The sequence below is a fragment of the Uloborus diversus genome, chromosome 1, assembly GCF_026930045.1.
Source record: "Uloborus diversus isolate 005 chromosome 1, Udiv.v.3.1, whole genome shotgun sequence".
In the NCBI taxonomy this organism is placed as follows: Eukaryota; Metazoa; Arthropoda; class Arachnida; order Araneae; family Uloboridae; genus Uloborus; species Uloborus diversus.
Genome location: NC_072731.1, coordinates 111,866,251 through 111,938,339, shown reverse-complemented (window position 1 = coordinate 111,938,339; position 72,089 = coordinate 111,866,251). Strand labels below are relative to the sequence as shown.

The 72,089-nt window shown below is 33.3% G+C and overlaps 5 protein-coding genes across 5 annotated transcripts in view; 3 read left to right on the top strand and 2 right to left on the bottom strand.

Moving 5' to 3' along the window:
- The window catches only part of LOC129231467 (cuticle protein 14-like), a 9,305-nt gene extending 7,792 nt beyond the window's left edge, over window positions 1-1,513 (bottom strand). Inside the window, exon 1 of the mRNA XM_054865795.1 lies at window positions 1,385-1,513. Coding sequence (XP_054721770.1) covers window positions 1,385-1,390 — 6 coding nt within the window. The 5' untranslated portion in view covers window positions 1,391-1,513. The remainder of the gene's footprint in view (window positions 1-1,384) is intronic.
- A 2,609-nt stretch (window positions 1,514-4,122) lies between these two features.
- Window positions 4,123-10,106, top strand: LOC129231487 (cuticle protein 14-like). Its single transcript, XM_054865819.1, has 3 exons — window positions 4,123-4,139; window positions 7,451-7,555; window positions 9,099-10,106. The coding sequence occupies exons 1-3, from the start codon at window positions 4,134-4,136 to the stop codon at window positions 9,471-9,473; spliced, it is 486 nt and encodes a 161-aa protein (XP_054721794.1). The 5' UTR covers window positions 4,123-4,133; the 3' UTR covers window positions 9,474-10,106.
- A 5,888-nt stretch (window positions 10,107-15,994) lies between these two features.
- LOC129231450 (uncharacterized) lies at window positions 15,995-22,951 on the top strand. Its single transcript, XM_054865771.1, has 3 exons — window positions 15,995-16,196; window positions 18,776-18,880; window positions 21,643-22,951. Exons 1-3 carry the CDS (start codon window positions 16,191-16,193, stop codon window positions 22,375-22,377), a joined length of 846 nt encoding a protein of 281 aa, XP_054721746.1. The 5' UTR covers window positions 15,995-16,190; the 3' UTR covers window positions 22,378-22,951.
- A 3,678-nt stretch (window positions 22,952-26,629) lies between these two features.
- LOC129231497 (cuticle protein 14-like) lies at window positions 26,630-34,901 on the bottom strand. Its single transcript, XM_054865828.1, has 3 exons — window positions 34,862-34,901; window positions 30,830-30,934; window positions 26,630-28,893 (listed from the first exon to the last, which is right to left on the bottom strand). The coding sequence occupies exons 1-3, from the start codon at window positions 34,865-34,867 to the stop codon at window positions 28,522-28,524; spliced, it is 483 nt and encodes a 160-aa protein (XP_054721803.1). The 5' UTR covers window positions 34,868-34,901; the 3' UTR covers window positions 26,630-28,521.
- A 26,036-nt stretch (window positions 34,902-60,937) lies between these two features.
- Window positions 60,938-65,648, top strand: LOC129231477 (cuticle protein 14-like). Its single transcript, XM_054865808.1, has 3 exons — window positions 60,938-61,011; window positions 62,135-62,218; window positions 64,852-65,648. Exons 1-3 carry the CDS (start codon window positions 61,006-61,008, stop codon window positions 65,302-65,304), a joined length of 543 nt encoding a protein of 180 aa, XP_054721783.1. The 5' UTR covers window positions 60,938-61,005; the 3' UTR covers window positions 65,305-65,648.
- The last annotated feature ends 6,441 nt before the right edge of the window (window positions 65,649-72,089 follow it).

Sequence of the window (72,089 nt, the reverse complement as noted above, 5' to 3'; positions counted from 1 at the left end):
CCTCAGAAAGCTGTTTAGAACAGTGAAAATATTCATCAATATGAATCATTGTAAACATTTTCTTTTGCAAAAATCCTTTTTTTTTTAAAGGCAAGATGTTTTGATTTAAAAAAAAAAATATATCAGACTTTTGATAAGAGGGTTGGATTATGCTTTATAATGTGAATTTCTGTTCTATTAATGTCTCAAGAAGTATTTATATGCAATGTACCGACAGCCCAGTTATTCCATCCAGAGACTGCAGTTTCGCTCTTGTTACAGACACATCAGTCTGGAACAGAGAATAACCGAGCTGGAAGCAAATGTCACCTCATTGTCTTCAATAATAGGCAATAACCGATGATCTCTACGATTATCTTCAAATTAGAGGGTAAAATTAATTCAGCACAGCATCGAGTTCGCAAGCAATGGTGGGGCTTAATGGTGGTAATTCGATGTTTACTACGAAAGCTTTTTATCTTCATTTACGAGTGGAACCGCATCATGGCTTGAGGAGTCTGAATTAGTTTTAAAAACCAGGGGCTCGTCAGTCTGGAATAGACAACAACCGAGCTGTAGACGGATATCCTCTCACTGAAGTAGAGAAAACGTTCAAACTGGTGCCAAATATTAATTCAGACTCTGCAAGCAATGAAGCGGAGGATTCTAGATAGTGAGCTAAACCAATTTTAGTCACCAGTTAGAAGGTAATTCTCAGCTTTACTGAGAGAACATCTCACTGTTATTGCCTATACCGGACTGAGTCCAAAATAAAGACGAAACTGCATTCTCTGAGTGTCATAACCAGGCTGTCGTTATTGCATCATTTTGTTTGTTAAAAGTTCTTTGTTTTGAAAAAAAAAACTGGCAACACCCTTTTAAATTCAATTGTATTGTCTTTCTATGGTTCGATTATTTGCAGGGTTTGCAACATTAGGTTAGCTTATTTTGAAAATTCTGATCATGTTAACTCATGTTTTAGTTCATAAAATAGAAGACATTAATTGTATCTCTTCTGTAAAACGTGGACAGAGTTGCGTCCTACTAGAAAACTTTGACTCGTGACTAAAACTGAAATTTCTAAAAGGTTCTCTGTTTCTTTAACAATTGCATCCAAGATTTAAAAAAACATATATAATTAAATCAAAATGTTGCAAGTAAGATTTTGTATTTTCATACTTTGAAGAGATTTTCTTGTACGGCGACTCCAATATAATTTAACCAACCCTGTATTTTTTTACTTCTAGTCAATCGTAATAGTACTGAATGATTGAAATGCGTTTTAAAATTTCACAATCCAAAATTGGTTGAGATGGGTTAATTGTTATGCAGTAGAATAGAAGTTTCACAAATTTAATGTGAAAATTTTTAGTGTATTTAGTTGTAAGGTAATAACGAAACTTACCTCCATATTTCTTACAAAGTCGGGCCGCAGACGATTGATGAGGACCTCAGCACCTTCTCCCCTTTTATTGCTCAGAACCACCCCTCTTTTCTGATGAATCCCGAGAGCGAAGACCCGAGGAATGCTTCGTATCAGGTGGGCCGCCCGTTCCCGCTCTCGAGGGTGGGTGGCCGGAGACAAGAGGGGTGGGCAGACGACCGCGGTAGGATGGAAGGTCAAAAACGATGTTCAAATTCTCGACTCTGTTCTGGGATGTTCACAATGATCATCCCAATGCCAGATCCATTGTCGGAGGAAAAACTCTTCGACATTAAATAATGGGAGAAATATTATGAATGTATACAAAGGTCAAAAGAGGTTGTTGAATTTCTATTCAGGGTCGAGTCGTGTTACTATCATGACGTAGATAATTATTCCCTTTAATACAGTTTGCATAGTAAGTTGTTGTCGCTACACTGTAATTACGCCTTGAGTATCAACCTCCAAATCTGCTTGAAGAACAGCCATTAAAAGAAGCATTACAGGATCATTATGGAAACTTTCACTATTTTTCCTTTCTCTTAGTTTTCAAGAAATAAACAACTGCACGAAACGTAACTTTGAATAGTTTTCCTTTTTGTTTTTGTAAACTCTTGGTGAGCTTTGTTGACATGTACAAGATAATTTGCGTGTTTTCACCACCCATGTTATTAAAGAAGCAACGACGCTATACTTTTGATTGGCATCTACAAGAGTTATAAAGCGCGAGCTCTAAGTTTTAGTTCGTAAACAGCAAAACAGTCTGAAACTTCAGAGAATAGTGTTCTATCATGCATAAATTTTATAATACAAGTGTGAAACAGAGAGCTCAGAGAAACATTTTTACAACCTTAATGCCAAATGTTTGCTCTTTTATGATGAAATATCATATTTATATAACAGATACGAAGAATATTTTGGGAAAACTTCAAATTTATATACATTTTGCAGCTGTTTATACTTACGAGCTACAGGGGAGTAATAATTGTGAGAAACATTAGCTATATTCGCTTTCTCAATAGTAAAACTAGAAACTTATCGTGCTGACGTTTTGTAAATCGAGCTCCCTTTCTGCACGTAAGATACAAACGGTAATTAGTATAAAGAACAAAATAACAGAACAATATAATACTTATTTAGAGATGAAAACACCACACTGAACCATATACAAAATTAAAAAACTTTCAAAAACGAAATTGAAGCTCATTTATCTAAAGGAAAATATATTTATTTATATTTTGAACATCGCATCCAACCTTCCCTGCGTAGCCATCGAACCACAAACAGTGTTAAAAAATTAGTGGCATATAATAATGCTACAGTTGAGTTAGTTGTTTTGGGAATCTTCCAAAAATTGTATGTTGAGTTCTCGGCATGATTTAAAAGATCACCTAGCTTGTATTAACCGTTTTAGGAAATCTTGGATTTTGCTCCCAATTTTGAGACGTGTATATACGTATCATCCAGTTGATAATTTTTGTCTTAGAAAAATTGTCGCAAAACGGCGAACTACTTTTTGTGACCAGAAAACAGCTCAAAAAACTCCATCTGAAAGATTTTCACAACAGTTTGGAAGCAGAGCGATTTTGAAATCGTGCAAAAACACCAATTAAGAGCAGTTTTAGTTTTACTTGATGGCTCTTTATTTAGTTATCAGATTATCTTACATTTTATTTTTAGTTTTAAGCTTCTTCTGTTGCGAGTTCAAAATCGACCAAAAAAAAAAAAAAAAACTAAAGTTTTATCAAAAATTTTAAGTGTATTTTGCAAGTTTGGAGTTATATTCGAGAAATTTAGAGTTTGGCGAGGTCATCTAATTTCAGACCGAAATCGTTTTCTTTTGTGCTACAAATAAATAAAAATAAAAAAATATTGATAACGATAATATCCAAGAGGAGAAAATGTACGCGTGTACGAACTAAAACCGAGTGATTCCTAAAGCAAATCATGGCATCCATCTAAATAGAAAGGCAAGAAGTTCGAAAAATAACTTTTCCCACTAACTTCCATGCTAGAAATTTAACACCAGTCAATTCAACTACGATACTTTGTCCAATTATTATTTTTTGACACATTAATTACAAATGAAGATCTACGAAATTCATTATAGAAAGCCATAAAATAAAACATACAACTGGACACATACCATCTTTTTTTTTTAATGATCAAATGAAAAATGTTACTTACGCTTTTTTGTGACAATGTGCTCTTGCAATTAAATAAATTATAGGTTGTCGATATAACTTTTACTCAATTGACCACATAATTTCATGTTCGTCCTTGATGCTTCAAAGCAGAATTTAGAAAGTAAAAAACAAGTAAATTGGAGCACGCGATAATCCGACATTGAGACAACAGTTCGGTAACAAGCTTATTTAGCAAAACTTGTTCTTAAACCGTTTTCCCGAGCGAAATCCATTAATTCCAGAACAAAGAAATACTTTCATCGGCTGTTGCCATTGACAAAAAAAATAATTAAAAAATAAATAAATAAAGGTATCTTCGGAACGTTCCGAACGACCTTTAAAAGTGATTAAAAATGATGCCCTTTACTCCACCCTTTCGAAAAGCATCTTTCAGGCCTCTGTTTTTATTGATTTTGTTTATTTTAGGGGTTTTTCAGAGTGGACAGCCAAGCCTTGCATTTTTGTTTTGTTCATATTTGTTTGGACTATAAATAGCGGGTTATCTGCCAAGCAGGGTATCCTTTGACAAAGAATCAACGCTCATCATGCAGGTATGTTATAATATTCTTGACCATTGCTGATTGCTATTAGCAGGGGAACTGGATTTAGTTTTGTAAAGAACGGTAGAATCTCGTTTGTCAGACTCCTGTTTATCCGGATCCCCGGTTTATGCGGATCAAATACGTGATTTTTTAAAAAATATATTCATTAAAAAAAATTTTAATTGTGGTAGCAAAACTTATATAAGTACGCCAATTATTCCCTTTTTACTTAGATTGAATGCACAACTCCTGCATAGATCGTGCAATAAATTATAGTAATCTTAAAAGCAACATGGCTTACTTTGGAATGACAGTCAGACACCACTGCAGCTGAACTATAAATGGTAAAATGTTTGCGCGAAATAATTCCAAGTAATTTTGTTTCAAAGCATTGTTTATTACTGGGCTTTGAACCATTTTAATAAATTTAAATATTATCTTTAAAAATATTTAAAATTTATATAATTCTTAAAGTTCATAAAATCTTTTACCCTGCTTTGAAACTTTTTGAGAAATTTAAATATCTATGAAAATATTCAAGAATTTATTTAATTCTTAAATAAAGCTGTCTGCTTACTTAAGAATGTGTCTTCCTTATTGCCCATATTACCCCCCAGATTTTCGTTTACCGCCTTCGGTTCCAATTGCTTCGGATATACGAGGTTGGACTATACAAACAACAACAACAAAACTGCATTTCTCGGTTCAACGAAATACATATGAAATTTTCTAAGTACCTAATTTGTAGTTGTTGTTTTTTTTTAAATCTTTTGTTCATCTTGAGACAAATTCGGAGCATTAGGAAACATATTATTGTGGTATTTAGCTCATTAGATATTGTGCTTATTAGCTATAGGGGAGGGTGGGCAACAATGAGACAAAAAACACATATTTTTCATTTTTTGTATATTGGTGAGTTCTAAACCGCATTAACATACCTGATTATATTAAAAATATCAAATTATAGTCTATTGCACAAAATTTACCTAATTTAATGTCAGAAAAAAGAAGTTATGAGGTTTTATAAGTTTGACAAAAAGTGTCTCATTGTGGCCCAGTGATGGGCCACTATTAGACATTAAGTAGGGCCACAATGGGACAGCTGAATAATCACTGTATTTTCACCTAAAGTTTGCAAAATAAGTACCTTTAGCTAGTTTATTAAATAAACTTAATGCAGTACAGAGTTATTAAAAATTTACAACAAAAAAATTACAATACCACGTGATACAGACTGATTTTTTCCATAATTCCAACGATTTTTTTTTTCTTCATAAGTTTGATGGTTTAAAGGTCCTGTGTCCCCTTAAAGTATATTTTAATTGTTAAAAACTGTTTTCTTCTTACATACGAAACAATTTTAACTACAGTAAGCAAAAGAAAAAAAAAACATTAGGATTTAAAAAACAGGAAAAGAATAAAATAATAAATGCCAAATATCAATTGATAATTAACTTACACAAATATTAATTGTAATTATAAAGTGCTTTGAAATAAGTACCATATTTAGCAACCTTATCAACCATTAACTGGTTTCTAGTTTTGTTTTGCACAAAGCTGTGTAGTAAAATAAAAAGTTCACTTGTAATAATTAGCTAAAATATAAATATTTTTAAATCAGGCCTATTTTTTGTTGTTAAATTTCTTTTTTGTAAACTAAAACAAGGAGTAGATAAGTATTCTACACTTGCCAAACAGCAAAATAAAGATTTTTGCTTCATATCATTAAAATAAACCATGAGTTAAAAATAATGTAGCTGAATAATAGAAGATTAATGTATCAGCAACAACATAAACTACAACACTTATCATAACTGTTGATGTTTTTCAAGATTATGATAGATGCATGAAATTATCCAAATAACTTTCAGTGTGTCCAAACAGTAACTAATTTTTTCTACAAAACAAAAGCATAGAACAGCATAGAACTAGGAATTCTGGGAAGCATTTTGGTTATTTTTACTCCTCCTAAGTGGTGGTAGTTGTCAGAATTGTATTTACTTTTGAATTTACAATGTTTCATTGTGGTCCACTCTCCCCTATAGTGATTATTTAGAGTTCTAAATAATTGAAATTATTTCTATTTAATTTAAGTGAAACTAGTAGGAGAGTATTGCTGGTCGTCACTCTCGTACATAGTTGCATTATAGATACTATAGTGAATTGAGAAGCTTTTTCCTTTTCTTTCTTTTTTTAAATTTATTCATGTATTTATTTGTTTATTTCATTTTTTCCCTGAGATGAATGTGCTTATTCCATCTCAACTTTTTGCATCAGAAACGAATTGATCATTCGTTTCTGATGAAAAACGCAGGAATCACATAACGCAAAAGAAAATTTAAACCATTAGATGCTGCTTTCACGAATCGGGCTCGTTTGAATTCAATTGCAAATCTTAGTCCGGTATTGAAAAATGTTGAATAGTTGAGAAAATATTTTTATTGCATCTGTGGCCAAATTTGAAAGATTTTAAAAATATTGACATTCCATCCGAAAAAAAGTATGGATAATTAGTATGGAAGACTTCAAAATGTATGCTGAATACTATTTTTTTTTTTTTTTTTTTTTGTCATGATTTATGTACATTTTTGAACATTATCAAACATGATTCGCTACGATACGTTTAAATTCAATTTAGCTTAAGAATTTGTTTATTCCAAAGATTTGTTGGACAGTACGTTTTATTAATATTAAAATATTAGCACATTCATTTTTTGTGTTTGTTTCATGTGTTCTGGTACAGCTCCTAAAGTTTTTCAATTTATAAGTTTTCTTTTAGTATACTAAAAAGTACAAACAGATAAGTTGCTAAGTATTAGAACCATGGATTGATTTACTATGTGTAGTTGATTAACTGCAGATCATATAAATTTGAAGAAGGTCTAAATTCGTGGCTACTTGATTGCTAAAACTTTAATTTTCCTGAAAACAATTCCTGTTTTCTTTCACATTTTCCCATTTTAGCTTTATTTTATTTTTCTTTCCTTTATTTTCCATATTAATTTTATTTTATTTATCTTTTTTTTTTAATTCTCGATATTGGAAACGAAATTTTACCTACAAAAAACATTTTTCATTCATAACAGCAATTATTTTTTATCAATTCAGTTATTTACTGAAATTTTTATATTAATTAAAGCAAATTTTCCTACGTACGAAAATTTACACAAAAAGTTGTCTAATATGTAGTTTTATGGTGAAAATTATAACAAATATTAAAGAATAATCCACATATTTATTTCTACAGCCCATATACTTATTGCTAATGTTATTAGTATGCTGTTCTATTTTGTCTCACGGCTCATTTACATTTGCGACAGGTCCTAGTGTTGTTTGCCCTTTTCGCTGCCAGCCAAGCAGCAGTTCTCTTCAGTGCCGCACCACTTCTCAGTACTGGTGCTAGCTCGCAGTACAGATCCCAGGATGTAAGTATTTTTTTTTTTTTATCGAAACTGAAATATGTCGTTATTTAATTAATATAATTTTCTCTCAAATTATACTGGTTATATGTATACCAAATTATACTGCTTTTTTTGTATTCCAAATTTTAAATATACAAATTATTATTATTTTCTACGAATTGCCCAGGCATGATGTGAGTACTGTATCTTCTTTATCAAAACACCGAACTCTTTGATTCTTCTCTATCAAACACTCTGGGGAGCACCGATGGGAGGTGATGGGAGATCACTGAGACCTTCCAAAAATTTCCTTATTCCGCAAATTTTGTTTGACGATTCGGAAAAATTATCATCATTCGGCAAAATTTGGAGCTCCATCCGGCAAATTGAAAATTTTCGCCCTCTCAAAAATTTAAGTTCGGGCGTCCCTGCAAGTACTGTATTATGTTGTGATTTATTATCTTTTTTCCCCTTTGACAAAACTAAATTTGTGTTATGTCACGAGTATTATCCGTTTGTATCAAAATAAAGTTATCTCTTGTTGTGGATATTGACCCCTTTTAACACAACACAGAGTTTAGTCATGATCCCACCGCCCCTCTTATTAAGTACTGAATCTTTCAATCAAAATACCGAGATAAACCCCGTTATTGTATCGTTTATCAAAACACTTAATGTCATGGTGTGAATATCATTCCTCTCAACAGAAACACTTTAATGTTCGAAAAAGGAAGGGGAAATGAATTCAATACGATCTTTTGTACTAAAAATTCTAAAACTTTCTTCTGCTATACTGTTGTCTATTAGCTCACAGCACCGAGTAAAACACTAGTTTTTAAAGTCCTTCTTAATGGTCAAAATCAAAGCTTTTATTTAGCCTAGATGATATTCCTGTCCTGCCTTAAACTGTACAACAGTATTTTCAAAACCGTTGTTTAATCTTGTTTATCGCGGCTTTAATTGGTTAATTTTCTGGTTCCGTGGCTTTCATCACAAAAAGTAAATGTTTGTTGGAAACTTTTAAACTTTTGAAATATTTTTTTTTCTTCAAAGGTTTTAATTTGGGAATTTGCTGACTTTAAACGGGGGGGGGGGGGGGCGTTCCGAAATCTGTTTGGCTTGTTCTTTTAGGGTTGCCTTGCTCTTATCTACTGAAGACAAAGCACGCTTTCAATGCTTTTGGTATTTTCGTGCAATTTATGGTTTTTCGTTCAATAACATTGTTAGTTATAATTTTTTTTTTTCGCATAACCATTGTTGTACTCTTTTTAAAAATTATACTAATTTTCCCTGTTATCTACTCAATAAATTTTCCTTTCGGTAGTGTTGTTATCATTTTAAAATATTGCACAAAAAGATTCGAATGCTATTAGTGTGTATGCATAAAATATTCATTTGTTTTAGTCATCATTATGATGGCAAGTTATCTAAATAGCGATCATGCCAACGCAACTGTCAAGAAGAAATGATGCTTTACCTGCCCAGATAATTTGTCTTCCTACTTGCTCTGCTATCACCAAAGATATGGCAAATTGCTCGAGACCAATCAAAATTCTTCTTTTTTCAGAGCGTGGGGAATTACCACTTCGGTTATGACGAAGGTCATTCATCCGGAGGATCCTTCCGCAAGGAATCTGGGGACGCATTCGGCAACAAAGTTGGCTCATACGGCCTGCGGGACGCCGACGGCAGGGCCCGCATTGTCAACTACGTCGCTGACGCCGCTGGATTCCGAGCTGACGTCCAGTCAAATGAACCGGGGGTGGAGCCGAAAGATCCTGCCAACACCTCCATCAACAAGGCCATTATAGCTGCCCCTGCAGTAGCCACATACGCCGTGGCCCCCGCAGCTGCCATCAGCTACGCGCCATTCGCACATTTCGGGGGTTTTGCCTTCCCCGGACACTATGCATATCCCGCACATTATGGATACCACTGGTGAGTGGTGAGTGGTCCTCCAGTTCCAGTACAAGTGAAAACAAGAAATTTTATCTCCCTCTAAATAGTACTCATAATGCAGCCGGGTTGTGTATCCTTCAATTGGGTTTGGATACAGGAATAATATTTAAAATTTTCACTGTACACTCATCGAAATAGCTTGAACATCGAAACATATACTCAGAAAATCATAATATAAATGCGTAGTTTTCTTTTTTTTTTTTTCAATAAAACAAAATACCAGCTATGTCAGTCTATTAACTATTAATTCATGAGCAGGCACAAAGATCGCCATCACTAATTACTGGGTTAGCTTGAAACCCAGTCTCTTTTTGAAGCTTTATTTTTCGTCTAAAGTTACGTTTTTCATCATACTTATGACTTCATAAAAATATTTAAAAACACTTAATTTCAAAAAAATGAGACTTGTCTTCTTCCATAAAAAAACATTTCCCAACACTATTTTGTTTACTTCATGAACTAAAAAGCAGGAACTTCAAACTAATAGCAAGGTTTCAATATCGCGGATGAAAGTAAAAACGTTTGCAACGAACTCCACGGAAATAATCTTTTTTCACTCGTTCTTGACTCGTCGAGCATGTACTCCAGTTCTGTCCACTAATTTATTTGAAATAAAGTTTTTTACTGGACTACTATGTATTTATTGACTTGATACATATTTCATACATGACGTTTATAGCATGAAACATAAAAACATAACGGTAAAATTAAATGTCTCATTTTTTTAAATTTATATTTTTGTCATTGAACAATTTGCCATCTGTATTGCTTTTTAGCTTAATAACTTTGTCTTGATAAGTTTTATTTAATTATTTGAAAATATGCTCATTTTCTTCGTGTGAAACATTAACCTAAAGAAGAAAGAGTGATTAATTGCTTAAAAATGTTTTTGTAAAATATTTTTATTTTAGATAGGAAGTAATGAAAGCAATAAAGGTGAAATAAATTTTAAATAAAGTAATTTTTTGATAGAAGAAAAATAAACGAGTGGCAATTTTAATGAAACATTTGTATTTCATCGTAAATCTTTAAGCAGTTATAATGGCATTATGTTGGAGGAACAAGAAATGGATAGCCTAACTTTTTTCAATATTTTCAAGTGAAAGTAGTTTAAATTGAATGATTAATGTTATGATGGATTTCTAATGTTGTGCTTATTTTTTTTTAGAATAAAAAAAAAACTAACGTATAGTTGTTTGGTAATTAAATGCAAAGAGAGTTCAAAAGCATAAAATAAGCAATTTTGAAAGAAAAAGTAAAGAGAATTAGTACTATTTCTTGGCATTGACAAAAATTATTGATTGATTGACAGATTTAAAATGGTGTTAATGACTGAATCAAAATGATTTTATTGTAAAGCGCTGGTTGTTGAGATTCCTTTTTTTTTCTCCTACTTTCGTTCCAAAGTTTTATTTATTTATGTATTAATTTATTGTTTGTTAACAGAAAATTTAGAGAAAACAAATTCAGGGTGTTTTCTTCTTACCTGAAAGAAATAGCTGCAAACGATTTCATTTTTGATAAACGTTATTTATTTAGGTAAATATTTTTTCATTTCTTTCTTTTAATGAAAAATCCGAGTCTCTCTGCTTTGCTCAAAAAAAAAACCTGAAGACGATATTGGTTTTGATAAAACACATTTATTTTGGTGTTTGAATTTTTACTTCTCCGTTTTTCTTTCTCCCGTTTTTACTTTTGGAAACTTGGAAGTTTTTTTAATGATAACCTGCCATTGTACTGTTAAAAAGGTAAAAGTTGCTGCTACTTTCCTAGCTAATAATTTTTTTTAACTACTCAGATTCAAAATAGTATGTTGGCAGATTTTTTTTTAAATCATTATTTTGTGTTTAAAACTTAAAATATTTAATACTTATTATTCTTTTTGAACGATCAATGAAATGCGTTCGGTCATAACCTCAGAAAAAGTCATCAAAAATTTTTGTTTTCATGTAAAATTTAACTTGAAATGCAAAAAGACGGAAGCTTTTCCTGAACGGAAGAATATTTTAGCGTCGAATTGAGGATTTAACTACGCACAATCAGTTTTTTTATAAAGCTTCTGTTGTATATTTAAGCGCCTCTAAACTCTCGTTTTCATAAACAACTACATAATTAAAACTGAATGTTGAGTACATGAAATACACCGCTAGCTCAGTTAATTCGAGCCGAGGACTGCAGTTTCGTGCTTATTAGCACTCGTCAGCCCGGCATAGGAAGTGCCTGAGCTGGAGGCGGAAAATTTCTTAAGCAAGCTTAGAGTTCCAAACAAACTGCTAGCTAATACAAAATTAGCACTGACCAGCCGAGTGACCAAAGCAATGGTTCGATTCAACTCGAAGAATGAAGGCTTGGCATGGTATAACTCTAGGCACTGTTTGTTTGGCACTCTAGCCTTCCTTAAGAGGTTTTCCACCTCCAGCTCAGTCACTTCCTATGCCGGGCTGACGAGTGCTAATAAGCACGAAACTGCAGTCCTTGACTGGAATTGACTGAGCTGGCGGTGTATTTCATGTATTTCTGCCTTAGCCCTGGCTAAAGGGCGGTAACTAACTGAATATGAATATTAAGTATTTCACCAGCTCTAATTTTTGGCCAAAACATTTTATCAAAATACCACTTTTTTAAGATTTTATAGTAAAATACTAAGTTAAACAATATCTAAGCGTAAGTAGCTTGAGTAAAACATGTCAGAAATTACAATCTCTATGATCTATGAAAAGAAAATACATTATATATATTTTGGAGCTTTCTACATATTTGAAAAGCATTATAAAACTTTAAAAACGATAATAGTTATAATTTGTCTACAAACACAGTATAAGTATCAATAAGGGATTGCAGAAGTAAATTATTAGAATTTCGCAAAAATGCCAGTAGATCATAAAATATTTTGAATTTTACTGGAGCATTTTTTAAAAAAATAAGAATCCAAACAGAATAAAAAAAAGCCGTAAAAATAGGAAAATTACAATGGTGAATTAATATGCTTTGACTTTTTTGATTCAAATTGGTAACACTTTCAAAACGGTTCTGAAAATAATATCGAGCAATTCTATACTGTTTAACAGTGTAGAAACCACCGAGACATATTCAATGTCTCGGTGGCAAGGAAATCAAAAACAAATAGCTTCCTAAATTTTCATTTATTTCTTGCACATTTATTGTCTGTAAAAAGTTGTTTGGATTCGATCGTTATTTGTCGAAAATGAAATTATTACGAATTATTGAAATGGACATGATAAAATCTTTTAAAAAATGAGTTCAACGAAATGTTAGTCTTTCTATAGGCACTTGATTAAGTTTGTCATGGTATTCAACTGAAATTGCTACGTTAAAGAAAAAAAAAAGCTATAGCTCATTTTTTTTTATGAATAATAAAAGTATACATTCATTTCCAAATAAATTGATTCCGGATACACATTCCCATCCTTTTCTGTGGAATCGTCACTGTTTTAAAATACTTTCTTTTGCCATCCACAAACAAATAAAGTTCTTCTATTTTTACGACATCTTTTGTTATTCAATATCATTTTCAGTTGTTTTGGTTTTCGTCCTTGAAACTGTAAGATTCCATTCGTTCTCCAAGGGCATAGCTAAATGGCTTTCAGAATGTACGACAAAATTTTCCCATTTTGCAACATCTATTGATACTTGTTCAAAGCTGATATGTGACAAAACTGATATTTATTGACACAAGAACGTCATAAAATGATAAAAGAGACAGATGTAAGCACTCTTGGCTTCAGTTGGAGCCAAGCATGTGTGAAGAATTTTACTGGGAATGCGTTTGGAGTAAGAATTCCTGATTCGGATAGTAGATTTCCAAAGAGAAAAAGTAAAATAACTACACACGAAAAACTTTTTAAAGAAAGTTAGTTCCAAACTTCAAGGTAATTCCAACAGAATTTACGGAATTTTTCATTAACTTAGAAGTAATGTAGTTGAAATTACCATAGTTAAAATGATTTGAGGGGTTGTACATAAATTATGTCACTTTTTTCAACATTTTTGAATCCCACTCCCCCTTTTGTTAAAAAGTGTCACGCTTCACTTTTCCCATCTTCCCTTGCCCCAGGTCACGCTGTTTTTCACAAGCATATTCTCATTAAAAATGCGTAATGCTGCACTTGTTGCTCCTCCCTCCCATTGTCACCAGACCACAATATCCCAAATATTCCTTCCAAAGCGTAATGTCATTTGAAATTAACCTAAGATGAATAGATATGTGTCAGTGAGAAGCAAAGGGGTGTAGGTGCCAAAATTAAAATTTTGAAGATGACTAATACAAATGGTAGAAGAAATTATTTTCTGTTTTCGGGCAAGAGATAATGCTAATAGTCCTTGTAAGTGCTGCTATTCAACATGATTCAAGAAAAATATTAAATGAAAGCCTACCTAGGACCTTATCTTTAAAAGAGTTTTACTAAAAACTTGAAAATGTCCACTAACATCCCTTTGCTTCTCACTGTCTCACAATTTAAAAAAAATCGTGAACACACAAAAACTTTGATAAATATTGTTGCAGGGGTAGTATTTTGTTCTCTTTAAAGTTCGTGGATGGCACAGTACAAAAATAACTTTTTCAGCTGTCTCAATTTCTTGCTCAGATTTTCCAAATTTTCAAACCCAAAAAGAAGGGAATTTTCGTTAAATTTTTAATTTGTTCTAAAATTGTAGACCAATTTAATTTATTTTCCCTGAGGAGTTCAATTTTAAAAAATTTATTTTTGAATCGATAAACGCGTTTTTTTTTCCTGCTCTAAGGGGGTGGTGACAACAAAGGGGGACTCTACCCACAGCAAAAATATCTTCAAAATTTTTTTGACTGTAAAACCTACGTCTAGATGATCAATTACGTCTACTCATAGTGTTTTTTCCACAATATCCCAAATATTCCTCCCAAAGCGTAATGTCATTTGAAATTAACCTAAGATGAATAGATATGTGTCAGTAAGACGCAGTGTAGGTGAAAAAGTAAAATTTTGAAGATGACCAATACAAATGGAAGAAGAAATTATTTTCTGTTTTAGGACAAGAGATAATACTAATAGCCCTTGTAGGTGCTGCTATACAACATGATTCAGGAAAAATATTCAATGAAAACCTAACAAGAATATGAACTTTAAACACGTTTTACTCAAAACTTTAAGTCTTCCACTTTCATCACTTTGCCTCTTATAAGTCAAAGGTTTGCAAATTTTTTACAAGAGTCGACCACACAGACAAAAGCGAAGAAGATCCGGATAGTATGAGGTTTAACGAAAGATCAATATCATTCAAGTACATAAGCAGTATGAAAATGACACGCTCTTTAAATTATTTATTATATAGTGAAAAGACAACATCATCAAATAAAATAGCAATTGAATTAAGAAATAAAAGTGACACGTGCATGGGACACTAATGATACATATTGACATGTACCATCAAGTACGTCAACTTTGAGCCACAGCATTCTTTTAGATGTTTGGTCTACATATAGCTTGATGAAGTATCCACGAGTGATCGAGTCGAAAAAAAACTCATCGTTCATTTGGGGGTGAGCAAAATGGAAATTAAGGTCGATTTTTGAGTGAAAATTTTTTCGCGAATACAATACTTCCTTTTTGTAAAAAGAAGTAAAAATGATGAACATTTTAAAAATTCTAGTTTGACTTTTCACAAAGAAATGGTGCTCATTAACTACAACTATTAGTTGGTACTAATTTAAATTATTACAATAGTGTGACAAACCAGAAGCACCATAATAATGGTTTAACTTAGCTCTAATTGACATATGTAGCTAACAAATATCATTCCTTGATGAAAACTTGAACTTGAATTTTCAATAGTGCGACAAACAAGATTGAAGATATCAATTCAGGAACGATTAAGAATAGTACTCATCAATATTCTTGTCTTGGCAAGAGATAACGGACAAAAGTAATAAAATCTTTAAAATTTTAAACCAATGTTTACATCCCACAGCAAATTCCTAACAATATGTACTATAGGTCTTAAGAACTTTCTTAATTATTCCTAATTTTTTTAATTCTCCCACCGGTAAATAAGAAAACAGTGCACAATATTCGAGGATTAAACTTTAGCTATCAAAACGGCTATCATGTCAAAACTGCACTTGGATAAGCTTCACGACAACAAAGTCACCACGGTTGGCGGCACAAACCAAACTTCATGGAAAGTGAAACCAGAACAAGACCGAACCAAAGAAATGCAAGAAAAATGTTTCGTGGAGAAGAAAAACAAAAGCCAAGCAGAACACGAAAAAGGCAAGATATCATGTGGAATGGGCAAGGAGTGCTGTTCGGAAAGCACCCCTTTGCAATACTAACCCAGAACCGCTCATCACAATGGGTGATAAACTGCATGCCTGGCTGGACCGATTGCTGCCTCGTAAATAAAAACCCTCATTCCCGCACAATGGGGAAGAGGTTAATTCGACGAAAATGTGGAGTGCCGTTTGACATGGAAGGTCGTATTCGAACGCAGGTGACCTTCCCTTTAACGACGTGACACCAAAATGCTTGAATACTTTGGCCTGCAAAATATGCAAGTATGACTAACTTTCTGATTCGAGGGGTTTCGATCTGGGGGGGGAGGTGCATGACGTCACAAGAGTGCTGCTGTCGTATAAAAGGCACCCCCTCCTCGACTTTGTACCACATCTCAAGACAGCTGCTCTTCCTTACAGTATTCCACCATGAAGGTGAGTGGCAAACTTTGGATATCATCTTCTCTTCTTCCTAAGACCTCGTGGACGATAACGGATAACATTTCATCGCGAGTTGACAACGGAATTCGTTCGATTTTAATGTCATGTGGTTCCTGCTCTGAATAACATTCTAATTTCCGATTGAAATTAGTAGGAAGTGCTTGAAGAGTGATTAAAGATAACCGATAACGTTTTTAACATCGCTTAAGACCCAATTAGGATAAGCGAGAGTGTTCGAATCGAGATTAGAAGTCATTCCTCATACTAATAATGTCTGTTGAAACTGGAATAGGATTAAGCGGAGGTGTTTGCTTTGGAGTTTGAGATTGTCTGCTATGCTGGCAATGTTTGCTGAAAGAAAATTTGAATTGGTCCTAAGATTTGGTTCCCTGCTTAAAGATCCTTCGTACTGATAACTTTTTAATATCGATGAAAATCTGATTTGGATAGGCGGGAAAGTTCAAGTTTTCGAATTGTGGTTAGAGATCCTTTGTTTTACTTATAATGATTCATACGCCTGCTCATGCTATGGTGAGATTTGGCGGGGGAACTTGAGTCGTACTTTAAAGATCATCTGTCTTAATGGTAATGTCTGCTCAAGATCCAATTCCAACTAGGTGCGAGACTTCGAATCGTGAGTAAAGATCATCTGTTTTGCTAATCACATTCTTAATGTCTATAAGAATTGGATTAAGCAGGTGTGTTTCAATCGGGACTAAAGATTTGTTCAATTGATAATAATCCATATGTCTGTTGAAACTGGAGTATTATCAGCAAGAGAATCCGAGTCGTAATTAGTGATCATCTGCTTTACTGGTAACGTCTCCTAAAATCCATTTTGAATTAGGGACAAATGTTGTAGTCTTCGTTTAAGATCTGCTGCTTTACTGACACGGTTCTTAATGTCTGTTTAAAGCCTGATAAGGATAGGCGAGCATTGATATCAGAGATTATCTACTTTGCTGATTAAGCAATATTTATGGTGTACTGAAACTAGACTAGCATAGAGCGAGAGCATTTTCACCCTGATTAGGGATCATCCAATTTACTGATAAAGTATTTAATTTGTAATAAAATCAAATTAGGATGGTGCAGAAGAGTTCGTGTCGCGGTAAGAAATCGTTCTTGTTGATAATTTTCGATACACTAAAACTATTAGACCACCCCGTTTGAATATTAAACCACCAATAAAAATTTTTATTCTTTAAGAATTCCCGCTAAGTAATGTAACTGTCACAGTGCGTAAAATGACATTCCGATCATTTAAACCTTTAGCATTCTTTTTTTCGCATTCTTGCTTCACGCGTTTTTTTCTTTGCATTCCACATCCTCGTCACAAATTTAACAGAATATTTTACTTTTTAAAAACAAGTTAAAACTTTCTGGTAACTCCACCCTTTCTTATCTTCACACTGATGCTTTGTAAAACTCAAGTATGTTAGCAATAGTTAAGTAACCTACCTCAAGTTTGTCAACAATAGTTAAGTCTCGGATTCAAACTCCATCGAAATAGTGGATGCTACAGATTGTCATGTGACAATCAGATAAAAACTAATTCCAACTGAAATAGCTACCCTAAACTTTCTCTATCAGCTATCTGCTTTAAGTGCAGAAAAGCACAACTTCAGTAAGTTTCTATTTTTTAAGAGCGGAAACGCTTTACTTGTGTCAACCGACGTTTTGTTTCTCTTTTTTCTAGTCCAACGATTCAAGTTAGAAAAGCATTTAAACCCCTCAGAGCTCGCGTCAAAATAACCTCTGAACTTTCGAGTGAGAATTTTTCTCACACCACACTACTTCCCTTACATTCAGCTATAATATGTAATTGATTTATTCATTAATTTTAGTCCAGTTACAGAATTACCTGGTTTGATATTTGATGAAACAAGACAAAAACAAGTTTTCGGAGAACCACGCGAGCACTCGATTGATGAAAAAAACTCACGCTTCGCCTGTTTCGGCTAGAAAACTGATCCTCCGTGATACTCAAAGACTAATCTTTGCACAAAAAGAAGCTATAAAGAGCAGCAGTTGCTCTTATAGTTAGGGTGTCCAAGCTGTCTGCCTTGGCACCCTGAGGTGCCACAGTATAAGGCGAGGAGTGCCGCAAAGTATCCATGGTACAGTCGAGTTCGCTTATAACGAGCCTTGATTTAACGAGAACTTGGATTTAGCGAGAAAATCAAAAACATTTGGTTTTTATAATGTTAAGTCTATGGGAATACAACTCGTTTTTAACGAGTAAATCCCGCTTAAAGCGAGCAATGTTTTTGTAGTTCATAAAATTTCTGTTGATTTCCAGCTGAAAAAAAAAACTCTATTTTTGGGAGAATTCCCAATAACATTTTGAATTCGACTGAAAGTTAGAATTAAGACATAAATTCTAAGAACAAGTGATTGACGACCCTCAATTTCAATATTAAGCAAGAAAGTAGAATTGAACAGTAGTACACTTATCAGCGTTTTTCCAATCTGTTGTCAGAACAAAGATGAGTAACAATTCATTCTCAGTATGGCTGCAGCGTAGTTATAAACGATTTAGCAAGTAATTAACATCATGCGTTCCTTTGCAGGTTTTATTGTTGTTGACATTTCTCTACACTTGCAATGCTGCTGTCCTTCTGACCCCCAGGAATCCAGATGACTTGGGTGCGGCGGTAACTTTCCAAAATCAAGACGTAAGGCTTTCTAATAATTATTTTACGACAATTATTTCATTAAAATATTGCTTGGATTTTCTTTTACATCTGAATATTGTATATCTTTAACTCTGCCGTGGGAGGGTAAAGCGCACTATCTGCAGTAATGAATGATTTGAGATATTAGAAAAAAAACCTTTTGGACTCCATAAGAACAGCACGGAAATGTTAAAATTCAACGTTGTTTTCGTGCTTCATTTTCAGCGGAAACTAAATAAGCAAGCTTGTATAACAAAGTTAAAGTGCAATAGAGAATAAAAATACGAGAATAAAAAAAGAAAATTGGTTTTAAATTGATTAATTGATTGATTGATTATTGGTCAAAATCATTAAAGCGCGGAAAATTTGCACATACTTCTGCGATTTACCTTCCACCTGCAGAGCGCATTTCAATAGCTGTTCCGTTGGAAAAGGGTGGACTTGGTCTAACCAGGTAACCATAAAATAGTGAAATAATGAAAAAGATCTAAATAAGTAACAATCGAAAAAGCATAGTAAAAGACAAGTAAATTATTTGCCTTTGCCTCCCCGTTATCGAAATTTGAAGTCTTAAAGTATGCCGACATTTTAAGAAGAGTGGACAAATGTAGCGAGTTTCGGAGGAAATTGAAGGCATCTTTCTTATGCTTGCAGAAAGAGGTTCTGCCACATGGTAAAGTCACATGGTACTTTCTATTTCTCGCCAAATCCTTAAATTTGGCTACTTTTCTTAAAATTCAGCAAACTTTAAGGCCCTATCTCTCCATAATAGGTATACGAGGACAAATAATTTATTCACCAAGAAGAAAAAAGACAGTTTCACATTAATAACAAATAACAAATAAATACCTTTGTGCTGAAACTTCAAATAATCAGTAATCCAACGTTAAGTAGCACAAAAAATTGCAAATTATTGCCGACACTTGTTTCGGTGTTACAAGGAACACCTTTTTCAATGCAAAGAAATGTGAGCTTCTGGATGAAAAGTCATGACTTTTCATCCAGAAGGATGAAAAGTCATGACATTTTTTCCGTGGTAAGACCAAATATATAGGGCAGTACAAGTCGTGATTAGCATTGTAGGAAAATCCAATGTCTTGTTTCTATGTTAATTAATATGTGTTTCTAAATTCAAATCCGGACAGGAAAAAAAATCTTTACTTCGTAAATCTACGATAATGATCAATACAGAAATGTTTAAAAGTTTTTAAAAAGCGAAGTTTTACTGTTGAGAGAAGCGTTAAATAGTTATGCTTATCTTAAAAGTTGTCAACTCTTTTGCGCGAAATATTTGACTCCAAAGAAAACGTCGCATAAGTGCCTCAATCACTACGATAAAAACTGAAGTTTCAAATTTAAATTTACAAGAAAAGTAAAAAGAAAAAACTTGTATTAACAAAAGAGACAGAACGGTACGGCTAGTTTATTCTTTTGTCTACAGTTTAGTGAAACTATTATTGTTTGCATAGCAATTCATTTTGTATGTTTGAGTATTTGAATAACTACTTTAATTAAAAATGCTGGATAAATATACAAATTTTATTCGTCGTAATAAAGAAGCATAGAACTGAACTATGTTTCTTTATTAGACGTTGAGGGTAGGGTCTAACATGTGTTGAATTGAACGCATAACTTGCATCCAAAGACTATTATGCACACCTTACCATAGCAATGTCATACAGAATCACTTGTAAAGGTTACTAGCGCCGAAAGCGACAGTGTGTAGGTTCATAGCTCATGTAATGAATTTTTAACTTAACCATAACTAATGTCGTTAAATGGGCGATATTTGAAAACGTTCTTTAGATGTTCAACCTTGTAATTCAAAATTTGGGCTCCTAAATCATGTTTGGATTTATTTCTTTGCTACATGCATCGTATGGTAGTGTTAATAAATTATTCTATGGATGAAGATTTGCTGTAAAAAGTATAATATAAGTGATAAAGGAAGAGATTCTGTTCTGGGTTTTAGTTAGCAATTGACTTATTTTCCTCCAACATCGTTTGCAGCGTGAACTTTTTTTTTTTAAATACTCCAACCCAAGCATTATTACTGCGTCAGATTATTTCCACCTAAAGGAGTCTATATTCTCTATTTCCATTCAAACGTTTGCAAGTATTTGAAAAGTCACATTAGCTGTTTCTCTATTGGTTCCGTTTCGTAATTCAATTTTAAAGTTTTCCGGGCGAGGGAGGGAGAAAAGGGTATTTATATATTTGTTGGAAAATCAAATCAAAACATTAAGTTTTTCAAATGGTCAATTCCAACCCTGCCGCCCCACCCTCCCCAGCTGTTGAGACAACGCAAATGTTGGAGAACTTCTGGAGTGAAAACGGAAACAGATTACATGTAAACAAAGAAGAGCGCCATTTGGCGACCTCAGTCATGTGCGTGGCTTGGAATACGACTCCTATTGGTTAACTTGTTTTTTTAATTCGGTATAAAATCCCCAAACTGGCGCAGCGGCAAACCTACTGGAAACCTATTTGTTCACTTTCGGTCACTGTATTCCGTGAACAGCGTTTAAGAAACAAATAGTGCACACATTAAATTTTACTAAAGATAATTTGTGCTACAAACGATGGTGTAAGAAAAAATTCAAAATTCAGGGTAAAAGCTACAAGGATGTCTAGCTTTTAACCTGTCTAACACCTGATGTCATCGTATCATCAAGTGTAGTACATATTTTTATATTAATCCTAATCCTTCCGATGTGACTCTATAATACAACATTAAACTTTTGAAATATATTTTTCTTCAGGTTCTGGGGCAGTATAACTTTGGATATAGCGAAGGCCATCCTTCTGGTGCATCTTTCCGCCGGGAATCAGGAGATGCTTTCGGTAACAAAGTTGGTTCCTTCGGCCTGCGGGACGCCGATGGCCGCGTGAGGATCGTCCGATACGTCGCAGACGCCAACGGCTTCCGGGCTGACGTCACCTCCAACGAGCCAGGAGTTGCACCACAAGATCCCGCTTCCGCCACCATCAACAAGCCTCTACTCGTGCCACAGCCTGTGGTACCAGTTGCACCAGTAGCAGTGCCACCCCCTCCACCCCCACCTGTGGCACCGGTTGTTGCTGGACCCAAGAACTTCCCACCCCCTCCTCCTCCTGCTTACAACTACGTGCTTCCTGCACCTGCAGTGGTAGGACCTCCCCCACCACCCCCTCCAGCATACTATCCTCCTCCACCTAAAGTGTCCTCCCCAGTTGCTATCCCAGCCCCATACGCTGCGCCAGTCGGAATACCTGCACCAGTACCAGTCGCTGCACCATTTGCAGCGCCGGCACCAGCTCCCGTGGGTGTCTTACCGAAAGGTTTTGCTGCTTTCGCCCCAGCACCACCTCCTCCTGCCTACTACACAAACCTTGTCGGTGGCAAGGGCTATGCTGGAGCCGTCAGGAGCTTCGTTCCACCCTTCGCAGCTGTTCCGCCCCAGTTCGGATACTTGAAATCACCACCTGCTTATCAAGCTCTGGGCTATCCATTATAACATAAAAACATCACACTAGAATTTTTAAAATGTCATTCATATTTTGCCTTCAAGGCGGTGGTAAAATCTTTTCAGCGAGAGCAGAAAATCAAATGCACGTGAAACTGAAAACAAAATACATTCACGACTTTGATACAACAATTCTTTTATTTAATGTAAACTTCAAACGACAAAATTTTTGAGTCGATTCTCAAAGAAAACATTTTTATATCTAGCAAAACGTTAAAAAATATTTCAACCCACCTCCCTCTACAACATATCATATAATTCGAAGTTTACTTTGAAAAAACAACTTCGATAATTTTATTCCACAGCAAATCCTGCACTTATTTTTGTTTCAAGGGTTTTAATTTAATGTCCGACTATTTAGTCACATTATTGTTTGTGCTAATGGACTAGCATTGAATGCTTGAACAATTTAATTCCTCATAAAAGAAAATTGAAAACAACATCATTGATGTTATTCCAAGCATATTACCGCTTTGTAGAGCCATTGTGATAGCGCAAACATATGTTTCGTCTTGTTGTTATTGTACTTTTTTATTTATACATTTGAAAAAAATAAAGTTTTTTATTTACATAAACCTCTTTTTCATTTTCATGGATGCACACGAAGTTTCGATTTTTATCTTATTCCTCCCTCCCTTCGGGGACTTTTATTGTGTTCAAAAGTTCTATATGAACTTTTGTGCCAATTTTCAAATCTACGGGTTTTTTTTTTTCATTCCATTAGTTGACTAACTAGACTACTAAAGCATAACTTGATATTAAAAAAAAAAAATCAAACCTTGATGTGCTCCGAATTTTGTGAGCTTAGACGGTTTTTATTTTGAAAATCCGACTGTTAAAAAGCAGACGAGTTTTGTCAAACTACAAAACCATTTTTCACATTCAAATGTAGCTTTATAGAATGTCCTGTACTTTACATTGAAAGAACAGTTATTTCAACATAGTTAAAGTTTATAAGTAACACAGTAAAGATATACTTGAAGCGCTTACTATCAAATTAGCGCAATCAACTTTACAGGAAAAAATGCAGGGTGTTTCAAAAAGAATGACCCGATTTGAAATGCGTATATTATGAAAACTATTGAAAATAGTCGCTTCAGATTAATATTATAAAACATGGATACAATAATAAAGTTTTTTTAAATAAAAAATTAAAGGTCCTCAACATGTCCATCTTTGGATGCACATGTCCACACAATACTCAAATTCGTCCCAAACTTTTGCAAGCATGTCTGCATCGACTTCCACCGCTTACACAAACAACCCGTATCTTTGAATTGTTTATACCATTTTCTAATGCTCTTCGGGGCAGGAGGTTCAACATGAGGGTATTCTCGATGAAAGTCACAATGAACTGTTGTTACGGACTCGCACTTCGCGAAGCGTATGGAACACAATACGGTTTTTTCGTGCAGTCGCCATTTTCATAAACACTGCAATGGCAGACGAAAAAAGTGAGTTTAGTGCTACCTGCCGGTAACTCAGTGAAACTCGAGCTTTTCCCTATTCTAACGGTACCTTTATTTAATGAAACGGATTAAAATATGAATACTTATGATTTTTTGAAATCGGGTCATTCTTTTTGAAACACCCTGTATTATGCTGCATCACGGATTAATATAATTAGACACTATTGGATTTTTGAAACATGTCTCCCTATCCTAACTGAAGATCACTTAAATAAAAATTGAGTTTGCTTCTAAATTAAGAAAATCCTCATTTTGTTCTGCATCACGGGTTTATTCAAAAATCAATTCTAACGCAAATCATTAAAATGTCTGAAATAATATAGCGAAAAAACACTATAAGTGGGTGTTGTAGTTTGATCATCTAGGCAAAGGTTTTACAGTCAAAAAAATGTTTTAAAGATATTTTTGCAATAGGTGGAGTCCTCATTTGTTGACACCACTCCCTTAGGGCAGGAAAAAAACGCGTTTATCAATTCAAAAATAAATTTAAATCTTTTACAAAAATAAAATTGAACACTTCAGGGAAAACAAATTAAATTGGTCTACAGTTTTAGAGAAAATTAAAAATTTTACGAAAATTCCCCCACCCCTTTTTTTGGTTCAAAAATTTGGGAGATCTGAACAAGAAATTGAGACAGCTGAAAAAACTATTTATGTACTGGTGCCATCCATGAACGTTAAAGAGGACAAAATACTAATTCTGCAACAATTTTTGCCAATGTTTTTGAGTGTTCAAGATTTTTTTTTTTTTTTTTTGATTGTGAGACAGTGAGAAGCAAAGGGATGTTAGAGGACATTTTCAAGTTTTGAGTAAAACGCCTTTAAAGATACTTTCATTGATTTTTTTTTCTAAATCATGCTGTATAGCAGTGTCCACCAGGGCTACTAGTTAGTACTATCTGTTGCTCCAAGACAGAGGAGAGGTTTACCTACAATTTGTGCAGGTTATCTTGAAATTTTTAGTTTTGGCAACTTACATCTCTGCTTCTCATTGCCTCAGTAACCACTGCACCAGAGAGGGATAAGTAGACATTGTTGGGCTTTTAGAAACCTGTCTCCGTACCGTAACTGAAGATCTCACTGTCTTGTAAATTAATCTCATTTCTAAGCGAAGAAAACCAATATGTTCTACTGTTTGACCGTGGATTGTATGTAATTTGGCAATTTGCAAAGTAAAGACTATTCCATCTGAATGAATCTAGCAGGGGAGAAGGGAAAATAACAATGGGATTTTGATGCCTTCGTTTTATAATGTCACTAGTGCCTTATTCATTTATTGCATATTCTAAAATAAAATAAGAGAAAACAAAAATTGTTACCATAGAAGCAACAAAAAGAAAAGAAAATATTTTCACTTCGTTCAGGAACGTAAGAGCAAAATGGTAAGCTCAAAACTTTGTTGTGCATAAATAAATCAATGAATTTTTGCCGTAAGAATATAGATCGAATATACTTTAGATTAAAAAAATGTTACTGAGTGCAAATTTTCATTTTTACAAAACTAAGGCTAAATAATAGAGAGGCAAAAGTGCACATCTGTAACAAAGCAACTAACATCCCTATAAACTAATAGATACGCCTATAAACCGGAAATTAGACTTTCCATGTAATCGATGATCAGACAGTACGCCATCACAAAACGTGTAATTAGACACTATTCGGTTGTTGAAAACTTGTGTCCCATCGTAATTGAAGATCATTATCTTCTAAAATCGATCTCACGTCTAAACTACGACAAATGTGTTACAGTGCTCCAGGGACAGGGCTGAATTTAGCTCCATGCCGCCCCTAGGCAGATTTGAAATCTGCCGCCCCCTCCTCCTCCCCAATAAAAGAAGCAAAATTTCCTTGACTCAAAAACAAGCAAAAAAGGGTTTTCGAAATTTAAAACTGTCAAGCTTATGAAAAAATGATGACGTTTCACACTCAGGGCACCCGAATGGTAGTTTTCAATAATCCCCCAAAAATTCCTTATTCGGCAAATTTTTCTGACAATTCGGCATATTTGGAGATATTATTGCAACCTAGAGATTTTTTTTTTTTTAAACGTGTTTTGAGACTTCCAGGAATGCCTTTTCAATTCAAAGTTGTGAACTTTTGGATGTAAAGACATCCGGTAAAAGCAAAGAAAATGAACAGCAGGCAGCTTAAATAGCAAAATAGCAATCATCAAAAACAAACAAGACAAAATGGATATCGGCGCCGAAATTTATTGTATAATTCCTTTTGAGAAAAAACCGTTAAGTAATAAATTTCTCTAAAAAATCCCGTAAAATGCATTTTGACATCTAAACATAATCACTAATTCTTTCTGGTTTCAATTGAGGAACAATTTTCTTACCAAAAAACAATTTGCATTTAAATCCACTCCATCATGTTTTTTTATTCTTTCTGAAATAAATATTTCAAGTGTGAAAATTAGACTCGTTTTTGTTAATTCCTTAAATAAGTTGTGCATAGTATTTAATGCCTTTCCATTACTTGAAATATTTTTTCTTCCGATTTTTACGACATTAGTTGGCACAGAAATGCACAACACGGTAGATCATAAACATTTTTTCTACGAAGTACTACGGCAACAAAAGCTAAATTTCTTTAAAAAGTCGAAATCAGTGTCCTTTCTCTTCCTGAGAGTCCTTCGTATCTGAACAATGAGAACATACACACAACTGAATTAACTAAATTCTGATAGAATATGTATCACCAAAGTAACTTAGAATAAAATATAAGATTATTAATAAAGATAAAAACAAGTACTTCTTGAACAAATTTTATTTTGACTTAAAATTTCACAAGCAAGATTTAACAAAAAGAATAAATAGGACAGTACAATCAAGTGCTTCTGAAAAGTAAAAAACAGGCTTGAATTTTAAATTATATTGAATTGTACAAAAAGAAAAGACTATTAGAAAAAGACTAGTTTCAGAAAGAAATTAATGATACCTCAATAAGCTATTAAGTTTTCATAATTAGAGAACTACTGATTCAAATGATGTTTTCGGTTATAAAAACATTGTTTGGTTCATGGAAGAGATTAAAATTTTAAAAAGTCAAATTATACACCCTAAGGACTGTGTGTATTTGATATACAGGATGATGAGTGTGGAACTAAACTTTTAATAAAGTCTGCAATTAATGAAAAATTCTGTAAGGTATTTTAAGAAGTAAAATTGGTCATCACCTTTGTACTTTATTTAGTACATTTATATTTCTTCGAAAAATACTTTGTGGAAAGTAAACATTTCATTAATATTTGGGTGCTTTTAGAGTTTTCAGTTTTAGATACTTATCTGTTTGCTGTTCTGAAAAAACACAAACAGTTAAGGCGAATGGAAGTACAGTACAGAGTATATAATAGTTCAAATAGTGGAACATTTGTATCATCAAGACCATTGCATTTCGATTAACTAAAATTATACGATACAAACTTGATGTAGACGCTAGTGAAAATCCTTTGCTGTTTTTCAAAATAGTTTTGAAAGATTGAACATGGAGCAATTCTAAACTAGGGAACTTGAAATTAAACGATCTATTCTTTTAGACTTTAATGAGAAGCACTAATCTTTAAATCAAATGCTGCAAATTTCGAATATGATTTACTTCTGAGACTTTTGCAGGATTCAATAATAAAATGTACGTGGAAATTTTTTAATTCGGATATTTATCTGTGTACATGTGTATATTTGAAAAGACTTTTAAATGCTAAAAGTCATAATTTTACGCTGATTTTTAAAAAAATACTGAAAACAGTTCATTTTACCAATTAGATTCAGCAATACTCAAAGTTTTCTAAATACATAAGAAAAAAAAATTCCTTTTTGCTATATAGAAATTCTGTTGCTGAATTAGTTAAGCGGTTATAATTCAAACATTTCAAAGCTAATTTCGAAATGGAAAACAAAGTTATTATTCATGATTTCCATAATTGCAATTTAAGTCAAATAATTTTTATCAACATAAACGGAAATAATAAAGAGAATAATACTTTGGTGGAAGTTTTTGATAAACAGAAATTTTTCTAAATAATGAAATTTAAAAAAAAACAATCCTCCTCACAAAAATTGCTCAAAATATCATAAATCTTAAAGAAAATAAAGCACAGTAATTAAAGCTTACATGGAGCCTTTTTTGAATTGCTTAACAATTAAGTCTAAAGTCAAGACATATTTGTCATCCTTTTTAAAAACCACAAATATTCATTCATATTTATTCATTTTCTGAAGTAGCGTTTTTACAAACACTACTGCATAAAATAAGAAATAAAAAAATAACAAAACAAGTTCAGAGACAAAAACCTAAAAAACAAAGCAATACCTCTGAGGCGAAAATAAATAGATGTAGACAATGTTTAAAACAAAAAATTGCTGCCTGGTGCGTACACGTCTTTTGAGCCTACATGAGCAAAAAGGTAATCTTTTCTCGTAAGTTGTTTCATCCATAAGGACATGTCTTCTGCTTTGAAACAGTCCTCGTGACACACGTGTAAGTATAGTTTCCAATTTTTGCGATTGATAAACATTGTATACGTCTATTTAGTACAATTGTATTGCATACTCTCAAATAACAATTTTTTTTAATTGTTATTTTAAAACTTCATGACGGGCTTTAAAACGAGTAAATTCCTTTGATAAAAGTTTGATTTCTAATTTAAGGGAAAAGTTGAATTTCAATAATGATATGCATATCCGTGGTGAGGAGCAGCAAGATGATGAACGGCGTAGGGGGCTACAGGGGCGACGTAGGGTGCTACAGGGGCAGCGTAGGCTACTGCATGGTGATGTGCAGGGGCAACGAGCAGTCCAGCTTTATTGATGGCGGTGTGGGCGGGGTCCTTTGGCTCCACACCCGGTTCGTTGGTCTGGATATCGGCACGAAATCCTGCAGCATCAGCCACATAGTTGACGATTCGGATGCGGCCATCAGCGTCCCGCAGGCCATAAGATCCAGCCACATTGCCATGACCGTCTCCGGACTCCTTGCGGAAGGTGCCTCCTGTCAGGTGGCCTTCGTTGTAACCGAAGTTGTAGTTGCCGAAGTTCTTTGAAAAGAAATAGATTGTGAGCATGAACAATTAAAACGGGTATTCATAGAACAATATTAAACTGGATAGTCAATCAAGCTATATTTAAAATCTCGGCTCCATTGAAATTTTTGGGAGCAATGATTCTATTTCAGCTATAGCCATTCTTAAAATATTTCTTACTTTCCTTTGGTAAGGATTTAAACTACGTCAGTGATGAGTTAAAGAAGACTTAGAAATGTTGCTGCTGTTGATTAATACAAAAAACATATCAGAAACTACTATAATTCCTATGATGAATTTGAACTGCTCCATTACGAACCGAAGAAAATAAGGGCACCTCTTCGATATTTCAAACCTGAAATTGCGATTTTCTATTTCGAAACATTTACACTTTCGAAACTCCTGCACGGCTCATCATATTGTATTGTTTTTGGAAAATTCGAGCTATTGTTTGTAAAAATGATCCTTTTTACCAGACAATGTCTACAGGATAAAGTTCTCAAATTTCTCGTTCTCACGGCAGTTAGTTCTGACATAAAAATTGTTCTGCTCGTTTAAGTGTTGTTGGAGCACAAAAACAAAATCTATTTCTGCAGTAGATATCTTCTTGTTTTATATATGAGGCAAAAAACCATAACTTTATCTTTGATTGAATTAGGAAAGAGTAAGGAACGAACGATTTTAGAGATTATTTTATACGTTTTAAAATATAGCATCACATTAAAGTATAGGATCAAAAATATAAGAAGTACTGTTAAAACTTGTTCCTAATTCCCAATTAATCCTTCGTCAGTTTTGAAAACATTTTCATGTGAAAAAAATGTTTCGGGATTGTTTCAAGACACTTGCACACGAATTTGGAAATGCGCTTGGAATGTTGATGACCATAAACAGGGACGGACTGGATCCCGCAAGAGGGCACCAACCTTGGCCTCCAAAGGGCACAAAAAAAGGTGGAAAGAAAAAAGATGACAAAAAAAAAAGAAAGAATGAAAAGAAAAAAACAATGGTTCACAGGTTCACTAGTTTTTTTTAAAAAAAAAAGAAAAAAAAAGCTCGAAAAAAGTCGCACAGGTCACTCCGCCCCTGACCATAAATAACCCATCATTGCAAGCAAGTAAATTAAGCTCAATTATAACTAATTTTGACAATAAAACAAATCCATTAAAATATTTGTCTGTGTCATTTCATAACCAATTACGTCTAAATCAAGCAACTAAAATAGCTTCCAGAGTTGAACGGTGGAGGGGCACAAACTTCGCATGCCAGAGGTCGTGAGTTTGATTCCCACCGGTCCTCGTTCTCGTCCTATAAATCTTTTTTGTAGCGTCCTGTGTGTAAATAAAAAATTGTAGTGCGTTGTCTTTTATTAGAAGTCAGAGGCGGATAGAAGGGGTTAGCTATTGGAGTCATGACCTTCCTAAACCGTCGACAATAATATCCGTCCGCATTGTGTTCAAATATTGTATGAATAAAATTTAAGTTATTTCAGTGTCTTTTCAATTCAAGAATTATTTTTAAAAGTAAATATTTAAAATACCACTTCCTTTCGTAGCTTATGAAATTAATATGTTACGTTTATGGCTATTGGGGACCTTATTCCTGGTCAATTTGGCACTTTTTATTGACACCCAAGCAGTTTCAGAAATTATTCGTTACCAAAACTTTAGGTTCTTGAAGGGGGGGGGCATTCTTTAGCATGACCCTCCTCCTAATATGGTAATCTATATCCGCCTCTTTTAGAAGTACACCCGCCCTGTGCGGCAATGGCGCCCCTTTTTCTCAGAACTGTGGGACACTACATGAAACAAGCATTGATATCTTATCAAAAATTAAATTATTGGCGAAAATTCTTTTCCAAGCTCTGAGTAATATTGTGTCTGTAATTCAGCTGGTCAATAGAAGTTAAAAATAAACATAAAATATGCAATGTAATTAAATTAAAACTTACGTCTTGACTTCTGTACTGAGTACTTCCACCGGTACTGATGACTGCTGGATGATGCAGCAGAACGGCTGCCTGAGAAGCAGCGAACAAGGTTAAGAAGATAAAAGCCTAAAACAAAATGGAACGCTTTTTACATTCATTCGAAGACAGATGGGCGTAAATAATTAAGAACTGTGACAGTGTTACATTTATTTTCCCATTTTCCGTTTAAGAATTAAATGACACCTGATGGAAATAACTTTACAGGTAAAATTCGTTAAAACTTGACCACGTAAAGAAGGCGGATGACCTTGAAGCGAAACGTCATTTGTATCATAGTTAATAGGTAGAATCTGCCAGAAAGCACCGAATAGTAAGAGGCATGGTCTCGCTAATCCTATCTATACCAAAATAATTACAAATGACCTACTACAAATAATACAAATGATGTTTTTGCTTCAAGGTCCTCCGCCTTCTTTTCGTGGTCAAGCTATACTCCATGAACTGTGAAAGATTATACAGGACAACTACTTTGTCATTTGTAACATTGACTAGAAAAATTAATATTGGATTAGCTTGTGAGGATTTTTGCAACAAGCTTAAAACCAAAAAAGACTTTCTAAAAAAAGTCTTTGCCAGTGAAAAGTACATGTAAATATTGTTCAAATTTTATGCCTCATTCAAAGTTTTTCTTCTTACTAAAGTAACTTATAAATATTAACCTATAGAGAAAAAGAATGATTAAATTTATATTCTTGTGTCCCTTATAATTACCTCTGGTTTAGGTTTTAAAAAAAAAAAAAGAAAAAGCATTTACTCATAACATTAAGAAAGAACTACCCTCTAAAATATTCTAAAAGCCAACCTAGGTGTGTGTACTCTTCTGAATACTCGCGACCCGGGGGGGGGGGGAGGGGGCATTTAAGATATCTGGCAAGCCTACTTAATGGTTAACGTAAGGCCCAAATTGTTATTAAATACGGTAAAAAAAAAAAATATTTGCACATATGTATTTAAAACATATTAAGTGTAGTTTCGTTCTTAATTTTTTTTTCTTTTTTTTTTCAGAGTAGATTAGTGACACTGTGACTGAAATAATAACATGTATCAGTGATAACAACCTAAATGCAAAGCGTTCACATTGCACCATTCAAGTCACCCTAAACAACAAAGGGATAATGTTCCAATTGGGAAAGATAATGATGAAATTTGATGTGACCTGTGAGTCACGGCGGGCAGTGGAAGGTTAAGATTGTCTTATTGTCTTTAAAAAAAATATTTTGTATAAAATGGCTTCTAATAATAATGGTTATGCTAACTAAAATTTTGATTTTTAGATTGACTAAAGAGAGAGACTTTGAATAGATAAGAATAATCAAAAGAAGATAATTTGAGAGACCAAATCAAAAATACAGAAGAAAGGTCGTACTGTATTTGGGGCTAAGAAAAGGTAAAAATAGTTAAATTTGAAATTTTCTAAAGGCTTAGTAAGGTTTAAGCTAAACATTATTTAAATCAATGATTTTTTGAAAAATCTATTATATTTATTAATATAATCGCTGATTTATAACAATTAGTTTAAATCATTGACACTCTTACTATTACCAATAGGACTACACTAATGTGTAATGTCATGGGAAATCGAGTAAGAGTCACTTGGTAAAGTGTAAGAGTGTTTATTATAGCTCCACGTAGGACACCCAGGTGAAAAGCTAGTCTTATATTAAAAAAAAACTAGTATTAGTAAGATAAAGAGGGCATGAAAAAGTTTGTTGAAAACATTCATTTCTCTTATTGGTTCAAGAGTCATTTTTGTTGCATAAAATGTTTCAATGGACTCCGAAGCAGATATTGCTTTTCATAAATTAAAAAAAATAATAATAATAAATGCTAAATGCGCGTATTTATGAATTGAGCATCATTTTTATTAATACTTTCTAAGTTTTTTCTACGGAATAAAATTCAAAAAAAAGAAAGATATTTGGAATAAAGAGTATTCTTGTTTGTGTGGAGGGGAGGTACATGCATTTTAAACAAAAAAATGAATTTGTTTCAAAAAAATTAAAGTTTTTGCAATCAATAATTGCATTTAGACTTCGAAAAATTGCTTTTTTTTCCTTTTTGAGTTTCTATGCTCTGTAGTTGATTGTATTTCGTCTCAAAAAGTTTTCATTTTGCATTAATTTCGGTCTAGCGTTTCAGATTTACTATTCATACTAAATATCATGCAAAAATGGTAATAGTAAATCTGTTAAAAAAATTATAATACTAAATACTTGATTTATTTTCAAGCAAACTAACTGAAAATGAAAAATATATTCTGAATAAATTTATTCAAATCTTTTTGGTAAAAGGAATTTTTAGTTATTGATGATTTAAAGAATTGTTATTCATAATTATCGTATTTAAGGACTTTAGGTAAGCTACCCGCCATCGCCTTATCTTAGATCCGCTGTCCACATAAAGCAATGGTCATGTGACTCTTTATCTACCAATTATAAAACGAATACATCTACAGTCAAAACGCAGCAAAGTAAAATAAACAAGCAATCTTGATTGCTTAAGGGGTCACAGTACCTTTCAAACATTTTTCTTTAATTTAGATAAATTTCATATTTCTTTGAAACCATAACATGCATACTTATTTCGTAATCAATAATTTATTTTTAAAATTAAAAAATCTTGCCTACATTTTTTAAAAATTCAAAAAATAGAGATAAATTTCAGTTTTTTAATAACCCTAAGGCTTTTTTATTTTTGCACTAATTAAAAAAAAGTTTTTTGCTAAACGATCACTATAATCATCTCTAAAAATCTGTGCATTCATTTGCTTATGAGTTTATTAGAAAATTTTCTGTGATTAATTATGTAAAAAATCAAAGTTTAAAAAAAAAATTTTTTGGTTTTTAAAGGTTTAACAATCTCTAAACATTTGAGTAATTTTTAAAATGCTTATCCAATGAACAGTTTTGTAAAATATGTTATCCCAATTGCAAAAAGTATTACTTTAAAGCTCTATCTTTAATAGAAAAAAATCCTTAGGGATTCTAATGACATGAAAACACAAAAAAAAAAAATCATCATCGAGAAAAAGCAATCTAAAGTTTTTCTTTTGCATAAGAACACATAGCGAGCATGACCTAAACCACTCTTAACTTTTTAAATATTTGAACTAAAGCAATGAAACTTTTCCCCTGTGTTCAGAATAGTTTTTAATTTTGAAATAAGCAATAAAAAAATTTTTGATCATTTCATCATTTTTGAGGTACAACCCCTTAAAAAAAACATTGCCTAAGAATTCTAGAACATTAATTATATTTTCTTCACAGTTTCATTTCAGTTCACACAGGAATGGGAAAAATCAGAGCAAATGATACTATTAACTGTTATTTTAAACATATTATTAATTTTATCCTGTCTGTTCATATTTTCAATTTTATTCACGTTTTTTTCCATTTCAATGGATCTGCATATTAGTTTCTCGCCTTTGCAGACCAACACATTCCCTTAGAACTAGCATTCACTCTTTCATGTAACGCCAGAGTATCGTCAGACGCCATTGTTAACGAAAATTTTGATGCTCAGTTTTCCCACCAGATGGAGGTAGAAACTCCTCAGTCTCCATGCAAATGCATGCAAGTGGGAATTGCGGGGCAGAAAACTGAATCTCTACTCTCTAGGTGCCCCAGCCAGCGGGTCCCTAGGTACAGATCCTGACGACCGTCCCGGAGGGGGATTACTGAGGCTGAAACCAAACAATTTTCCCCGCCTGGCCGCCGGATGGTGGGTATAGACCTACCACCGTTGCGGACGGGGATAACCAGATAGAGGCACCTAGGCTCTCTTCGATGCAAAACTGCGCTAGGAATTTAAATTTACCGGGAGTATTGAAGTGTTTTCATGTTGCTGTATGAATAGCCAAGTCTTTATCTAGTTATTATTTTAAGCATATTTAAATGCATGTTTATCACATTTTTAAGCCGAAAATAGGAAAATGAAGAATATAATCAAGAGATACGCTCCTGATGTTTACCTAAGAAAAATTCGCATTCTTACCTTCATAATTAGATAAATTTTGAAGCTGCGAAAAGCACGATCTGAAAGAACCAAGAGTTGATAATATTGCCTCCCATGTTGCGGACACTGGTATATATACCAGTGTCCGATGGACAGGGGTGTGTCTGGCAACACGTGACATGGGAGATGCCAGTGAGGGTGTAGCCCCCTCCTTCGTCGAAGGTCGAACTCTGGGAATGCTTCCCTGCTCACGACCTCGTTACGAGGTCGGAAATGAGGGGAAAAACTGTTCTTTGATTAGAGAACTGAGAGAGGTTAAAAAGGGGAAATTCGTTGACGTTTTCAATAAGACTGAAACGGAATTACACATTGATTTCGAAAGAGATTATCTTTTTTTTTTTTTTTTTTAATCTGAACTTGTCCAGCAATCCTCATATTTATCTTTCATCATTGTTCTGCTCGGCTAAGTAAACTCTAAAATGGATTTCTTTTTTTTTTTTCATTTTCCTTAGACGGTACTGTAGTCTTAGAAAGAAGCAGAAGGTATACCGTATATTAAAGAGTATACCCCGAACCTTTTGAAGAATATTGATGGGTAACCTAGATTAAAATGCAGACAATAGACACTAAGGAATTTTATTTATTTCCTTATTTACTTATTTTTTATTTTAATTAATGCATTTATTTATTTATCTTTTGCACATACAATCCATATTACAGAGCGAGATGCATATGCGTCTATAAACTATGATAAAAATACAATCGGGGCTTAATTTGCGAAGGAGCTCACGATAACTGAGCTCCTGCACTTCTGTTCAATTTTATGCAGATTTTACCGTTTTAGGCAAAATTCAGGCTATTTGCGAGTGAAAAGATGTGAGGATTATAGAGCTCCTGCACTTCTTTAGGTAGAGATTTAGCCTGCGTACGTTCATCTTCAAAAATTCAAGAGGAGTTCTAACTAGAATACGGAATTTTTAAAAAAAATTAATTGAAACCCAAATTTTTAATGTTTCTTAACGTATAAATCTTTTTGAAGTTATAATTTTTCAAATTTTATTATATTAAAGAAAAAGAATAAATTTCAACGGGAAAAAAGTTGTCCTATTGTATAAACCACAAAAGCTAACAAAAATCTAGATGAGGATGATAAGGATGGCACTTTTCCTTCATAGGCCTGTCGCGGCTCGTTTTCAAAAATTGTCTCCAAACTAGACAAAACAACAAAGCGCTTAGTTGCTGGCCAAACTTTGCCAAAATATGTTTTGTTCAAATTTAAAATTTAATGTTTAGTTTTTAAATAAAGCAATCCATTAAATAAGACCAATACTAGTCACAATGAAGTGAAGAAAAAAATCCAACAAAAAATGAACTAATCTGTTAACTGCATAAATTTTGGACGCATTAGAAAAATCTATGTAGCCTATGGATCTGTTTTGCCTTTATTGTACTTTTAATTCTTTCTGTTGTATTTTCATTTTTAATTTTATTTCTTAAGACCACTTTTGAATAACTGTTATATCTGTTTTTTTTTTTTTTTTTTTTCAATTTGAGCAAGACATAGTTCCAATTTGTCACAAACCTTCACAGCTGAGAATGAGTAAGGAAATATGGGCAAAGTGAAAGAGCAGGGCAAAGTGAAATGGTGACACATTTACTCTGCTTTTAGCGCCACCCATCAAGTAATATTTTAACAATGTAGTAACACACAAGAAAAAAATACTTCTGAAAATTAAGCATATGATAATACAGGCAATTTTCAAAAATAGATACTCATATCATAATATTTTGTTCTAAGTCAAAAACTATTTTTGGTGTTATTAAATGATAAAGCTGTTGTAATTACATTTTAAATATTAATTGAGACTCTCTAAAATTCGGTGAAGTATTCATTTAGTTAATATTAAGCTTATTTGTATTTTAAATGTTTTGTACAATTATACAAGTACACGCAGGGCAAAGTGGATGGGGCAAAGCGAAATAGTTAATTTCGTTTAATTATTCAATCATTTATATAATATCTTACGTATTCTTTATTAATTACTTTATTAACACATCTTAACTTAGTAACTCACTTATTTATTCATTCATTCTCTTTTTTTTGCTTAATTATTCACTCACTCCCTTATTTGAACTCATACATTAATTTTTTTATTTATTTAATTACTCGTTTATTTTTTTCACTATCTTTTCATTTATTCATTCAACCTCGTATTTACTGATTCATTTGATCAAAAATATTTTTTCATAATCGAATAGAAAATATTTCATAACAAAAATATTTCTTTTTTCACTTTGCCTCATGAAAAAGAAGAGTGAAAATTTTCCACTTTTTTTTTTTTTTTAAAGCGGAAATTGACTGTCAAAAATTAAAAATGCTACTCCAATGCAAGTTTTATTATAAAATACAACGTTCTTTTTGTGTGTGTGTGTGTGTGTGTATGTACTGTAATTTTCAAAACACAGTTCCAAATTGTTCATTTTGAAAAAGCTCCGTCGTCTTAACTATATATAGTAGTTAAGAAAACATATGAAATTGCAGCTAGGTCAAAGAGATTGTCATGAGATTCTGAAATACTTACATGTTGAGCACTATTCAGTAATTGAAGTAAATGTCAAAAGGTTTAGAAGAGATGTCTCTCCCTCTCTCTCTCTTTCTCTCTCTTCCTTTCCGCTAGTCACATAATAAAAAAAAAAAAAAAAAAAAAAAAAAAAAAATTTCTACAGGTCATCTACAAGTAGTAAGTCTAAATACGGCTGAAAATGAACCAAAGCAACCCGAGACATTCTTCGGGGAGAAAAATGCCTCATTCCTTCATCAGAACATAGTGAGAAAAAAACGTATCCATCTTTCTTTAAGAATACAACCCCAGATAAAATTTTCGTTTCAAATTTTAACTCTAGTTAGATATGGGAGGTTATAGAACAAACTAAATTTTTCACATGTAACTTACAACAGGTTTAAAGTGGTCAAAGTGAATCATAAGATTTACACAAAAGAGAGAAATGCTTTACAGTGCGAAATATTTTTCAAATAATCAATAGTAGTGTCCAAGCTCTTATTTTCTAAGAGCTGTAGTTTTAGCGTAAATGTAGAGATCGATTCCGCGAACTTTATGAGAACAGAACCCGAAGGGGAAAAATTCCGAAAGTACCCAAATGGAATTATTTCTGCATTAAGCATTTTAAGAAATATTTTACCACTTAGTCGTATTAGTGTTTTATATTCAAGAAATTGTTGTATAGTATTCAAGAAATATTATACATTCAGTAAAATTTTGTACTTATTACCTATTTAACTAAGGTAAGTGCTCCTATGAGGGATACTACACCAGAAGCAAATAACATCATCGAAATATAAAGATAATAAGACTTTTTCCCTAGATGGGTGGCCTCCTAAAAATTACTCCCCTACTTTGTGTTTAGGTGATCATCAACTGTTCGGACCACTTTATGCCCCCCCCCCTCCCCTTCGGTTTTATCCGACTAGCCATTTTATTTCTCATGGAAATACATACAAACTAAAAACGAAAATTCTTCAGCTACTTCCTTACGTAACAGTAAAAAGACGAGATAAGGCATGCATCAAAAAAGGAACAAAAAAAAATGTAAAATCAACAACCCCCGTCGATTCATTCGGACGCTCCCTGGCCCGAGGCTGTACTCACGCAATCAAAACAATCCTTTATTTATCTTCATTCCTTATCGGAGTGCAATTCCTGTTACAAGTTGGTACCATGTAATCCCGTGTTGCAACCATTAAGGACGAAACCTTCAAACCAAACAGAGATCGGAGTGAAGCTTTTGTCAGGAAGTTTTTCTTTATTTGAGGTATCGGCAGTGATTATACTCTTTAGAATCGTTTGTATTTTTTTTTCTTTTTTTGTTTAATTCTGGAGTGTGGTTTTTAATGAGGCCTTGAGCGTCCTTGCAAAAATCGTTTTGAACAGAGCACTTCCTATAAGAATTGGACCTGAAGCCTTGGGTCATTGAATTAAATGATAGATTCTTTTATTTTTGCCAGAATTAAAATAAAATCTATTCAACGGAAATGTATATTTTTCGAACGCTAAACGGATCGTTAGAAAAGAATTGTTGGAAATGTTATAAAGAAAAATTGTGAACCTTGTTGTAAAAATATGCGGAATGGTCCCCCCCCCCCCCCCCTTTTCTTTTCTTTTTGACTTAGTTACAAAAAAAAATCGCTGCCATCAAAAACTTTAAAAGTTGCCATGTAACTTTTGCGCATGCTACCAGTAAAGCAAGGGATCCATTCTTCGTAAAAATAATTTGCGGAAGAATTAAAAAAAACCTCAAAAACTTTTAACTTAAATATGCACAAAAGCAGCAATATCTTTACTAATAATAAAGATCAAAGTCTCTCTGTCTGAATGTTTGTAGAATGTCTGGATCTCTGTGCTGCGCATAGCGCCTAGACCGTTCGGCCGATTTTCATGAAATTTGGCACAAAGTTAGTTTGTAGCATGAAGATGTGCACCTTGAAGCGATTTTTCGAAAATTCGATGTAGTTCTTTTTCTATTCCAATTTTAAGAACAAAATTATCACAAGATGGACGAGTAAATTACTAAATTATCATAATGTGTAATGGGAAAGTGAATAAACATAGCCAATTGGCGAGAAATTCGTCACTCATTATTTGTAAACATACAGGCGAACCGAATGACCTTTTAATTTTCATCTATGGGCAAAGCCGTACGGGTACCACTAGTATTAAATAAAAGTAAATTATTTTCAAAGCATTAAAAAATGAATGAGACTTAATTTATCATATAATATATAGTACATATATTTTAGATTTATTGCTGTCTTACTTTTATTTTTATTTTATTTTAACTATTTACTTTATTTATGTTTTTGTTTATTTACTTTATTTTTGTATTTATTTGAGATTTCTAAAACTGACGCGTCTGATCTCACTCTCAAACTTAGGCCCTTCTAAATTTGTTTTGCAACATTCTCATGCATAGAAAAATCAAAATGTATGTATACTGTCTGACTACGGATTGCATGGAAAGACAAACATCCGTTTTACAGCCGGAAATGGACAAATCTATTATTTTTAGCGATATCAGCTTTTGCAGAGGCAGAGTCTCATTGAAATGAGCGAAGTACGCGCATCAAATTTTTACTTTTCCCTCTCATTCAGATAGATTCGTCTCATCTGGACGTTTGAAAATTCCATACAGTCCGTGGTTGGACAGTTTAAACTACTGGCCAAAGTATTAAGTTTGAGAAATCTTAGGGAGAGACATTGTTGTGAAAAATAGTGTTGAGAAAAAAAAAATTTTTAAGCATAAGACTTTTTTTTTTTTTTCAATTCTATTGACATTTTTAATTTCCGTAATTTAGAGTTGTTTTAAGACAACACCCGACTAAAATTTTTAACAACCTTGTGGACTCTGCTTAATAGAGAAGGTCCTGTGATCAAAACTGGACCCGTCCTAAAAACATATAAAATGCTTTTCAGTTCAATTTTGGGATGCACCTCTATTAGCAAATTCGCCGATTACCGATTACCAATTACTCAGCAAAAAAAAATAATAATAATAACTGTCCGATGTCGATTAATCGGTTGCCGATTAATGATAATGAATTTATTGCAGCATTTTTTCCATCAACTTTCTTTTGTAATTACAATTTCGGTTCTTCAGAATTAGTTAATAGTAGTTTGTTTATTTCTATGAGCGATGATTTAGTTGTGCACATTTTCATAGTTTTCTTTAAAATAACTTTTCAGAATTTTAATTTACTTCTGTGAACGAACTTCCTTATTACTGTTAATAAAGTTATATTATGTTGTTACCTAGAGATGAAAATTCAAATATTTAATTAATTGTTCCGTTGTCGATAAGTACTTTTCGACTTTTTTACTGTTAGTGCCATTTAATGCACGCCTTTTATCATGACGAAAATTACACGGTTATCTTAAAGCACGATGCTCAAAATAAAATAATGTGTAGAAATGATTCACCCAAGAGATATGTCGCCATTATATACAATGATTGACGTATAGATCAATATAAAACAGGAAAAAGTTAAATAAATAACAAGGTTAAAACGCACAAATTGCAGATCTCTGCAGACACATGTTTCGGCGTTAAAAGGAACGCCTTTTTCAATACAAAAGAAATATGCTTATGGATGAAAATATATCCGACAAAAGCTTATGACCACTGGACGAATTTCGACCACTGGGCGAACACTAGTTACTATTAATTATGCACAAGGACAGATTACCGTTTTCTTCAAGAAATTTTTATTGTTTATGAACTCATTTGTCACAGTTTCCAGTTCTGGGCACAAGCTTAAAGTAATTATTATTTTAAAATAAAATTCGGCCGATTACTCGAAGGAAATTGTCCAATTACCGATTACTACTAATTAATCGGTGCGTCACTAGATCAATTTTATTCATTTCTTATTATTTTCTGCTGATATGAATTTAAAATTGCCTCTCTCGCTCTCTCTCTCTTTTTTTTTTCTGTTTCGGAAAAACCAAAATGGAATCCTACTTTTGGATATTATACTTTGTGTGTGTGTATCTGTGTTTCAATAAAATGAAATAATTAGTTTTGTTCAACAACTTCATCGTGTCTTGCCTTTAAAATACATTAACACATCGACTTTTAAAAATATCAGTTGAAGAGATTTTCTTTTCTGAGGGGTAGTAACTTCCTTGGTAGTAGTCTTGCAAACATGTTAGTTTTCTCCAATTTGGCCAAGGCGTCACTCGATGCGCGTCTTATCAGGCTCAGTCATTTCTCAAAAGATCAAAGGCGCCGACTTGCACACAAGAGAGCGCTGTAGTATAACCGGGAAAACTTTGTTTACATTAGTTAACAAATTATTTCTGCTGTAAAAAGTGTTGCCTTTGCAATCTTTACCGTAAAATTTCATTGATATTGTTAACCGATGTGTAGTACAGGGTAAATTAATGCCGGAACGGCGTACCAGGTCTGTTTTTCAGGGAAAATAAATTCCCTTTTCAGATAAAGCTAGTTTCAACTCAGGATTCAACTATTTCTCATAGGCGTTCATTTCTGGTAAAATTCATCCCTGAAGCACAGGGGACTCCAAAGCATTGTGGGCCATGGACCTCACTTTTAGTAAGTCGGACCTAGGGATTACGTATAAATGTTTCGAGACCTTTAATGTGAGTTGATATCGAGAAGGGTTCAAACATTACTCTTCCTTAAAAAAAATGGCTAAGAAAGAAACCTTGCTGTTTATAAATTATATAGTATTTTACTGCATATTTAAAGGAGGTATTTAATGGCGCAATCGTCAAGATTTCGACAATAATTTTTTTATTTTCACAATATCGGTAAGACTGCAATACATATTTTCTCTTTTGATATTATTTCGTTATGGTACGTCGCTTGACTTGGTGAGTTTTCTCTTTACCTTGCCGAAAACTGAAAAATTGCACTTACATCATAGTCGGCGAAAATTGAAAAATAAAGCTTACATAGTCGTATGTTTGCTTCTTTTTCTATTTTTACAAAAATTACACACTTTAAATTTTTATTTATGACTTGGTTAATTTATTCAGCTGATTATGTCACATAATAATGGAGAATTGAAATTGATTTAGCGAAACATTTTAACAAGATTTCTCACATTTTTTTTTATTTGGAGAATTATTTTACTTTGTCTTGATTTAAAATCCACGAAAAAGACAAAATAACATACTGTTTAGACAAATAAATAAATTAGATCGTCAAAAGCATTTAAAGTTTTATTACGTATAGTTTTATTACCTATATATTTATTAAAAGTTTCACAATTCCTTCCTGTATATGAAACCACCCACAAAACGATATTAAAAGTTTCAGTAAAATATTAAAAAATCCGTTGAACAAACTGTATTTGACAAAAATAAAAGCTTCATTTTATTGAAACCTAAAAACCAAATACGGGGGCATCAAATAAAATGAAAAACAATCGCAAAGATTTGAAATGCATCGCGAAGCACATATATGTAAACCGTGACGTTACAAAATTTGACTGCATTCTTTATTTCTTGTCATTTAATATTCACATTAAAATCATGGAGGAATTATCTCCTCGCGGAACATGTGAAATTGACGAAAACTTTTCTTATTAGCTAAATTGCTGCCGCCAATGTTTGTTCTTCTGATACTTTGATGGAACTTTTATTGTTTTTTAATCAATTGATATATTTATTTAGCGAATTATTTTACACTTTAATTGATCTTTGGCTGGATTACAGTAACGTGGTTGCTTCCTAATACTGTTTAGTTTTGATTTGGCGGATTATTAAATAGCTTTATTTAATTTTCTAATAAATTTTTTTTTTCCATTTAAATGTCACTTTTTATGCTACTTAATGGCTTTTTTTTAATTTGATCTTTAGCAAATAATTTATAAATTTGTGGAACTTTTCTTTTTTTTTTTTTTTTTTTTTTGAGCAATTACGATTGCTTATTGCTTTTATTTGATTGTTTTTGGCGTGCTATCATTTTATTATCCTACCGCCACCCTCTGCAGCATCACCGTCGACCGGCTCCTCACGATGCTGCCCCTATAGCGAAAGCCGTCTCCAGGCTGCATCCATGTTCTACACACACGCGCATACATACACAACTACACACACACGCACATATAAACACATGCATACATACACACACATACACACAACTACCCACACATTCATGCCTGCACACAGACACAAACACATATGCCTACACACACGTACACATCCCCCCACACGCACAAACACTCATACACACAAGTACCCACGCACTCATATCTGCACACAGACACAAACACACATGCCTACACACATACACATACACCCTACACACAAACATACATACCCCCCCCCCCACACATAAACACACACGCCTACATACACACACAATCGTGATTGCGAAAAACGTAATTTGAATTCAAGAGGTCAAAATTCAAATTATTATTTATTTTTTTACATACACAAACACATAAACACACGCATACATACAGACACCCACACATACACACAACTATCCACACATTCATACCTGCACACCGACACAAACACATATGCCTACACACACATACACATACCCCCCCACACACACATTCATACACACAACTACCCACACACTTATGCCAGCACACAGACACAAACACACCTGCCTACACACATATACACATACCCCCTACACACAAACAAACATACCCCCCCCCCACACAAACACACACGCCTACATACACACACTCGTGATTGCGAAAAACATAATTTGAATTCAAAATGTCAAAATTCAAATTATTATTTTTTTTTCGAGCAATCACGATTGCTTATTGTTCTCACTTGTCTGTTTTGGTGTCGTTTGGTTTTATTTTCCCACCGCCATCCTCTGCAGCATCACCGTCGACCGGGTCCTCACGATGCTTGCTCCTATAGTGAAAGCCGTCTCCAGGTTGCATCCATGTCCTACACACACGCGCATACATACACAACTACACACACCCGCACGCACACACACACACACACACACACAAACTCATGCACACACATACACCTACACACATACACAAACACATACACACAACTACCCACACATTCATGCCTGCACACAGACACAAACACATATGCCTACACACACATACACATACCCCACCCCCACACACATTCATATACACAACTACCCACACACTTATGCCAGCACACAGACAGAAACACACATGCCTACACACACATACACATACCCCCTACACACACATATACATACCCCCTACACACAAACACACATACCCCACACACAAACACACACGCCTACATACACACACTCGTGATTGCGAAAAAAACATAATTTGAATTCAAGATGTCAAAATTCAAATTATTTATTTATTTATTTATTTTTGTGGCAGAATTTATTAATATGGCGAAATTTCTCCCCTTTAAATTTCCTCACAATGCGTAAACTTTTGAATACCCTTTACTTTTTTAACAGGTTTGTTTTTATTTTTTAACTGTTATTATTTTTATTTATTTATTTTTTAAACAAGCAAAAATTTTTTTAATTTTTATTGGCAAGTTTTTCCTGGTGAATTCATTATTGTTTCAATGTACTTCTAAATGATTTAAATTTATTTTTCTTTAACATACAACGTACTCCTTAATGATATAAATTGTAATGTATAATGATCGATACTAACGATCAATTTCATGGCAAAGTTTTAATTTGATATGTTTTCTACGTCAGTCTTTAAAATAATTGTATCTCTATGTATTTTTTGTGCATTTTATTAGTTCTTATTGTAAAAAAAATAAAGATATCAAATTGAGCTATCCACCATTTTCAGAATATGTCTTTTAAAAAAAACTAATTTTGAATTAAACTTTAAAGTAAGAAAAAAATTACTAAAAGCTTTTTAAATGTTTCCATAAATATACTTATCAACTAACAAAAATATCCGGCGTTGCCTGGGTTAGTAATAATTATGAGGAACAATCGCTTTTTTCATTTGTTTTCTGTTTTAACTGATAAATATATTTATCAGTTGTGCTTGATGAAGCATATGTGATTAATTTTTGCATAATAAAACCAAAAAAATACTTTTTCTTGATACAAATTATTGAGCAGCATAGTTCATATGTTTAATAGACAGTAGGGTTTCGTCCATAAGATGTAATGTTTAATTTTATTATATTACGCATAATTTACGATATTTGTTTTTTATTAACTGGAAGCAGAAATTACCCCCCCCCCCCCCGAAAAAAAAACAGTATTTCCAAAACATTTTATTTACATACGTTTTCAAACAGAAAACTTCTTTTTAAGTTCGTTTGAAATTGTTATTTAATGTATAAATTGCAATAAATGCTAACTCCTATTTATATTTATTGAAGGTTTGCAGTTACATCACTCAAATAATTTTAAAAAAGCTTCATTGCGAAAAGTTGGAATAATTTATCACAAAATTTTTTCATACACGGAATTTACATTGATTTAACTAGATAAACATCTAGTCACTCAGCTTATATTTATGTGATTTTGTTTCAAAACTTAATTTTTCTTGAAAACATTCATATTTTTTCACTTTTTACCTAAAATATCTTTTCACACACACATATACACACACAAAAACACTTTTTTTCAGGAAGAAAAAATCCGCTTTTAAATTAACTCAATTTTGAATACCTATCCTCTTTAAAAATAAACTTCTCTGATGTTTATATAGATAAAAGTTGCCACAAAATCCAACAGACGTCGCTGAAGTGTGACCAGGTTTTTTGTTTGATTAATTGATTTCATACTACAACTTTTATTGAAATGACTGAGCCTGATAAGACGCGTATCAAGTGAAGCCTTGATTTGGCAAACAGTATATGCATTGGCGTCGCTACGGGGGGGGGGGGGTCGGTTTGCCCCGGTTGCCACCCGTCTGGAAGGGGTGATACCCAATGAGAAATTGTATGCGTTTGAAAAAAAACAGTACTTCAATTCATTAACTTCGCTCAATATTTAAAAAATATCTTAATTAATGGCAAAAGTATACGTATCTGAAAGACGAAAAGCTAAAAGATTTTGACAGCAAAATGTATCTTGAGGTGCCGCTCTCGCCTTGAGTTTGACCATTATTGCATTAAAACTGGAAAACGTTACAATAATTTCATCAAAAATATAAAGTTGATAAATTTGATGTTATATCACTTAAGAGTAGGCTTCTTGTGTAGATTACCTACCGCGCATAAGATTATTTTAGTAATAAATTATATTTTAAAGTTCCATACCAGCTTTGAATTTGACCAATATAGCGTAAAATTGAGTAACATCGTAATGCTCCGTACTTTGAGGAAAAATATCAGAAGTTATTATTTGTAAAAATTTGTTCTCAAATTAGCTAATCCTTACATAGATACTGAAAAAGTAAGCAATTAAAGCATTTTTTGCATAGGAAAAGAAAAAGTTAATTTTCCACTTAGCGTATAACTTTGGCGCAAAATGTAAAATTTACATGTGATACGGAACGTAAATTAAGTATAAAAGTTTTAAGATAAATATATAGCTTGCAACAGCCCACATAAGTCACACCTCGAAACAGAAGAAGTTGCTAAATAAATTTTAATGATTTTTGAGCCCTCAAGCTGCAACCACATTCATACAATAATCATAGTTTGGCTGGCGAGTCTTACTATTATATTGAATCCTGACACTTTGGCCTCAGTGATATACTGCGGGGTAAGATTTCTTGATTCTATTCTGGCTCCAAGAAATTCATCTCTCTTGGTTAGACAACAAACTGTAGTTGACCCTTCTTTGTCTAATTTTGAGCGTCGTCTGACTGCTTTAGTTTAACGTGAGGTTTTGGAAATGATATAATTCAGTAGGTATGCCATCAAGCACCATTTCTTTTTTAAAAAAACTCTGAAATTCTTTTTTAAAACAGGAGGATCCGAGTTTTCCCACTTCTGTCTATCAAAGAACTCACGGTATCAGTATATTAACTCTCGGCATCGAAATTGAAATCTGTAATTGTAAATTTTCGTTATCCAATCAAATTCTTCAAACTTTCCATTGTTCTCCGACGGATACCAAGTTCTCTGATGATGTTTGGATCATCAGCAATACTGTTGTTTTGCAAACTAGTTACTTTGAGAACCAAAAAAACATAAACCTTGGGATTTCAGATGACCGTCGTCAGAGAACTTGTTTTGCAACACATTACGACACCAGTTCGATAAATTCGACTGGACAATAAAAATTTGAAATTCCAGATTTCAGTTTCGATGCTGCGAGACTACCCTGAGTTCATCAATAAGCAGAAGTGGGAAAACTCGGATTCCTCTATCAAAAAGAGAGTTTCAGATGGAAATGGTGCTTGATGGCGAAATTACTGAATTGTATGGTGTTCAAAACCCCACATGTCATACTAAAGCAGTGAGACGATAGGCAAAATAGGAAAAAGAAGCCTCGGCTACATGTTGTTGTATAACCAAGAGAAATGGATTCAGATCAGATTAGAATCTAGAAATATTAAGCCACAATATAACACAAAGACCGGAAATTATGAGAAGTCAAATAGTTCAAATCACAAGCCAAACTATGCTTAGTTGTAATCAATGTGGTTACAATTAGAGGGCTCAAAAACTATTAAAAATTAATTAGCAACTTCTTTTCATTCGAGGTGTGACTTGTGTAAGCTATTGCAAGCTACATTTATATTTAAAAAATTTTTATACTTAACCTTTATTCTCTGTCATAGGTAAATTTTACATTTTGAGCCAAAGTTATGGGCTAAGTAGAAAATTAACATTCTTTTTTTACTAGATAAGAAATGCTTTTATTATTTATTTTTTCCGTATCAATGTAAGAATAATTTAATACGAAAGCAAACTTTTACAAATAACAACTTCTAATACTTTTCCTCAAAATACGGAGCATCACGATGTTATTCAATTTTGACGCTAAATTGGTCAAATTCAAAGCAGGTATGGAACTTTACAATATAGTTTATCAATAAAATGTACAATATAGTTTATCAATAAAATGATCTTGTGCGGTGTGTAATCACACAAAAAACCTACTCTTAAATGATATGACATCGAAATTATCAATTTTCTATTTTTGATGAAATTATTGTAACTTTTTACAGTTTTTATGCAATAATGATCAACTTCAAGGCGCGGGCGACAACTCAAGATAGTTTTTGCAGTCGAAATCCTTTTGCATGACCAAATATAGCTAAAAAAGGCAACTTTTCCTCACTATTACTTAGCGTTTGTCAGATTTTGATTTTTTTCACTCCTCCCAAGTGCCGAAACTAATAGTTATCTACTCTATGAAGTTTTAAAAAAAAAAACTTTCTTTTTCGATCGTTTTAGACTTTAATAACATTTCAAAAACAAGAATTATTTACAATGTTCCGAAAGTTTACTGGTGGATGTGAGGGGAAAAATAGAAACAGAGTAACGTTAGAAATTCAGGGATAATTCAGCGTCTGCTACAGGATAAAATGCTTGTGGTGATCGTAAAGTGATATTATTTAATTACTTAATAAGAATAAGAATTGCAAACCGACTTCAATTACACGAGTTTTGATTGAACGAGGTTTTGGTTACAAGAGTTTTAGATAAATATGGTTCAACCATTGGTTCTACTGTACATCCTGGGCAGCAAAGTGTGATAATATGCCTTCCATAATGTCGTTGGAAGTCAAATACAGTAAAAACTATGGAGCAGTGCAAGTTAAAGTGGATAAAAAATTAACCTAAATAACTGTAATATTATTTTAATTGCAAAGAGACAAGATTAGGAAATAATTCCTGTAATTTGCGCCAACACGTGCTCAAAATATTTGGTTGTAGGTTTTGTCAATATCCATCAGAGACACCGACTTACTGCCCACGTAGCCACACCCACAAGACAGCTGGAATTAAAGAGGTTTGTGAATAAGTGTCGTCTTTAGATAAATGTCCGATCATAATTCTTTTGCCTTTCCCTTTCTTCTGAATGTCAGAATTCAAAACGCTGCCTGATTATTGGCAATACTGTCTAGTCTCAATACCGGCGCACGATCTCTTGCAGTCAATTTAAATCACAACAAAGAATTCACAATCTTGGGTGTTGGTCGATTAATCAACGTTTGAAGGTTGATCTAATGAAAGACGTGATTCGATTTAGGGAGTAATATTTGCATCTTTGATCGTCCTCAGATGCCTTCGGGAGGAAAGGATTAAATGGAGAACTGTATTGGGTGAATTTCCAAACCTTTGCGTGCGCTTCAGATGTTAAATTAATGTCAACATTTCCTAAATCGTAATGGCACAGATGGAATAACAATGTTGTTTGAATTTTAATATTCATAATCTCAAAAAAAAAAAAAAGTAACTTCAAACAAATAGTGAAACTCTGTCTGTGGCGGGTCTGCGTCCAAGAGAGACCCCAGCCTTGAAACTGTGTTCAAAATTTCTTCGAGCGCCGGGGGTTTGCTCCTGAGGAGGGCGGCATTCTTGAATTCGAGGGGGGGGGGTTGTAATTATTTTTTAAGTTAAAATTTCACGTAAATTACCTGTTAAAAGGATGAAAAATTTCATATTCCCCTTAACATTCTCTGTCGTTCGAAAGAGATTTCTGCATCAAATAAAGTTTGCATCAACTTCTTCTTTATCAAAAAAAGCTTCTGCATTACATAAAAATTGTAAAACTACCATTTTGCTGTTCTCAGTAACCCTTTAGCATCTATAGCTATGCAAGTTGATACAAGTTAGTTTCGAAACGGGGAAAAAAAGACTCTTCAAAACGCGCTTTTTTTTTTTTTTTTTTTCAATATCTCGGACATGCATATTGTCTTTGGGTGGGAGCAGGATTGTGTTCTGATTATGAGCTCGTCGCTTAATTTTCTAGGAGGGTTATAAAACTCAAATAATCAAGCTTGCTACGGCTTCGACTGCCTCTTCTCAGCGGAGTGGATCCTTCTGAGAGGAGATTTTTCTAAGAAAATGAAACATAACTGAGAATTACAGATATTTACTTAACAGTTTAAAGTATTGTGTATATTATACTCGTATGTTATACTCGTTATCGCCGCCCAAATATGTTTTACAGAACTCTTTCAAAGCAATTTGATGGAACTTCTCTTTTAACTGTGTAATACAAGCACAACACAATTTACAATGCTCAAAAGGTAACTTCACTGGCAATGAGTACACATCTACAGTCATGGCTACCTGCGATCTGCCTGCCCTGTGCTAAGGATCGCAGATAGCCATGCAACAGTGAATAGTGTTCCAAACGCACGAAAAGCACATGAGGTTTTTAAAATCGTGAAATGGGGTTTCAAAGTCGAGCTTCAATTCAAACATCAATGAAGCGTGTTTTTCGATCACTGTTTAATGTCTATTTTGCTGTTACAAAGATAGAAAGTGAATGATTTTTTTTCGAAGGGATCTTATTCTAACTAAAAAACTTAAGGTTGCATTGTTAGAAACTTACCACTTTTCTTGCTGCATATTTAGGTTCACAAGAAAATAGAGGAAAACAAATAAAAGAGGATGGCGATTGAGGAGGAAATAATTTGCTTGATAATAATTATGCAAATTTTATTGAGTAAACTCTGAGAGGCGGACTCTTGGCGTGCCACAACGCAGCTCTAAAGTATCTTCCTGATTTTTTTCCTGATTTTTAAAAGAAATTATTTTTTTCTTTCGTTGAAATTTACACACTCTAAACTTTTCCGTATTTGTAGAATCATTTTGAAACTCATTTTTTTTTTTTTTTTTTTTTTTAATTTTTATATCTTCTGCTGTCTTTGGTTTCCTTTATCATCCACTAGAAGCCCGTCCCGACCAAGTTCGGGTTGAAAAAAACTGTTCATCTTAAATAAATATTTTAAAGGTGCTTTCAATTTTGAAAATTTAGAGTAAGTAATTTTTTTTTTCTTTTTCTTTTTCGCTTTCATGAAGTTTGGAACAAATTGACTTACCTCATTTCCAGATCGAGGTAGACCAACATACAATTTCCACTGAACAATACAATCATCCCGTATGTAACGTTGCACTACGTATCGTATAGTTGTACGTTTGATGATGGTGATGGCATAAGAAATTTTCATTGGATATTGTAATCACTTAAATTGGAAAAGGAAATATACAGGGACCATGGGGGTGCAAGGATTATGAGCCCACTGATATGCTGCTGATGCTGTAAGAACAATACGTAAAATCATATTCTTCCGCAGTGAATGTCATTGGAGTTGAATTCCATTAGTCAAATTAAAGTAGCGCAATAAAATTATTGGGATACTGTATTTAATTTAAGAAGCATGAAAGGAAGTCCAGAGGGGTACCTTATTGAAGAAATTCTCCCAATTGCAAGTTTTTTCTTGTCAAACATACGGAGTCTTTCTGGAGGAGATATTCAAAGTAGTTTAAATGTGGAATAGCCAGTTTTTATACCCTCAAGTAAAGTCCCTGCAGTTCCGTAAAAAAACATCGAAAAAGCCTGTTGGTTGATTTTTACTGTGTTGAATTTATTTCTTTTTTCCCATTACCGGGTACGCCGATCAACATCAATTTACGTTCTTGGTTTTTATGTACCAGTCACATTTTAATAGAATTTTTTCACTGATTCTCTCCGGTTTTGGAAACAAAAGTCCCCTCTTGAGTGTCCGATTCATTCACAAATTTTGCCTTTAGTTTTTATATTATCATTGAATGACAATCATAATATTTTTACTGAGGCTCTCCTGCCAATATATCATCAAAGAGATCTTTTTTAAATGATTTCCATAAAGCAATAGATTTTAAAAGTTAACATAAAAGTTAGAAAAATAGCTGTAAACAGTTATCTGAGTTTAAGAGCGGAGTCAGAAAGTTACATGTATAAACTAAGGCTAGGTTCCAAGGTATGTCGCCGTCTATAAGACCGAGTTCTTTATATGCTATTTGATAGGTTGGCAGGATCTTTAACTGTTAATCAATTTTTTAAATATGTAGGACCACGAAAATATTCGAAATGAATTCTTATGCCATCGAATTTAGATTAGCTAATAGAGTGAATATTGCTTATTCTAGGCAGAGGTGAGTCTTTCTCAATCCCGGGATGCCTTTTAACGTGTTGCACTCCTTTTCTTCGAAAAACTTGCGTTTTTCATAAGATTTTTTTTTTTTTTTTTTTTTTTTGCAATTTCCTTCTGATAGGATATTTGTGAGCTATATTAGTTCATTATATTTTTTTTAAATGCTTAAATACGGTCATTACAAAGAATAGTTCCGTAAATAACTTTTATTCATTTTTCCTGTACTTTCCTATCCATTGTTTTTTGTTCGTTGTAGTTTCAACTCTTAACTTTGAAAGTACGGTAACTGTGTGCAACTGCTCTTTCAGTTAAGAATTTTCTAAACTAAATGTACTTAGCTGAATGCATACAAAATTATAATTTTCAGAAACACGGATTATTATCGTCTATCTACACTACTTGAATTCAAAAACAAATTTTCCCGAAGCGCATCGCATTTATATTTCATTTAATTAAATTTTGAAGCGCACCATGCAACTCCAGATGGTTTTCAATGTCCTAACAGAACGCTACATACCCTATCTTCTGCAGCCTACCATACATGAAAAAATGTTGGCGGTTCTCAAGCTGGCATCGTAATTTTTATATCTTTAACATGTGCTCATCCCTCGGCATTCAGTTCGAAGCAGAACCTTTATCCATTTTGTCATGGCAGATGCAGAGTAATCGAGGTTTGTTTTTCGTTTATAAGAAAGGGTTTCCAATCCCGAAATCCCGATTCCGAATCCCGCGGGATCCCGTAGGATATTTAGCGGGATTGATCCCGCGGGATTTTGCTCTCAATCCCGCGGGATTCCCAATCCCACATTTTCTTTTCCATTCAAGCGTTTTCTAGCTTTTATCGCTCATAAAACGGCTATTTTCTCAAGCATCGTCTGAAGTTTGAATCTTCTTCTTTGTGTATCCGCAAGAAGAGCAATAAAACTGTGTGTCTTACATGACCAACGACGGATTCATCATTTAAGAACACAATAAGAATCGAGTATATTTTTCTGAGATAGAATTGGTATTCTCATTCGAGGTTTCAGTTTTCATACGTTCAGCAATTGAGAAAATGAGAAAAACTTAATAAGCATTTTCGAAAACCATCACTAAAATTTAAAATTCAGTAAATTACGCTTTAGAAAAAATAGAGGAAGTGTATTACGTATGCCAAAACCCACTGGAGTAGCCTGAATGCAATGTTGGAGCACTTCTGTAAGCTCTAGTAATGCACTCAAAACCTTTAAGTTACAAAAAGTGCACTTCAAAGAAGAAAGCAATGAAAAATCTGACACATTATTTATATATTCGGCACGAGTTTAAAAGGAGCGACAAATACTTGAATGAAGCACAGGATGACTCACATGACAGTGCAGTAATTAAGCTGCTCATGCTTTTAAATTCCTCTTTAAAGTGAGAGGTAAAATTAGCAAAGTTATTCCAACACTTTTACTGTGACCATGACTTGGTGAAATGGTGAAATCAAGCAGTATTCACCCCTTGTTGTAATGAATCAAGTTCACTGATACAATGACCCAAGTTGGGGAGCAATCAATGCAAGTTAAATTGGATACAGCAAAACACATATCCAATAGACATTGGTTTGTCCGAAATTTGCTGTTCTTGAGCAAAAAACCCAGCGTAAGAAAAGAAAAATCTATTTCAGAAGGTAATGAAGTTAATGCGGATCTTTAACTAAATGTCCACAAGTATTTTATTTTAGTAAAACTAATTACAGTGGAGCCACAGCACGTGTTTTTATCAAGCGCATTATTTTTAGAGCAAAAATTCTTTATCATCTCATACGAGCGGCACACTTTTGCTAACCAAACGATAATTGCTAATTAGGATCTGACTTTGTAGTGCTTTACATTTGTTGAGCGCAATTCAAGAAAACTATTAATTCAAGTAATAAAAGCAGCCCTCCCTAAAAAGCTCAACTTTTTCTATTTGACATAAAAATTTAATTTTTAGAAGAATAAAGTCAATCCCGTGGGATCTCGGGATACAGCGAGATTGGCTACTTACAATCCCGAAATCCCGCGGAACTGAATTCGGCGCGGGATTAAAAACCCTAATATTAGAACAAAACAGTACAAAACATAAACTGGTAGCGAACAGAACTTATTAGTTTTAAAAAATAGTATGTCACTCAGTAAGAAAGCACCTTTCATATAGTGAAGGAATTTTTCAAATTGGTGCAGTGGTTCCAGAAATTACCTCGAACATATAAACAGAGAAAAATCCGCCCTCTCTCTTTATAATATTAGTATAGATAATGAAAACTTCTACCACTATGAAATCAATTTAGTAGATTTTTATCTCGTCTAAAACCTTGAGATTTTATGCCTCAAACTAAGGGTTTAACCGAACAAAAAATAAGGCGTAGCCCGACATGTGATGGGAAAAGCGCGAGTTAGAACAATTCTTTTTGAACATTGAAGGTCAGATCCGCCACTTCTGCTTCCGACCGGTCGTAAAACCATCAGTTTTGACCAGGAATATAACTTATTATATATATATATATATATATATATATATATATATATATATATATATATATATATATATATATATATATATATATATATATATATATATATATATATATATATATATATATATATATATATATATATATTTTTTTTTTTTTTTTTTTTTTTTTCGCCAAATGAATTTCAATTGCACGATTTTGTCTCATTGTTATTTGTTTCTTCATTTGGCATCATCTTGCCAGCAAATTATTAATTTGTTTTTAATACGATCTGAGAAGATTGGAGTCTGAGTGAACACTGCGCTTATACTTTTCAAAACTCTAATTTTTCAAAGATGTTACTGAACTAATTATTTCGTTAGTCTGCGAAAACATATCTTCCATTAAAATAAATAAATGAAATAAAATAAAAATCTCCAAAATATTATGGCAGTTTTTGTGTGATTCAATGTGTCTGTACACTTGAAAGCGGAAAACTTAAGAAATTTTTTTTGTGTTTTGCTTTATTTTAAAACTAGTGGTACCCGCACGGCTTTGCCCGTAATAGAAAATTAAAAGGTCTTTTGGTTCTCCTGTATATATACAAATAATGTATGGTGAATTTTCTCGCCAATTGACTTGTGTCCATGTTATGATAATTTCGTAATTTACTCGTCCATCTTATGATAATTTTGCTCCGGAAAATGTTCTTAAAATTGGAATAGAAAAAGAACCGCATCAAATTTTCGAAAAATCGCTTCGAGGTGCACACCCCCATAATACAACCAACTTTGTGCCAAATTTCATTAAAGTCGGCCGAACGGTTTAGGCGCTATGCGCGTCACATCCTGACAAACAGAGATCCGGAGAGGGAGACTTTCAGCTTTATTGTTAGTAAAGATTAGTAAAAAGCAGGACTTTGACCAGGTGACTAGAGTTTGACTAGAGGGCCACGAGAAAATTCTAACTCCTTAAAGTGTGCCGTAAATCGGAAATGTTTGAGAACCCTTGGCTTAAAACAAACTTCATTGCTATACTTTTAAGGAGAACCAAAAACTTTAATATTCTGGATTTTTGTCTTGAGGTACTACTACTTATAGTTCTGTGTAAAAAAAACTTTAAATTCAATTTCTGAATAATCATGCTTTTGTTATACATCAGCTAGGTGAAATAATGGTTTCAATTTAAAAAAAAAAACTTTTGCCGTACGATAATCTGAAGCAGTGCTGTTCAACCTAAGTCCCGTGGACCACATGGACTCTGGGCCAGTCTAGGCTTATCCGTGTGGCTCGTTGTTTTGCTCAATGTTATCAATCCAAAACCTCGATTAATCACAATGACACAAATTCAGAGCCAAATATTCAGAAATTGGGTTTTGGAAAACAGTTATGCGAAAAAAAAAAAAATTCTTATTTCTCTACTAATAATAAAGCTGAAAGTCTCTCTGTCTAGATCTCTGTGACGCGTATAGCACAAAATTCACCTGCAATATAGAATCGGAAGATATTTTTTGTTTTTCCCGAAACTTTGCACATGTAACATACCTACTAGGACAATGGGGTCGTTTCCAATGTTTCAAAAGTATTTTTTTTCTGACATGCTTAAAAACATAGGATCTAACCATTTTTTAAATAATTTGTTTAAGTTTAATATTTTCAGAAAATTACTTAAATCGGTGATCTTTCATTGTTTACATTTCTTGCCGATGACATCACAAATGATGAAATGCCATTCTGTGTTGCCATTCTCAGAGCAAAATATTTAATTCGCTTCTTTACTCACGTGTATTGGCAACGATATGGTTAATAGCAAGCGTAGAGAGCAATTTTATTTCGCCTCTTGATTATCATAACGTAGAAACGCGGTACAAAGATGCGCCAAAAAGCATCATTTGTGACGTCATCTAGACCACGCCTTGTTTGAAAAATCGAACATTTTATAAAACTAATTAAAAAATAACTGTTGGGAAAATGAAAGAATTTTCTGTGTTCATGCTATTTTTTTTTTTTTTTTTTTGCTTATTCTATCAATTTCGGTGACTAAAAGTACTACTTTTGACTGAAGGAAACAACTCCATTAGCAATCACGAATTACTAATTGTGATCACTTGGTTGAAGTTGCTGTTCCGGAGTTCCGGGTAAAGAGTAATTCAGATATCGTTCGCACGTCACGTTAACCACGTTAAGGGCAATTCACACTACGGTCGTCCGTCCTGTCCATCCTGTTTTTTGACGTGACGGACGGCAGACGAAAACAGAGTAGCATTCACAAGGCATTCATATGCGATCGCCGTACATCAATCACGTGGCTGAATTCACCCGCCAGAGAGAAGAGCGCGCTGCTTGGCAGAAACCAATGAAATGCTGTCCTGCTTTTGACGGCCGGCAGATATCAAGATATCTCTGATCAAAACCGTCTCATCCAAGATGGCTTGCTGTCATGGCAACCAGCAAAGAAAATCTGTTTCGGGTGAAACAAACAGGATGGACGGGACGGACTGTCATAGGTTGAACTGCCCCTTAAGCTGACAGACGTGCGTTTTCCGAAAGAGGAGAAGCATTCATATATCGCGGACGCCCGTAAAATACTCAGACAATAGGGAGAATTTTGTGGAGACCAATGAAATGCGACTCACAACTGTACGGACGTCAAATGTCTAGCTTCTCGTCACGTTGACGGGTTCTATAGAATACGGCTTGCTGTCATGGCAGCGCCGATCGAAGACTGGTTTTAGGGAAAAAAGATCGTCGGTGACGTGATGTGCAGACGCTGTCTGAATTACGCTTAACTTTTGAGTCCTGGGTCTCCGGCGACACACTATCAACCGGCCTCAACTAGTGAGTTCTCCTAATGGGTGATGGTGTCCATGTCCCCCAGAATCGACGGAATCGACTATATTTATACCCTACCCTCTCGACTTTACACATTCCTCTTTATACAAAGACAACATCCAGCATACAGCATCTAGCATCCAGCCACTGGCATTCATTTGAATTTTGACTCCTTGAAATCAATTAGGGGAAACCCGGGCAACTTGAATACCTTAAGCTTTCCTTGCTTATTGTCGTTTAGTTATAACTGGGGAAATTGAAACAAATATTTATAATCACTCTTCATTTAATGAACTTACGTAAAGCAATAACGGTTGTCCTTAATATTAATTATACTTTTAGATATAATACCAGCTTTCAACAATGACATGAATGTCCACTTTGCCCGACACCCTGGGTTAAGTGGATTCAGTACTAGGGCAAAGCGAGTAACAACTTTATTTGTCATAAAACTAAACATTAAAAATGAAATAACTATTGAATGTTAAAGGAACAAATTCAAAAACATTTTTTTGCTACAATGCTAATTATTGTAGTTGTTACAAACAATGAAATTGAACTTAAAAATGAAATAAACTTTGAACTTTAAAGGAACATATTAAAAAACATTTTTTTTTTGCTACTACGCTAATTATTGTAGTTATTACAAATAAAGAAATCGAACTTAAAAATAAAATTAACATTGAAAATTCATGAACACATTAAAAAACATTTTTGCTACACTACTAATAATTGCAGACAAAAAAAGTTAAACTAAGAAAATTCAACATCCAAAATTATTGGAGCATATTTAAAATAAAAACATTTTTCTGCTACATTACTAGTCACTGCAGTTATCACAAACAAAATTCATCATCATTTTCGAATGCTGAACACTCTTCCTGACACCACTGAGTACAAATACGACATTGTGTACAGTTTTTCGTTAATGGATCATCTTTTTCAATGTACATTTCACCACAGAAAATGCACTTAACACATCTTCAAATTTCTTTCCTTCTATCTTTATATGTTTCTATTTTGCAGTTTTATGTATTGTGGCAGAGATATTTGATTTACAGATTTTTTGGTAGTAATCATTTTAATAGTCTTCTGAGAAGCTTTAGTCGAAACATCGTCTAGTGACTTCATGACAGTCTTTCTTGCTTTTTCAAATTTTTGTTTCTGATCTTCCTTTACTGGAATTCATGTTCGAGGTGTATATCTTTGTAGCTTATTGTTATTGGTTTAGCAGGCTGAGGAATAGCTTGTAAAACTGAAAGACTACAGTAGTTCTTAGAATATCCTGGTTTGGATGAAGCGGCGGGAACATCATTGCCTTTGACCTCAGGGGAATCCCCCCCCAGGAAAGGTTTCAGACCCCATGGGAGTATAAAGACTGTCTTCAATGGTAGCATTATCTTGAGATCACAAAATTGAAGGCCTTCCAGGTTCGGATGAAGTGACTTGTCATGACCGGGCAAAGTGAATATGGTATCCACTTTGCCCAATCCGCTTTGCCCTTCAGGTACATTTTTGAGGTTATCCCAAATTACTAAAAAATCAGAACGTCTAAACTCGTCGTCTACAGATAGTTAAAAGCTACATCATCATGCATAAAATCCTACTCATAACAAAGAAACTGTCACAAATAGTATTAAAGTTATAAACAAAACATTTACCTCTACAAATCAATATTATTTTCTCATAAACATACTCTTTCCGTTCATTGGCGCCGCACGACGCGAACTCGCCCAGACGTGTTTGCCGCACCCGGAGCGGCAACAGATGACTTTTGCTATGACAACGCGGTTGCCGGCCAACGAACAATTTGGGAGTTATAGTCAATATTCGCTTTGCCCGGGGTATCAACTTTACCATGGTTTCCCCTATGTTTTTCGCAATTATGATTGCAATAGGTTCCATTTATGGAAACACGAAACCCAACGAGTAGGTTCCTATCTCAATCCGTGGTTGTGAAAATCATAATTAGAATTCAAAATGTCAAAGTTCAAATTAATGCCAGAGGCTGGATGCTGTGAGCAGTATTTTATTTTTTTTATTTTATTCATTATTTTTTTATTTAATTTTATTTATTTATTTATTTTCTTTCTTTTTTGGTAAATTAAAGATCAGATTCATAACCTTTGCCGACCTATGCCATATATATTAAAAGCTGTGATGCAACGCAAAAGTAACCGGTATGGCTACAAGTTACACTGAATTACTCTTGCTTTGTGTAAGGAAATAAAATAATGTTTTATCTAGATCTTAATCTTTTATCTACAATATTTTATATTTCATATTACGTCGAAAATTTTAATTGTATGAATAAGCTGCAAAGATATACTATCTTATGCTTTGACTTTCGACATTTATAATTTGAAATACATGATTATCTTGATACTTAAGTCATCATTTATGAAATGATGCAAAAAGGAATAATTCACCCTTGTTGGTATCTTGAAAAAGCGTGATAAATAAATATATTAAGTATATATATAAAAAAAATAAACTCAATTATTGCTAAAAAGAACAGCTGAACTAGTATATCTCAGGACACTTACGATTTAAGAAAAAGGAAAAAAATTAAGCAAAAACATTTTATTAAAATAAGCATCTTGCAAAATATTCAATTATGAATTGAAAAAGAAAGCAAAATTACGCTTTTTACTACAGATTTCTACTGCAAAAATCAACAGATTTCAAACAAAAGAAAAAAAAAGTTCGAGCTAACATAATATCATCACTCGAGATTATATTCTAATTAAGCCGAGCAGTTCATCTGTCCATCATTAAAGTTCCGAATTTCAAAATTAAAAAAATAGATGAGTGACTTTTTTGGGTCACTAATATCTGAAACTTGGAGCGCATTAATACCGAAGACCGTCCTTGAGGCATCAACGTGTCTCCCATCGCAATTCGAATCTAAATCTTCATTCCAAATCTCCCAATCAAACAATAAAAAATGGCCCCCGCGTTCGAATCAAACAAAAAAAGAAACGATTCCCTAATGAACGGATTTCCCTCTGTTGCCAGTAGGAAGTGAGAAAATTGCTTGAAGAATCCCAATCTGGATCAAGGCTAAGCAGGAACCACGCCCGTGCGAGTACCCACCATGACCTTTAAACAATGCGCATACTTGGACACCATTTGCATCGGAAACACAAGAGATGGGCGCGGATTTTTCAAGATTTTTTAATTTCATTTGTTTCTTTTTTGCTTCTTATTTGACGGCACACGCTTTGGTAAAGTAGTGCAAGCCCGTTAACAAAACAGTTACACCTTGTATCTGATTTTAGTATAAATAGATGCCGCTTGCTCACGGAAGGCACACTGAGTTTCCACAGCTCAAGCGAACATCGACATGCAGGTAAATATCCCCTCATATTCAATTTCTTCATTATTGTATATTTCTCAAAAAAAAAACATACTTGCTTTTTGTTCTTAAGAAAGCCTACAAAAAAAGCACAAGCATCGATCAGTCTTGCAGTTAATTTCTGTTGTCTCTACTCATAATTTATCCGTTAACCACAAAGATGTGCTTCATTCGTTGAGTCAAAGATAAACCAGCAGACATAAAAGAAATACCATTCGTTAATAGCTTATGAAGCCTAACTCATGATTTATTAACTAATTGTAAGGAAATCTGCTCCATTCATCCAGTTAAATGTAAACTATCGGACAAAAAAACTAGTAGCAAGCATTTAGCACTTAAATGGTTAGTTTATAGTTTCTACCATTTTAACATGCAGTTCATGATTTTGCTGAAGAATAAACTGATCCGTTATTTCGTAAATGATTTTACCTATATATATATATGATATCACCAATTCATGCGTAAGTTTCCTTTGATGAACAGCTTAACATACCCTTAAACATTTTTCTTTAGCTAATTGCAAGAGGATTTGTTCAGTTCAAGAAGAACTAGCCGATAGTTGCAAACAAATAATATACAAGCTAATAACGTCTATCATCTTGAGACAATTCATGATTTAGCTGAAGAAACACATTTACTCCGTTATTTCGAAAATGAATTATTTAAAAATTAATATTTCCGTCGTAACTTTCAACCGAGACTTCCAATGTAAATTTTCTATTGATTGCTTATTTTTTCAATTATTCTTCGGAAGGTCTTCTAATTTCTAAAACTAACTTTTCCTTTCGAGCAATCAATTACTGCATTCTGCGCATTGTTTTCATTTGAATAAACCGGGGAAAGTTTTCAAACTTTGTTTTAAATATTAAATTATTTTACTCAATTTGTATCGCAGTTCCTTTCAAAAATGAAATAACTGCTTAAAAACCACAATCAAAAATGTATCTAAGGCCAGGTGAAAATAAAATGTGCATTACTAGAGTCTAGATTCATCCAAAACTTATTTTATAATCAATAATTTTTCTCAATCCTTCAATTGCGTATGTAGATATCGCATGTTTATTCGTTTATATGACATCTTGTTCCAGTTTCTGACTTTTTACTCTTTTCTTTGCAGGTCTTAATCCTCTTCGCTCTTTTTGCCGCTTCCCAGGCCGCCATCTTACTGGGCGGAGCTAGTGAACAGTATCGCAGCCAAGACGTAAGTACCACTCTGTATAAATAGTATGTCACTTACCCATTAACATGAAACGCGTTTTAGCTTTTGTTACAAGGAATTGAATAATTAAAAACGGGTTCGGAAGAGAACAGTGGAGAGGAAAAAAATATGCACGAACAATTTAACAAACAGTATAAAAATATAATGTTTAAATATCTTTTAGTACACATGCAGTCCCATTTCGATGTTGTTTATTTTTAAGATATCGAGAAAAGATGCATGTTCCCATCGAGGGCCAAGAAATACTGAAAATTATCATTTTTCCTTACATAAATATCAAAAAGATTGTGCTGAAGTAGGAAGTTTAAAAAAATACAAATAAATAAATGGCCTTAACCATCCAATGACAATTCTTTTCTTTCTTTTTTTTTTTCTTCTTTTACTTAGTATATTTTATATTGCTAGAAGGATTATTAGAAAGAGATTTAAGTGTTCCTATTACAAAAAGATTAAGAAACCAAACAGTTAACATGAAATGTTTCTGAATTCACTGTTTTTAAACAGAGTTCACTGTAACAAATGCAGCATATCTTACAACCTTAAGTGACCATGTAATATTTTACAAATAAATAAATGGCATTAGCCATCCAATGATACTTCTTTTCATTTTTTTTTCTTCCTTTACTTAGTATATTTTATATCGCTAGAAGGATTATTAGAAAGAGATTTAAGTGTTCCTATTATAAAAATATTAAGAAACCAATCAGTTAACATAAAATGTTTCTGAATTCATTGTTTTTAAACAGAGTTCTCTGTAACAAATGCAGCATATCTTACAACTTTATGTGACCATGTAATATTTGAAATAGTAATGAACTGTGAATAATATTTTTACTTTCTTCTATATCTAATATATAAAAGGAAATGTTGGTTTCGTGCAATTTTCGAATTTCGAATTTTGACGGATTCGAACGTTTTGAGGTGTGCCGAGTCCATTTCGATCATTTTCGACTAATGCGTGACATTGTAATTTAGTGCAAGATATTATAAAATGATGCATAATAAGAATGAAATTAATTTAATTCATGTAAGATGCTTTCGTTAAAAATTAAACTGAAGCTGCGTAAGTAGCAGATGTACACGTTCATACTTTTTTTTTTGTTATGAGAAATAAAATCAGGTCAATAACATATTTTCGAAATATATTTATATTTTTTGCTTCAGAGCTGATGACTCAAACTTTAAGCAAGACATGTGACATGCATGTGAAGCAGTTTTCAGCAGAGACGTTTTTTAGACTGTATAATCGAACTCTTTTGCAGCTTAATTCTTTTTATAAGTCAAAAAAGTAAAAGCAGATTACGAAGGAACCTAGAAGTCAATACAATATTTTAAAAGTCACTACTGCTATTAGAACGCAGGGGTAATTGATATATAAAACACACGGATTATGGAAGTAATGCCAAGCATTTTGAATAACGAAAGAATTAGGCATAGTGCTTAATACTAGACCCGTTTTGATTCCGCTGCATTTATGTAGACATCGACAAAAGTTTAGAAATTTTATTCATTAGTTAAATAACGTTTGATTTTAGCAGTTTGCCGTACTGACAAAAATAATTTTCGAACTTTATTATGTCCCTAGAGGTACCCGCACGACTATGCCCGTAGTAGAAATTAAAAAAGTCATTTGGTTCGCCTGTATATTCACAAATAATGGATGATGAATTTCTAGCCAATTTGCTATGTTCATTTGCTCGCCCACGTTATGGTAATTTCCACGTAACGTTATGATAATTTACTCGACCACATTATGATAATTTGCTCGAAAAAATGTTCTTCAAATTGGAATAGAAAAAGAACAAAATCGAATTTTCAAAAAATCGCTTCGAAGTGCTCACCCCTATGCTACAGATTAGTTCTGTGCCAAATTTCAGGAAAATCAGTCGATCGGTTTAGGCGCTATGCGCGTAACAGACATCCAGACGTCCAGAGACACAGACTTTGTTTTATTAGAGTAAAGATTCAGCAAACATTGTCTATGTAGTTGAATTTAACCGCTAAAGATGGCTGTAATCTGTTAGCAGGAATTGACCGGAAAAACGGTGCGGCAGTTTAAATTTGGATGATTGTGTGAAACGTGTGATTTGAGACAAAGAGGAATGTATCCCAAATGCCTAGAAAAGTTGCCAGAGATCAATTCTTATGCAGAGGTATGCCACATTTAGTTTATTTCTGAAAGCTGTTTTCATGAAAACATAAGCATTAGGAACCAAAATTTGGAAAAATATGATTATAAAAAGGTTTGGTCAAGTTTTAGATATAGCTCAAAAAATAAGCGTGGTAAGTAACTTTGTAAGTTTTCGTAGCGAGCGTACTGGAAAAGTATTCCTATCCGCAACTTGCAGCCCAATCTGGCAACGCTTCTCAAATAGCAATTCCAGCAATTATAGATTTTCAATCGTTTATTATAGAAAGAAGTGGGAATGATGTTCTGTTCATGGGTTTTGAACCACTTCTGTTCAAATCACAGAATTATTTACTAAACTAACGTAAATAAATTTTCCATCAAACTTGGTGGAAAAAATAGCGAAAAATTGTTTCCTTTTTTTCTTTTTGACATTAAATCTAATGTTATTTTTTTACCAATATCTAAGATTGTAATTTCTTTCCAGGGCCATGGCAACTACGCCTTCGGTTATAACGAGGGCCATGGTTCAGGAGCCACCTTCCGAAAAGAGACTGGATCCCACGGAGTAGTTGCCGGATCTTACGGACTCAGTGATGCTGATGGCCGACAACGTATTGTCAACTACGTCGCCGATGCTGCCGGATTCCGTGCTGACATTAAGACCAACGAGCCCGGTGTGGAGCCTAAAGACCCAGCCAACACAGCCATCAACAAGGCCGGTCTCGTTGTAGCCCCAGCACACCACGCATACGCAGCCCCTGTCCTCCCTTACGCTGCTCCCTTGCACCATGCTGCACCCTTGCACCACGCCGCGTCTTTGCACCACGCCGCTCCTCTCCACTACGCCGCTGGACATCCGTTGGGAGCCTACGCTTACAACACCGCCATTGCCCACCATGGTCTCGCACATCCTGGTCACTACGGTTACTACTATTAAAGGGTTAGTTTCAGCTAGAAGACTGTTTTGTGATTTTCTGCCAGACCGTCCTGGTGGATCATAGTCACCAACATGCTACTGTGATCCTCCTGATGGATCGTAGTCGCCCAGAAGCTGCAATGATATTTCTTGTAGATCCCAGTAGCTCATAAATGTTGGGATTCCCAAAATGGTCTGGATCACAGCATGGTCATTCAATCAGAACTAAGGACATTGCCAAAGGACAATAAATCTATTCGCAGGGTGCTATCCTTACTGAGGTTGTGTTAACCTGGTGTGCTCAAGGGTTTTCGGGCTTATTTTCTATGTGCCAATAAGAAAAATAAAATATTTAGTTTCACAAATTCTCCTTTCTGAGAGATCCTTTTTTTGAACTAAACAGCATGATTGTTGGTAAAACAGAATATCACAGTGTGTCTGAATTACTTCATCCATAAAACGAAACACAAAAATAGAGACAACTAATACTTAAGTAAATAACTGTAATCAAACAGCATTATCATTTGAATGCAAAAAAAAAGGACAATGCCGCCGAAGCAATCCTTGTTTAACAAAAAATCGGTCACCAATAGCATAAATTTTTCACTTGAAAAAAAAATGCACAAGAGAAAAATGTAAAGCTAATAAAAATTAGTCAAAAAAAAAACTTTAAATTGAAACAATTTTCTAGATTGAATTCGTTGACCTAGCTATGCCGTAAAGTTCATATGCTGCTTAGTGATCTGAGTCTGTAGCTGCTTAGTAATCTGAAATAGTTCTGAATCATTTAATAAGATACTACTAGCACAAATGAAAACTCTCGGAACAGGAAATAAAACTTTAAGCAAGGGAAAAAAAATGGATTCGAAACCATTTAAAAACGACTTAAGCTATAAATTAGACATAATTTTAATCAAGCATTCGTTTTATTTCTTAAGTGACATTTGAAATTTTACTTTTTATATTTTGATATTTATAAAATACACCAGAATTTCTTTAACCTAGCTATGGTTTACTTTTCACATAAAGATTTTAGTGCTTGTATCACGAAACAATAAACAAATATTCATCTAGAAAATGAAAATACTCTGCTTTTCCGTTTTGTGAGATATTTTACAGATTATATATTATAAAATCTTCAAAAATACAAAAATAAATAAATAAATAAATAAAAATAAAAATTAAAAAAGAAGGAAAGGAACCAAAAACAAAAAAAAGACTTAAGACAAGAGTAATACAATAGGAGTAGGACAAACAATGCAGTACAATAGCATTAATGTATTACAATACTATCCAACCACGGATTACATAGAATTTTTAGACGTCCAGATAAGACGAATCTATGTGAATAAGGGGGAAAAGTAAAAATTTGATGCACGTATTCCACTCATTTGAATGAGACTCTACTTCTGCAAAAGCTGACATCGGTAAAAAATAATAGATTTGTCTATTTCCGGCTGTAAAAGGGATGTTTGTCTTTCCATACAATCCGTGGTCAGACAGTATTATTAAAACTTTTCTATTGTTTCCATAGGTACAGGGGATTGAAATTTATTTATTTATTTTTATTTAAAATGGAAAATCTTCTTTTCTGCTTCTATCCCATTCATATGAATCAAATCTATCGTTGTTGACAAAATTTTGGAAGGATTTAAATTGTTATGGAACTACTGTTGATTGGCAAAGCTATGGAAGAGTAATCTAATAATGATGTTTATTGATGATATCAAAACATTTTAATAAAACAAAATGAATAAAATTCATTGAAAATACATTTTTCTGACTCTCTAAATGCGTAATGATTGCGAGCCGTAACTACAGTAATTTTTTACCAATGAAAATTCAGTGATGCTTATGTGTGGCTAATTTTTAAACACACGCTTTGTAACATTCCTTGAATTCAAACATTCTGAAACTTAAGTAGGGATCAGTTGAGGGATTTGGAATGGGGTAGATGGAAACAAACTGAGTTGCACCACTTTTGGGGATTTTTATGACCAAACTACCATTGAATGATGAGTAAGAAACATAAGAAGGACACTAGAGAGATCCGCATTTTTCTGAACAATGGAATAGGTTTTTGTTTTAAATAATGTTTGTTATGTTTGAATTTAGTTCCTCATTGTTTGAAGAAAGTGCTTAAAAAAAGCTTTTTACCGAAGATAAGTGATCGTATATTTCTCTCTTTAGCAGATCTACAAACACAAAGTGGTTTCAACTACTTTTATTTCTTATGAGAGATGTTGCTGTATAACGAATGTCGTCTCTTCTCTTCTACTTTAACTGTGCAAGTCAGGTGTTTCCAGTTACCCTATACAGATTGTACTCGATAGTAATATGAAACAACTAAGCTTGTCTTATTTCCTATCTTTTAGGAAGACAATATAAATTTAATTTCGACGCAAATTATAAGTACTATATTTATACTTTTCTGTATATTTTACTTAAATTTAGCAAGTAATTTAATTTTTTCGCAAATTTTTGTTTTTTTATTAAAGGTTTTTAGGCTGCATTTGGAAGTCGTATACTGCCCGTGGACTTCAAATTGAATAAAGTTACTCTAGAGCTTCTCAATATTTTACGTCGAGACTTACTTACATCAACTTGATGGGAAGGGTGTCAACAAACCAGTGTTGACAAATAGATACGCGTGAGCTTAATGGGAACAAGATTCCATTCGCTAATAAAAAGTCACAAACTCTTTTTTTATGTACAGTTATTTTGAGGGAGTTATAGCTTTGGATGCAATGTACAAAATTTTATCTCTCTACTCATCCAAGAATGAAAGGATGGAAGGTTAAAACACCGAAAATCTATTTCCAATTACTCTACAACTTCAATGCCAGGAACATTGCATTGTAAATCACATCAATTAGAAGCTTTGGTTGACCGGAGGAGAAGCGGGATAGGGAGTAAAAAAGAAAGGGAATGAAATCATGCCTAAAAATTTCGCCGCGAGAAAAGTGAGAGAGAGAAAGAAATTGTATGGACCTATTTAAAATAAATAGAAGGAGAATTACGTGGAGTCAGCAACAGGTCATCCCCTAATGGCCAGACGAAAATTGAACGTACAAGAGTCGCAGAAGCATCTGAAACTACCAAAAAGTAGGCAAATATAGGATAGACTGAGGCAGCGAGAAGCAAAAGGATGTAACTGCCAAATTTTAAAAAGATGAGATAACCACTACAAATAGTAGGAGAACCTGTCCTTATCCGACGTAGGTGCTGCTATACAGCATGATTTTAGGAAAAAAAATTAATGAGAACCTACCTAAGATCTGAACTTTAAAAGCGTTCAATTCAAAACTTTTAAAAGCCCAATTACATCTCTTTGCCTCATATAATCAAACCCAGTCTCCTGTCATGCATTTGAAAAGAAAGCACAAAGCATTTACAGTGATATTCTCCTTTATGAATAAAGATATATGAAACGAAATCATATTTAGCACGGGGATTTTATTTTACATAATGAACGAAAAAATAATTTAGTATGCACAATTGCACAAGTTTCTTTAAGTAAATCAAATGTTATACATAATTCGTACGGAAATATAAAATCATCTCGCCAATAACATCTCATAACAATGAAATACGATTACATGAACAAGTATTGATTATATACTTCTCTTTGGATATAAAGCTCAAATTTGAATTGTGTTTCATTGCAAAAAAAAAAAATTCTTTACCAAGTGTAATTTCAGTTTTATTCAATTTTCGTTAAACAACATCTTGTTACTGAGAGCTTACAAAAATTTTGAGAAATGATATCGTCATGGAGAAAACCTTAAACAATTATGTTATTAAAACAAATACCAACGTGTAAAAGAATCGATTTTGTTAGCTTTCAAAATTTCTAATGTTCTATTAAGTTTCAGGTTCTTTTCTATTGTTCAAAATCTGTTAGATTTCTGCATGTGTAATTGGTATTCCTTTTTCCACGGTGCAGTCCTAAAACTGCAGAAGTCATCAATCGTCCCACCAAAACTCCATTACGCCGTCAAGTACCTTGGAGACCAGGGATGGGAGAATTCAAGTCGAAGTTATCACAAATTTTCACATATAGTTTTAAATAATGTTTTCCTAAAATTATTAACACATTTTATTACCCATTGTATCAAGCAGTGTTGGGCATTAATCAACTAAATCCTCTATCGACTAAAGTAATCTGATTCCCATCCCCAGTAGCACCAGAACGTTCAAATCTGGTACAGAAATCGTGTTATTGGTCGAATGACGGTGTTAAGTGTTACTTGCACGTAAAATTAGACGTACAGCAACAGTGATATTATCACGGTGCCAGTCTAGTTCTGAGGGGACGTCATATTAGACGTTCAAAAAACGTTCTAATGACACGGTGTTATTCCCGTGTTAAAATAACGTAATATCTGACGTTCAGCTGTCACCGCATCCGAGCGCCCTCTATATCTGTTTACCGTGGAATAATCACAGAAACTTTCTTTGCTTACCAACTTCAACCACTTTCGGAGCAACTGCTGAAAAACAATCCGAGCAAAGGATTATTCTTTTATCAAAAGTAAGTGATTAATTTAACTATAATTACTTTTAAATCTTTCACATGTTAATTTTGTTTATAAATCGAATTTCATTTAAATTTTGACTTAATTGGGGTTTTTTTCTTAGCTCCGAACATTCTGCAAAACTTAATTGTTCCATTTGTATAATTTAATATCAATGGCTATTTCATGGATATATTTTTCGCTAACGTTTCTTTGTGCAATTTTCATTTCTGATCTGAATTCGAATCGATTGCTACACTTATTTTCCTTAAAGTGGTTGTTTTAGTTATTCTTGTTTTCGACTATGAATTTTAAGTTGCAATAGAGTATACATATATATTTTGTTTTTGCTGTATTTCAGTTTTTGATGTATTTAAAATGCTTTATTTTAAAGTTTTTATACTTTTAAGAAAGTAGACGGCTCACATAATGATTCTATTATTGCAAAAATAAATCTCCAAAATTTTTATGAAAAATGCGTTGCTGCTGTAAAATGTGATACATACTGTACAGAAATCAGAAAATTAGTATTCTTGAATGTTGAGACAGAAAATGAGTCTAAATTATTTAAAGATTTTTTCAATTTAAAATATTCATGATAAAGAATCAATTTTATTAACAGAAAAGGTCTCAATCAAAATAGTACCTAAAAAAATTATGGCGTTGAAGATGGTCAAGATTATAAAAACAAGATTCGTTGTATAACGCATTCAATTTGTTCTATTCTAAAGCAATATTTCCTGTTGTTAAAGATATTATGTCTGAATATGCTTTTTTGTTTTTATTCATTTATTTTTTTTCAGAAGCAAGTTGAAATAAATGCTAGGTTATGTTTTCGGTTTATAAAAATAGAATGCGTATTGCTTGTTTATTCTATCGCAGCAAAACAAAATGGCGAGCTGCTACCAGCTGTTGATTACCATCACCTGGTGCTTGAAAGTTTTCTGCGTTTAATATTCTCGCACAGATTTAACAAATAAAAAAGACTGGCAAAAATCAACTAATTGAATTGAAAACGGATGGGGAAAGAAAAATAATATTAAATAGAAGTGTTGGCTTAAGGAGTTAAAATTATCTCCCAATGTTTTTTGTATTAAGAAAAATATTCTCCCTGTAACGAATTGTTTGAACACAGATTTTTTTTTTTTTTTTTTTCAGTCTTTATTTCGAGTTTTAGATCCCTCTTTTTAATTTTTAATGTCTTTTTGACGAAAAACCAGCTTTGCTCTTGTATCAATCGGCATACTATAAGTGGAATTAAATTGTATTAAATTATGAGCAGAGTATGTTTTGTGCCATTTTTAAATAGGATCGAATTTATGTCGAATCAAGGGGCAAAAAAAATCCTCAACCTGACCTTTTCATATTTTCATGAAACTTTCTAAAAACTTCTCTTCCCCTTCTTAAATTTGTAAATAATTTTGAAAAAAAAAATCACTCATTCATAACTTATGATTTTGAAATTCATTAAAAAGCATTTGCTGGTCGGCAGTGCTTTCAAATATTTAACTGCATTTCTATGAGAACTTCAGTCTTGTAAAATAGATCCTTTTGAAATACAATTACGTGCTCTTTAATTCGATATGTAAATTGAAAACCTTTTAAAAATATGTTTCTCACGGAATTTCAAAAATACTTGAGATAGTGTCTTTTATCTCAAAAAATTAGTGCTAATCAGGGGTGTTTGTGATCCCAAATTTCCGAAAATTTTGGGCTGACGCAATCTTAAACTAAAAAAGTATTTTTAAAAATTTTTTAAAGTGGTACTTTTCAAATGATTTCAAATGTAAAGGGGGCAACTTCCATAAATTTCACTGTCTATAGTACAAAGTACTTGAGTCCACCATCGTCCCTGGTACTAGCCCTTAATGGTTCCACTCTTAAAGTATTTTTTTTTTCAAAATCTCTAAAAGACATTATCTCAAAAAAAAAGAAAAAAAAATAGATTTTTTTTCCTGAATATTGAGTTATGTGAAAAAAATTTTTTCGAAGAGTATTTAAGTTGCTGATCAAGTTAAAGTGCATGTAATTGTCAGCCATTACACAATCCTGATGCTCCCATAGCTTTGAGATATCATTTCAAAGCACTGCAGGAAGACATATTAACAAACATAAATTACTCATTAGTTGCGTCGCCTGGCTTTGCACGGTCTACCTCGAAAATGAAAGTTATGTCAAGTGACCATTGTTCAGCAATCACTCTTGAACAAAAAACTAAAAAAATCAGTAACATTTTGCGGCAGATTCCGGGAAAATAACCAAAAAGGGAATATTTTAAGTATCTCGTTC

Excerpts from the sequence above, each read along its gene's own strand:
- LOC129231497 (XM_054865828.1), bottom strand. Across the intron at positions 28,894-30,829 it reads CTCAGTACAGAAGTCAAGAC|AACTTCGGCAACTACAACTT; the intron begins GTAAGTTTTAAT and ends TTCTTTTCAAAG.
- LOC129231477 (XM_054865808.1), top strand. Across the intron at positions 62,219-64,851 it reads AACAGTATCGCAGCCAAGAC|GGCCATGGCAACTACGCCTT; the intron begins GTAAGTACCACT and ends ATTTCTTTCCAG.
- LOC129231450 (XM_054865771.1), top strand. Across the intron at positions 18,881-21,642 it reads TAACTTTCCAAAATCAAGAC|GTTCTGGGGCAGTATAACTT; the intron begins GTAAGGCTTTCT and ends ATTTTTCTTCAG.
- LOC129231487 (XM_054865819.1), top strand. Across the intron at positions 7,556-9,098 it reads CGCAGTACAGATCCCAGGAT|AGCGTGGGGAATTACCACTT; the intron begins GTAAGTATTTTT and ends TTCTTTTTTCAG.